Genomic DNA, 72,089 nt, shown 5'->3' on the forward strand with positions numbered 1-72,089 from the left:
CTGGGTAACAGAGCAAGACCTTGTCTTAAAAAAAAAAAAAAAGACCGGGTGCGGTGGCTTACATCTGTAATCCCAGCACTTTGGGAGGCTGAGGTGTGCAGATCATGAGGTCAGGAGTTCAAGACCAGTCTGACCAACATGGTGAAACCTCGTCTCTACTAAAAATACAAAAATTAGCCAGGCGTGGTGGCACAACCAGGTGGTCCCAGCTACTCAGGAGGCTGAGGCAGGAGAATTGCTTGAATCTGGGAGGCAGAGGTTGCAGTGAGCCAGGGTTGCACCATTGTACTCCAGCCTGGGTGACAGAGCAAGACTCCGTCTCAAACAAAAACAAAAACAAAAACAAAAATTACACATCTATCGCCTCACAGTTATTTAGTAGGGTGGTAAGAGGGTTAGTGGTGACAATTAAGATCTATTATCTTAGCAAATTTCAAATTAAAAATACAGTGTTTTTTTCCTCAGAAAGAAAAGCGTGGGGCTGGGCATAGTAGCTCACGCTTGTAATCCTAGAACTTTGGGAGGCCGAGGCGGGCGGATCACGAGGTCAGGAGGTCAAGACCATCCTGGCTAACACGGAGAAACCCCGCCTCTACTAAAAATACAAAAAAATTAGCCGGGTGTGGTGGTGGCGCCTGTAGTCCCAGCTACTTGGGAGGCTGAGGCAGGAGAATGGTGTGAACCCGGGAAGTGGAGCTTGCAGTGAGCCGAGATCGCGCCACTGCGCTCCAGCCTGGGTGACAAGGCGAGACTCCATCTCAAAAAAAAAAAAAAAGCGTGGACTGTTTGATGAATTTGCATGTCATCCTTGCTCTGCGGCCGTGTCCATCTCTGTATACTTCCAATTTCAGTATATGTGTTGCCAAAGCGAGCACAAAAAATGCAGTATTATTAACTATAGTCAGTGTGCTGTACACTAGCTCCCCGAACATATTCATCTTACAACTGAAAGTTTGTACTCTTCCACCAGCATCTCCCATTTCCGCCACGCTTCAGCCCCTGACCACCAACCATCATTCTACTCTCCGCTTCTTTTTTTTTGAGTCGGAGTCTAGCTCTGTCCACCCAGGCTGGAGTGCAGTGGCACAATCTCGGCTCACCATAACCTCCGCCTGCCGGGTTCAAGCCATTCTCCTGCCTCAGCCTCTTGAGTAGCTGGGACTACAGGCGCCCATCACCACACCCAGGTAATTTTTGTATTTTTAGTAGAGACGGGGTTTCACTATGTTGGTCAGGCTGGTCTCAAACTCCTGACCTCATGATCCACCCACCTCCCAAAGTGCTGGGGTTATAAGTGTGAGCCACCGCGACTGGCCTACTCTCTGCTTCTGAGATTGACTTTTGTAGATTCCATGTATACGCATATACTATTTGTCTTTCTATGTCGGGCTTATTTCACTTAGTGTAATATCCTTCAGGTTCATGCATGATATTCCATTGTATATACCACATTTCTTCTCCATTCAACAAACATGTCTCCACTATATGCTCTATGTAGCATATATATCTTTGCTATAGTCAAGATATTCTGTATCTTGAAAATGCTGCAATAAACATGAAAATGCAGATATCTCTTTGAGATACTGGTTTTATTTCCTTTGGATGTATATCCAGAAGTGGGTTTGCTGGATCATATTGTGGTTATATTTGTAAATATAAAACTCTTTTTTATTTTTACTTATCTGTTTTTTGAGATGGAGTTTCACTCTTGTCGCCCAGGCTGGAGTGCAGTGGCACAATCTCGGCTCACCACAACCTCCACCTCCCGGTTTCAAGCCATTCTCCTGCCTCAGCCTCCTGACTAGCTGGGACTACAGGCTTGCTCCACCACGCCCAGCTACTTCTGTATTTTTAGTAGAGATGGGGGTTTCTCCATGTTGGTCAGGCTGGTCTCGAACCCCCGACCTCAGGTGATCTGCCCGCCTCGGCCTCCCGAAGTGCTGGGATTACAGGCGTGAGCCACCACGCCCAGCCTAAAAATATTTTTAAAATACGTTGGAATAACATAGACTTATGGTATGAAGAATGAGGAACTCCACTAACTTGTTCCTCAAGGTACCTGGCAAAAATTATATAAAAAACAAAAACAAACCCCAACCATTTAAAGCCTGTGATCATCAGCCTAAGGGCAAACAGCAAAAGAAAAAACATCTATTCAAGACAACCTGTGAAAACTCATTAAGAAAGGCAAGGGTCTGTGGTATTTTAATCAAGCTCACTCCTCCCTCTCCCATCTCAACTCAGTGAGGTGAAGACTCCACTCCAGACTGCTGTATCCTAAAACACAGGGCTCCCTCTCCCACCAGCTCCCAGGTGGAGGGCTGTCTTCCCAGCAGAATAGGGATGTCAGTATTTTATTTTATTATTTTATTGTGGCAGGGTCTCACTATGTTGCCCAGGCTGGTCCTGAACTCCTGGGCAACACAGTGTTACACGGAGTTACAGGCCGGGCAAGGTCACTCACACCTGTAATCCCAGCACTTTGGGAGGCCGAGGAGGGCAGATGGCCTGAGGCCAGTCTGGCCAACATGGGGAAACCCTGTCTCTAGTAAAAATACAAAAATTAGCTGGGCATGGTGGCGGGCGCCTGTAATCCCAGCTACTTGGGAGGCTGAGGCAGGAGAATTGCTTGAACTGAGGACGTGGAGGTTGCAGTGAGCTGAGATTGCGCCATTGCACTCCAGCCTGGGCGACAGAGCAAGACTGTCTCACAAAAAAAAAAAAAAAAAAAAAAAAAAAAAAAAGAGAAAGTGTTGGTATTACAGATGTGAGCCACTGCACCAGGCAAGGATGTCAGTATTTCTTATCCTGCCCCCTCCAGCCACCTGTTGCTGAGACTAAGTCCTGGGTATGCATAGTTAAGGGTTTGTTTGTTTTTTTTCCCCACCCAACCCTCACTTGTAGAATGGAAGTTCCGCCTTGGACAAAGTGTGATGAGAGGACTGAGACCTCTTTAAGCTCGTGAAGTGGCGGTTCCACACCAGGAGAGGAAAGCAAAGAGGACCTCAGGCTGCTGCATCTTGTGCTTAGCTTGCAAAGCAAGACTGTCACTCAGAAACTCGCTATTGTCCCCACCTCCACCTCCAGAATCCTGGCTCAGATATTTTGCCTGAAGAGAGGAGCAGGCTGTAAAACAGAGAGATTCTAATCTCCTCCCAAAGGACTCACTTTAATTTTTTAAAAAACTGTTTGGACATATTTAAATGTAAAGACTGAAAAAATGCAAACAAGAAAAAAAGAAAAAAATGTATATAAATCTAAGGACACACCCAAGCATGATGGAGATTCAGGTGAAAGGTACTTGGGAGGAAATTCAAGTTACAGGATAAACTGTAGACCTGATTGTTTGTAGGAGAGAACTAGGGAATAATACTGGAAGAAGTGGCCAGGCACAGTGGCTCATACCTGTAATCTCTGCAGGTGGCCAAGGCGGGTGGATCACCTGAGGTCAGGAGTTCGAGGCCAGCCTGGCCAACATGGTGTAACCCCATCTCTACTAAAAATACAAAAATTAGCTGGGCATGGTGGCCCGCACCTGTAATCCCAGCTACTCAGGAGGTTGAGGCAGGAGAATCACTTGAACCCAGGAGGCAGAGGTTGCAGTGAGCTGAGATTGCACCACTGCACTCCAGCCTGAGCCATGGAATGAGACTCCATCTGAAAAACAAAACAAAAACCTGGAAGGCCTCCCAGAATCAGAACAAATGTCAAACACTGATCTCAGAAACTCTCCATGAATTAGTTTGTAGAGCAATTTGTTTATGCCCTTAGTATTATTCAAAACAACTGAGCAATTAGCCATCAATGAGAGGAGTTTAACAGCTGGGGGTGATCAGGGAAAAGGGAAGGTTTCCGGAAATCACTATCATCTCAAGTTGACTGTGAGCATACTCAGTGCTGCACCTTAGACTGTGGAAGGGGAAACAGACTTCACTAAAATAACACAGCCAGTCACTAGACACATTAACAAGCAAATAAAGATAACCAGACCTCAGAGGGAGAAAGATAGGGGACCAGTACTCAGAGTTGCTACAATAAATACTATATTATCTAAAATGTCCAGTGTCCAATAAAAATTAAAGACATGCAAAGAAGCATGTCTTATTTAAACATACACAATTTAGGCTTCACTAAATTTATTTATTTATGTATTTTTTAATAAATAGAGATAGTGTCTCACTGTATCACCCAGGCTGATCTTGAACTACTGGCCTCAAGCAATCCTCCTGCCTCAGCTTCCCAAAGTGCTAATATTACAGGTGTGAGCCACCACACCAGGCCTTCACTAATTTATTAAAAATTGCTTTTCTTCAATAATAAACTTAGCCTACTACACTTTTTTTACTTTATAAACTAATGTTTTAAACGTTTAGATTTTTTGTAATAACACTTAGCTTAAAACATAAACACATTATACAACTGTATAAAAATATTTTCCTTCTTTATATCCTTATTCTACAAATTTTTTCCTATTTTTAAAATTTTATATTTTTCTTTGATTTACTTTTTAAACTTTTTTTGGTTAAAAATTAAGACACAGGCCAGGCACAGTGGCTCAAGCCTGTAATCCCAGCACTTTGGGAGGCTGAGGTGGGCGGATCGCGAGGTCAAGAGATCAAGACCATCCTGGCCAACATGGTGAAACCCTGTCTCTATTAAAAATACAAAAATTAGCTGGGTGTGGTGGTGCGCACCTGTAGCCTCAGCTACTCAGGAGGCTGGGGCAGGAGAATTGCTGGAGCCCGGGGGGTGGAGGTTGCAGTGAGCCAAGATAGCACCAGTGCACTCCAGCCTGGGCAGCTGAGTGAGATTCCATCTCAAAACAAACAAACAAACACACACGGCGGCTCACGCCTGTAATTCTAGCACTTTGGGAGGCCAAGGTGGGTGGATCACGAGGTCAGGAGGTTGAGACCAGCCTGGCCAACATAGTGAAACCCTGTCTCTACTAAAAATACACAAAAAATTAGCCAGGTGTGGTGATGGGCACCTGTAATCCCAGGTATTCAGGAGGCTGAGACAGGAGAATCACTTGAACCCCGGAGGCAGATGTTGCAGTGAGCTGAGATTGTGCCACTGCACTCCAGCCTGGGCAATGGTTTGAGACTGTCTCAAAACAAACAAACAAACAAACAAACAAACAAACAAACAAACAAAAAACTAAGACGCAAACACACTGATTAGCTTGGGCCAACATGGGATAAAGATCATCAACATCACTCTCTTCCATCTCCACATACTTTCTCACTGGAAGGTTTTCGGGGACAATAACAGGCATGGAGTTATCATCTCCTATGATAAAAAAAAAATGTCTTCTGAAATACTTCCTGAAGGACCTACCTGAGGCTGGTATTACAATTAATTTTTTTAATAAGTGGGAGTACACTCTAAAACAACAATAAAAAGAATAGTATGGTAAATAAATAAGCTAGCAATACAGTCATTTATTATCAAGTATGAATTATACATAATTGTATTGCTATAATTTTTTTTTTTTTTTTGAGACAAAGAGTCTTGCTCTGTTGCCCAAGCTGGAGTGCAGTGGCACGATCTCGGCTTGCTGCAAGCTCCTGCTCCCTGGTTCTGGCCATTCTCCTGCCTCAGCCTCCCGAGTAGCTGGGACCACGGGCACCTGCCACCACACCTGGCTAATTTTTTGTATTTTTAGTAAAGACAGGGTTTCACCAGGTTAGCCAGGATAGTCTTGATTTCCTGACCTCGTGATCCGCCTGCCTCAGCCTCCCAAAGTATTGGGATTACAGGCGTGAGCCACTGCGCCTGGCCATGTGTTTTTTTGTTTGTTTGTTTTTTTGAGAGAGTCTCGTTCTGTCACCCAGGCTGGGGTGGAGTGGCATGATCTCAGCTCACTTCCTGGGTTCAAGTGATTCTCCTGCCTCAGTCTTCCAAGTAGCTGGGATTGCAGGCGCCCACCACCATGCCTGGCTAATTTTTTTTTTTATATAATAATAATTATTATTATTATTTTTTTTGAGACGGAGTCTTGCTCTGTCGCCCAGGCTGGAGCGCAGTGGCCGGATCTCAGCTCACTGCAAGCTCCGCCTCCCGGGTTTATGCCATTCTCCTGCCTCAGCCTCCCGAGTAGCTGGGACTACAGGCGCCCACCACTTCGCCCGGCTAGTTTTTTGTATTTTTTTAGTAGAGACGGGGTTTCACCGTGTTAGCCAGGATGGTCTCGATCTCCTGACCTCGTGATCCGCCCGTCTCGGCCTCCCAAAGTGCTGGGATTACAGGCTTGAGCCACCGCGCCCGGCCTATATAATTATTTTTGAGACAGTCTTGCTCTGTTCCCCAGACTAGAGTGCAGTGGCACGATCTCAGTTCACTGCAACCTCCACCTCCCAGGTTCAAGCGATTCTCCCGCCTTAGCCTCTCGAGTAGCTGGGATTACAGGCACCTGCCACAGCACCCAGTTAATTTTTTTTTTTTTGTATTTTTGGTAGAGACGGGGCTTCACCATCTTGGCCAGTCTGACCTCTTGAGCCACCTCCATCAGCGCTGGGCCTCCCAAAGCACTGGGATTACAGGCGTGAGCCACTGCACCTAGCCTGTATTGCTATACGTTTATAGGTGTGACACTGCAGCATACACTAGCATCAGCACAAACGTGAATAATTCATTGTGCTATGACATTACAATGACTGTGATCTCTCTGGGTGCTAGACATTTTTCAACTCCATTATAATATTATGAGACCACCATCATTTATGTAGTCCATTGTTGGCCAACATGTCATTATGCAGCACACGACTGTATGTGCATAACAGGAATACCAGAGGGAGGGGAAAGAGGCAGAAAAAAATATTTGTAAAAATAATAACTGAAAACTTCCAAATTTATTTAAAAATAGTAACTTATACATCCAAAAACTCAACAAACTCCAAAAAGGATAAACACAAATAAATGCCAGAAGACATCATAGTAAAAATGCTGAAATGCAAAGGTAAGAATCAAGTTCTAGGCCAGGCACAGTGGCTCACGCCTGTAATCCCAGCACCTTGGGAGGCCAAGGCAGGCAGATCACGAGGTCAGGAGATCGAGACCATCCTGGTTAACACGGTGAAACCCCATCTCTATTAAAAATACAAAAAATTAGCCAGGCGTGGAGGCGCACGCCTGTAGTCCCAGCTACTCGGGGGGTTGAGGCGGGAGAGTGGTGTGAATCCAGGACGTGGAGCTTGCAGTGAGCCGAGATTGCGCCACTGCACTCCAGCCTGGGTGACAGAGTGAGACTCGGTCTCAAAAGAAAAAAAAAAAAAAAAAAAAAAAAAAGATGAGAATCAAATTCTAAAAGAAGCAACAGAAAGACAAGTCATCACTTACAGGGAAATCCCAATAAGATTAACAGATGGTTTCTCAGGAGAAACAATGAAGGGCAGAAAGTAGTGGGATTACATATTCAAAATGCTCAAAGGAAAAAACACAACAGTGTCTACCAAAAGTCCTATATCCAGCAAGGTATTTTTCAAAAATAAGATAGCATAAAGACTACCAGATAGACAAATGCTGTGAAAAATTGTTAGCAGATCTGTGTTAACAAAATACTAAAGGAAATTCTTCAGGCTGAAAGCAATCAACACAGATGATTATTCAACGCCACACTTTAAAAAAAAAAAGCACAGGTAAAAGTAATAATGAAATTATGACAGACAGGTTAAATATATAATCATTCTCCTTTCTTAACTAATTTAACATGCATGATATAAAATAGGTATATAATGTATAGGTGAGCCAATAATACATAGAACATAGTATGTGTAATATAATAACTACACAGAGGTTAGTGACAGCAAAGCTATATTGGGCTAAGGAAATGGTAATGGTAAAGTAATAATAATAATATATTGTTGGGGTCATATCATTAATAGGTATGTTTAATAGTAATACTACAGGTCGGGTACAGTGACTCATGCCTATACTCCCAGCACTTTTGGAGACTGAGGTGGGTGAATCACCTGAGGTCCAGGGTTTGAGACCAGCCTGGCCAATATGGTGAAACCCCATCTCTACTAAAAACACAAAAATTAGCCAGATGTAGTGGTGGGTGCCTGTTACTTAGCCTCAGTTACACGAGAGGCTAAGGCAGGAGAATTGCTGCCTTAGCAGAATTGTTGAAGCAATTCTTGAACCCAGGAGGCAGAGGTTGTAGAGAATGAAGATTGCACCAATGCACCCCAGTCTGGGTGACAGAGCGAAACTCTGTCTTAAAGTAATAATAATGATAATAATAACAATAATAATAATAATAATAATAATAATACAAAGGTGAGGAAAAGGGAATAGAGCTATAGGAAAAATAACCTTTCTATATATAAAAAATTAAGTATAAATCCGCTAAAAAAGTACAAATCTGCTAAAAAAGTATAAATCTGACACTGATTTTGGTCAGGTTGCATGTTCATGTTATGTTGGGGTTAAAAAAAATTATGGTAGACCAAGCTGGGTGCGGTAGCTCACGCCTGTAATCCCAGCACTTTGGGAGGCTGAGGCAGGTGGATCACAAGGTCAGGAGATTGAGACCATCTTGGCCAACACGGTGAAACCGTCTCTACTAAATATACAAAAAAATTAGCTGGGTGTGGTGGTGGGTACCTGTAGTCCCGGCTACCCGGGAGGCTGAGACATGAGAATTGCTTGAACCCAGGAGGCAGAGGTTACAGTGAGCCGAGATCATGCCACTGCACTGCACTCCAGCCTGGGCAACAGAGTGAGACTGTTTCAAAAAAAAAAAAGAACTTTCTAATATTTAGTGATTGTCAAAGAAAAGCTTTGGCAAGATTATCTAAAGCACAGGACAGACAATCCTTTGGCACTGGAGGAGGATTAAGTCTTCTTCAGTCTGAGATTCTGTAATGCTATAGAACTCGGTGCTGAGCTAGGTAGACACCAGTAATTCAGAATTTCAAATCCCCCATTACTTTGGTCAACAATACGAACAAGAGCAACGCTTGACATTTGTCTCAACTTTAAAAACAAAAACCAGTAAGCAACAATTAAATGGAATAGAAAGTAAACACACTATTGAGTTTGACAAATTTATTGGTACTTTAGTAAAGACATTCATCTCAGTCATTTCTCTCTCCCAGCTTGACCTTAGGTTAATATTTCATTTGGGTCAAGAAAATAATATGTAGGAGAGGTATGTTATTTTAACAAACAGGAAAACGGACAAAAAATGGATAGTTTGCCTACATTAAAGTAAGTTAAATTCATGTATCTTGATATAATTAAATCATGTAAGAACTAAGAGTTCTATATACATTTCCATCGTTTTACTTGGGCTTATTCTAAACTTAAATGCTAGTGAACAAAATGTTAGGAATATACACAGGCTGCTTCTCTGGAGTTACTACCAACTAAAAGACCTCAGCAAGCAGTTACCACCAATAAAACAATCTGAAGCTGCCTCCAAATATAATATTGTAGGAGTTTTCAAGGAAATTTTTATACTGTATGCTTCTTTTGTCTGTGACTATGCTTTTAAAGATGTGTTTAACTGTCACATTTAAAAAAAAGTTCATATACAATACAAAAATACAAAACAAACACCCTACAATACACAAATCTAACAAAGTACATGTGGTGAGATTCCAAAAAATGTTTGAAGATGCATTTTCTTTCCTTCAATTTCAGTATCTAAAATGTGCTTTTTCAGAGGCCGCTGGTCAATATGTACGCATTTAACATAAACCATACAATTTTACTAGTAAGAAAGCCGATAGTTAAGTTCAATTCAAATTGGAGTTCACAAGTTAGTAATTTAAATCCTTAGACAAGGCTACACAGAAAGTGCATCTTCTTGTTTTCCATCTTCATACAATGTTATTTTTTTTCTTTTTTTGGTGTTTATACCTTTTAAAAACTAAAAACAGCCAAATATTTAAGCAATATGTACATTTAAATTTTTGGTGGTGGTTTGTGTTTTAAAAGAAACAGCTTCCTTATGATTTGCCTCAAGTTCTGGTGGAAATGCTTACAGGAACTAGCTAATAAACAAAAAACAAGAGAAGCACATTCAAAATACTGATTTACTTTGGTAGCAAATGGTTTTTCTTTGAAGACTAATGAAGATAGACAAGACCCATTAAGGTGAAGTGGGCTATTTCAAATATTCAACAGTTTACATTAAAAAAAAAAAAAATTCTTTTAAGAGCTAAGCATCTGTATCCACTGATAGCAATGCAATACCTAGTTTATGATGACTTGAAACAAAACAAATGCCCATAAGGAAAAAAGCTGTATTTTATCTAAATTTACTTTCAGTGAATAGTTCAGTAACATTTTCCTCCCAATACAATACTCCCTCTCTCTATAAGGCTGTTCCTGGGAGCCAGACAAGTTTGGGTAATAAGGGAGTTAAGAGAGTAACTGCTTGCAGTTTTAAATAGACAATAACTTTTTGCTTCCCTCTTAATGTGCTAATAGTTGTGTCTAAAAAAATATGCAATTCTTAAAAAGGTACCATTTCTGATTTCTTTATTATCTGTAACCTTTGGAAACTAATCACATGAAACTACAAAATTAGCAAATGTCTTGAAATCTGTATATAAAACATAAATTACCTCTAATTTCAAACTCTCATTTATTAGTGTACCACTCAATCTTTTAAAAAAAGAAAAAGAAAAAAAAAGCGGCTCCAAAGATAGTCTTATGCCATTCTTTAAAAAAGGAAACTGTTCCTTTTAACTTTACACCCACCCCACACCCCAATTTCAAAACATTATTTAATTGTCTTGGTCATGGACATTTCCAAGATGAGATTTTATATTTCGCTCCCACAGCTTCTGGTTATCAGAAAACCCATGTTTTCCTTTATTGAAGGAGTTTGGTCCAGCTGATGTTGGTGTATCCCTGCGTTAAAAGAAAGAAAATTTATTTAAAATGCTATATAAAGCCTTTCAGGTTATGATTTTGATTCATTCAATACAGGTTTAGCACCTATTATAAACACAGACTGAACACTGGAAGCCCCTATAGAGCTTTTTAAAAATACACTTCCCAGGCCAGGACGATGCTGATGCCTGTAATCGCAGCAATTTGGGAGGCCGAGGCAGGCGGATCACCTGAGGTCAGGAGTTTGAGACCAGCCTGGCCAAAATAGTGAAGCCCTGTCTCTACTAAAAACACAAAAATTGGCCAGGCTTGGTGGCACATGCCTGTAGTCCCAGCTACTTGGGAGGATAAGGCAGGACAACTGCTTGAACCTGGGAGGCAGAGGTGGCAGTGAGCCGAGATCACGCCACTGCACTCCAGCCTGGGCAACAGAGCAAGACTTCATCACAAACAAACAAACAAAAAAACACTTCACAGACACAGTTCTAGAATTTCAGATCCAGCAGGCCTAAACTGGGGGTGGGGATAAATCTGTAGTTTTAACAAACATTTAAGGTAATTCTGATACACAGCTAAGTGGGGCAACAACTACAGTTTTAAAAACTGTTGCCTCCCAGCCAGAGCAACATGGTGAGACCCTGTCTCTACAAAAAATTAAAAAATTAGTCAGGTGTGGTGGTGTGCACCTGTGGTTCCAGCTGCTCAGGAGTCTGAGGTGGGAGGATTGCCTGAGCCCAGGAAGTCAAGGCTGCAGTGAGCTATGATCACACCACTGCACTCCAGCCTGAGTGACAGAGCTAGATCCTATCTTAAAAAAACAAACAAACAAAACAAAACCCCACCAAAACCCAAACAAAACAAAAAACAAACCTGTTGCCTATAACCTATTAATACTATTATGAAGTCAATGTGATAGCTGGCCACCAGCATTTGTAAAAAATGAAATAGAAGAAAAACATGAAGATATATTATACATAGAAAGGTTCAGTGTCATTTTGTGAACTTCTGCTTCAATTATTTATGTTTAAATATATTAATATATGTGCTAGGTGTTTAGGCAAGACAACAACGTCACATGTACTTCCAACTTTAAGCTCAGTATGAAAGGAAGGCATGCAGGTACCCAATGGGACTGGCTCTACTTGAATCACATAATGAAAGTCTGAAAACTTATGACTGTGTATAGATTTAGCACTTAGCATTATCATATTGGTAATTAATTAGGAAAAAGAAAAAGATTTAGCACTCAGTTCTTTGTGGGTTCATACATTTGGAAGAAATGGGGACACAGTATAGGGTTGACGTGGAATTAAACTTTCTTACTAATCTCTAAGCTATCCACTAATGCATAGACAGGAAACTGAACATCGTGTTAACGTAAAATTAATGTTATCTCCATGACAACAGCAACAATAGAGAAAACTAAAATACTTTGTCTTATTTTGGTATTTGGCATCTAAGTCATTAAAGAAAAAAAGAAATGTAAGATAAAGTGGTAGAAATGATATCATAAGTGAAGTGGCTGGGTATGGTGGCTCACACCTATACTCCCAACACTCTGGGAGGCTGAGGCAGGACTGCTTGAGGCCAGGAGTTTGAGACCAGCCTGGGCAATATAGCAAGATCCTGTCTCTACTTAAAAATGTTTTTAAAAAGTGAAGTGACTGAAAGCCATTTGTTTTGTACCAGGAAAAATTTTGAAATCAGAAACATTTCTCATAGCTATTTCTTATTTGAAAAAACAGGCTGGGCGTGGTGGCTTACACCTGTAATCCCAGCACTTTGGGAGGCTGAGGTGGGGAGATCACTTGAACTCAAGAGTTAAGAGACCAGCCTGGGCAACATAGTGAGACCCTGTCTCTACTAAAAATAAAAAAAAAATCAGCTGGGTGTGGTGGCATATGCCTGTGGTCCCAGCTACTTGAGAGGCTGAGGTGGGAGGGTCGCTTGAGCATGGGAGATCGAGGCTGCAGTGAGCTGTTAATTGTGTCACAGCATTCCAGCCTGGGCAACAGAGTAAGACCCAGTCAAGAAGTAGTCTTTTTTTTTTTTTTTTTTTTTGAGACGGAGTCTCGCTCTGTCGCCCAGGCTGGAGTGCAGTGGCCGGATCTCAGCTCACTGCAAGCTCCGCTTCCCGGGTTTACGCCATTCTCCCGCCTCAGCCTCCCGAGTAGCTGGGACTACAGGCGCCCGCCACCTCGCCCGGCTAGTTTTTTGTATTTTTTAGTAGAGACGGGGTTTCACCGTGTTCGCCAGGATGGTCTCGATCTCCTGACCTCGTGATCCGCCCGTCTCGGCCTCCCAAAGTGCTGGGATTACAGGCTTGAGCCACTGCGCCCGGCCTAAGAAGTAGTCTTAAATTATTGTTATGTCTTATGATACTCATTTTCTCTACCTGCAAGACTAAATAAGATCAGCGATAGTTCACAGAATAATTACAGTTATCTTTCTTCATGAGGATTGATCCATGTCTTACTCATCTTCAAAATCCTAATTAATCATCTGGTACACAGAAAATGCTTTTAAAAACTGTTCTGCCCAAATGCACAAGAAAAGCCTCAACAGTCCTTTAAGTTAGTGCTTGCCAAAAAAAGAAAACAATTCAAAAAATATAAACAACAACAAAAAAGAAAAGTCTGAACTCTAAGAAATCATGTGCAAGTTATTTTTGTTCTTAATTCACCTTTGTAACTTTCTATAATATTTATGAAAAATTATAATACCTTCCAATATTCTTCATCCTCATCTTTGCTTCTGGAGGCATTTCCTCTGGTTCACTCTAAAGAAAAAAGTAAGTAAACCACGATAACTGCATACAAACTTATTAAATTCCTGATTACTAATATGCTAAATTTTATATCTAAGTCTTTTAGCATTTTCACTACTGTAAATTTTGATAAAAGGAGAAAATTAGTGAGTTATTTACCTTAACTACATTTAAAAAATAAATGCCTGTCTTCTAGGGTGCTGATTTTGCATAAAGAAAAAAAACTGCTGAAAAAACAAACATTCTAGAACTAAAACCATTTAGCTACTAAATGCTACACATTGTGTTAAATGTTTTTATATGTCCTATCTCTTAAAAATCCTAACATAATCGCATGAGGGAGGTATGATTATCATCATTCATATTTTGCAGGTGAGGTAACAAAGTTAACTCACTCAAGGAAACAAAGCGAATGAATAGCAAAAGAGTTTGACACCAAAGCAGAGGTTCTTAACCACTTTAATGTACTGCTCCTTAAAAATATCTATTACAATAAAGACATCTTGAAAGCTCATTCCTGGCTGGGTGCGGTAGCTCACACTTGTAATCCTAGCACTTTGGAAGGCAGAGGTGCATGGATCACCTGAGGTCAGGAGTTCAAGACCAGCCTGGCCAACATGGTAAAACCCCGTCTCTACTAAAAATACTAAAAATTAGCCAGGTGTGGTGGTGCGTGCCTGTAATCCTAGCTACTCAGGAGGCTGAGGCAGGAGAATTGCTTGAATCCAGCAGGCAAAGGTTGCAGTGAGCCGAGATCATGCCACTGCACTCCAGCCAGGGTGACAAGAGCGAAACTCTGTCTCAGAAAAAAAAAGAGAAAAAGAGAGCTCATTCCTTACTTTTTCTATGCTTATAGTTGTTGAAAATTGTGGGGAAAGTTCCTTTCAAACGTAAATTTTCACATATAAATGCTGCTGCTTAGCTGACTACTACTTTTTAAAAGGGTGTTGATCCAGCTTAAAGGGGCTTCTACTGGTTAAATCTGTGACAATCTGAGCATTATAACCTATTGAATAAAGTAAGATTCCATGAGTATACAGTTAAATAAATAAAATTTAAGTGTGATAAGAAGCTCTTCCTTACAGTAATAGACATTAAATAGATGCAGAAATGATGACGGAATCAGAAAAATCATCATTTGGCAAACCTTATCATATAATTCTGGCGAGAATTATCAACAGACGTTAACACTAGTGAGTAAACGTTCTCAATCATATTATTTTCACATATTCTCAATGCCTATCCCCACAAAATAAATTTCAGTTACAAAAGGTAGAATAGTAATTTGACAGTGAAGAAATCTGGCAGGCAGCACTTTAACCAAATGATCGAAGTTAACACTGTTAGTGATTGGGTATATTGGCCGCATGTACTCCCTGATATGATACACTGATAACTTGGCATCACTTCTGTGGTATCTGTGCCTAAAGTAAGAAACATGAAACTAATCATGAGGAAACATCAGACAAATCCAAATTGAGGGGGTTTATACAAAATAACTGGCCTGTACTCTTCAAAAATGTTAACACCATGAAATATATAGAAAGACTCAAGAATTTGTCCAAATTAAAGGAGATTACACATATGTAACAACTGGAAAAATATTTTAAAATTTCAAAATTAACTAATTAAGTGGCTATCCTCTTTGTTCAGTATATTTCAAACTCAAATATATACCTAAGGTTACTTATGATCTCCAAAAAAAAAAAAGGAAGATTTCAGATACATGTGTTTTTTAAATCTATGAGACAGTTTATCCTTTATTACTGTCACAGCAGAATGAATGTTGTCTAAATGCATCCGAAATGTATTTAAAAGCAGGGAAAGCAGTAGGGTATGATGCAAAGAACAAGAAACCAGAAGACCTAAAAGACAACATATGTGTGCACTGGCATGTGCTCAGGCATACTTGATTTCTCCATTTTCATTTTTTTTGGAGATGGAGTCCTGCTCTGTTGCCTAGGCTGGAGTGCAGTGGCGCAATCTTGCCTCACTGCAACCTCCACCTCCTGGGTTCAACCGATTCTCCTGCCTCAGCCTCCTGAGTAGCCGGGATTACATGCTCATGCCACCACGCCCAGCTAATTTTTTGTATTTTTAGTAGAGACAGGGTTTCACCATATTAGCCAGATGGTCTTCATCTCCTGACTTCGTGATCCACCCATCTCAGCCTCCCAAAGTACTGGGATTAGAGGCGTGAGCCACCACGTCTGGTCAATTTCTCCATTTTCAAAATATGAATAAATTTATCACACAACTCACAAATTAAGGGTAAAATAATGTGAAAAGATATCCAAATTGTTAGGCATTCGAAGTAAGCCATTGTTGTAATGTAGGTGCCTACAATTTCCAACCTCTGCACTTTTGTACGTATTCCCTGCATCCTGTATTATTCTTCCCTCCTACAATCTGCACATATCTGAATGGGTTGAATCAAATGGTACCTAATTTCTTAAGATTGTTAGAGATGCCAAGAACTTTAAATATTATTTAAGTCAGTGCTTCTCAAACTTAATTCAGTTCTTCCAACTGCCAGTCTAGTGGTCTTTCACATGCTGCTGCGTCTAGTATCTGGCCTTTACTCCTTTTCTCAATTTCCACAGTATCATTTATTCAGGTACTTTAGATTTTTATCTTGTACTGTTTTACATTTAAGTCTGCCCTACTAGGCTGAGTTCCTAGGTGAACGCTTCTGATTTGCCTTTATAACATCACAGCGGCTAACACACAGAAAGCACTCAAATGGACGGAATGGGTGCAGGTCCGAGAGAGAATACACTGATGACTGTAGTAATTTTCTGCTTATTGATTTGGGCTTCAATCATTCCATATTTATCCTTGCTCAAAATCCTCTACAAAACTCTCCAGTTCAGTAAAATGCAGCTACTCAGTATTTACTACTTGTGACTTGAAAATTGATAGCCTAGCTTACAAAAGTTTTTCTTTTTCTTTTTTTTTTTTTGAGACGGAGTCTCGCGCTGTCGCCCAGGCTGGAGCGCAGTGGCCGGATCGCAGCTCACTGCAAGCTCCGCCTCCCGGGTTTACGCCATTCTCCTGCCTCAGCCTCCCGAGTAGCTGGGACTACAGGCGCCCGCCACCTCGCCCGGCTAGTTTTTTGTATTTTTTAGTAGAGACGGAGTTTCACCGTGTTAGCCAGGATGGTTTCGATCTCCTGACCTCGTGATCCGCCCGTCTGGGCCTCCCAAAGTGCTGGGATTACAGGCTTGAGCCACCGCGCCCGGCCTTTTTTTTTTTTTGAGATGGAGTTTCGCTCTTATTGCCCAGGCTGGGGTGCAATGGTGCAATCTCGGCTCATCGCAACCTCCGCCTCCCAGGTTTAAGCAATTCTCCTGCCTCAGCCTCCTGAGTAGCTGGGATTACAGGTATGCACCACCACGCCCGGCTAATTTTGTATTTTTAGTAGAGACAGGGTTTCTCTATGTTAAGGCTGGTCTCAAACTCCTGACCTCAGGTGATCTGCCCGCCTCAGCCTCCCAAAGTGCTGGGATTACAGGCATGAGGCACCGCACCCGGCCACGAAAGTTATTTCTTGATTCACTAAAACCCTGCCTAATGTTTTAGTATCTACTTCATATATATTCTTCCCAAATCACTCCAGTCCTCTGAATATATTAAGTCTTATCCACAGAGAACATATGGCTGTGTGGTGGCTCACACCTGTAATCCCAGCATGTTGGGAGGCCAAGGCAGAGGATCACTTGAGCCCAGGAGTTTGAGACCAGCCTGGACAATATGGTGAAACACTACAAAAAATACAAAAATTAGCTGACCATGGTGGGGCATGCCTATGGTCCAGCTACTTGGAGGGCTGAGGTGGGAGGATCACTTGAGCCTAGGAAGTCAAGGCTACAGTGAGCTGTGATTATGCTACTGCTCTCCGGCCTAGGCAACAAAGAGAGACTCTCTCTCTCTCTCTCACACTCACACACACACACACACACACACACACACACACACACACACACATGAATATACGCCCACATATGCTTTTGGGAACAACTACTGATGTATCCTGAAACACTTAATTGCTACACAATGACGTCACATCATGAGTGGGGGTTTTTAATGTCAGAGTCTAACACAAAAACATCAGTCAGAATTACACTTGAAACTTCATAACATCAGTCAGAATTACGCTTGTCATTCATAACATGGGAAGGTAGCGACATTGTGAGGGGCACGAGGAAACTGGGACTAAGAGACAGTCAGATAAGCATCTCATGCTCATTCTGGACCACATGCTTTTTGAGTAGAACTTCTGGCAGAATCACCTGCACTATTTAATTGTTACCCCTCCTAGGGATATGGGAAGTGAGCACAATAGCTTTTTTTTTTTTTTGAGACACAGTCTTGCTCTGTTGTCCAGGCTTCAGTGCAGTGGCGCGATCTTGGCTCACTGCAACCTCCATCTCCTGGGTTCAAGCGATTCTCCTGCCTCAGCCTCCCGAGTAGCTGAGATTACAGGCGCTTGCCACCACGCCTGGCTAATTTTTGTAGTTTTTGTAGAGATGGGGTTTCACCATATTGGCCAGACTGGTCTTGAACTCCTGACATCAAGTGATCCACTGGCCTCAGCCTCCCAAAGTGCTAGGATTACAGGCATGAGACACCATGACCAGCCAACAGTTGGCTTTTTAAAGTTGAATGCATGCATAATGTATCATTACTGAAGACCCCAACTATAAAAATTATTAAGGCAACAGTATTGAATTTTTCTTTTTTTAGATCCTACATACTTCCTAGCACAAATTACTCATAATAAGCATTTGTTGATTTCATCCTTAAGCTTCTTGCCCCTGAAGTCAACAATATTCTAAAATAACCCTACAACCAAATAAAATGCAAAAATAGAACATCCAGTTTTTATGGATGTCACACACACACACACACAAAAACTATTATAAAGAAAATTCATTAATACTATTATAACCTATAATTTGCCACTAATACCTTCCTTAAATAACTGGTTAAAGTAAAAAAACAAAACTGGATATCAACTTACATCTTCATCTTCATTAAAAGCTGCTGCTACTGAAAGAGTTTTTGGAGCAAGAGTTGGAATAGTTTCTTTAGGCTTCTGAAGAAGAAACATATTAAAAAGAATATCATGTAAGTAACATTTATACAAGCTTGTTTAATGATATGAATAATTTATCTTGAAAGATTTAACTTTATATTTCCACAGAAATTTGTATAGTAACGAACTCAATACTTTGGACAAATCCATTCTCTCTTTTCAAAAATGTGGATTATCAGTAGGTATGTTTTACTTTACTAACTTGTGGTGTTCATTTGTTGCCCTCCTACAAAATATTTTCTAGTTAGGATCTACAATATCACTTACCTAACGGGTACTTGGTACAGGCAAGAGAAAATGATTAGTAATACTTTCCCATAGTAATGTTAAATACAATGTGCCTTGAAAGCGTAAAAGGAATCATGAATCATCTTTCTGCACTAGCCAGCTTTCTGCTCCTAGGCCTATAAACATAATTAATACAAACCATCTCTTCACACTATGTTTTCTGTTTTTGTTTTTGAGACAAAGTCTTGCTCCGCTGACAAGGCTGGAGTGCGGTGGCACAATCTCGGCTCACTGAAGCCTGTGCCTCCTGGGTGCAAATGATTTTCATGCCTCAGCCTCCTGAATAGCTGGGATTTACAGGTGTGTGCCACCATGCCCAGCGAATTTATTTTGTATATTTAGTAGAGACGAGGTTTCATGTTGGCCAGGCTGGTCTTGAACTCCTGACCTCAAGTGATCTACCCGCCTCAGCCTCCCAAGGTGCTCCCTACTAAAAATACAAAAAAACAGCCAGGTGTGGTGGTGAGCGCCTGTAATCCTGTTACTTGGAAGGCTGAGGCAGGAGAATCGCTTGAACCCAGGAGGCAGAGGTTGCAGTGAGGTAAGAGGACGCCACTGCATTCCAGCCTGGGTGACAGAGTGAGAATGTCTCAAAAAAAAAAAAAATTAATTAAAAAATAAAAACACCCTTTCCTTGGCTTCTGTAACACTGCTTTTTATTGGTTATTCTCCTAATTTTCCTACCTTTTGTTCTGTCTCTCTCCCTTTCCTGCTGCTCCCCATTTAGAAGATACAGATACCTAGGCGGGCACAGTGGCTCACGTCTGCAATCTCAACACTCTGGGAAGCTGAGGCAGGAGGGCTGCTTGAGACCAGGAGTTCCAGGCCAGCCTGCTCAACACAGCAAGTCCCTTACCTCTAAAAGAAATTTTATCTGCCTACTGGGCAGCTCCACTTAGGAGCTCCCCTAGGTACTTTAGTTTCACAGTGTTCATAAGTACTCAAACCAGAAAATCTTTTCCTCAACTTGTAAGGTCCTATTGATTAGACATCTATTAAGTAAACTTAATTCTCCCTCTGCCTTTTCAATCATGCCATCACACTACTAACTTGAGGTCCTTAGCATTTATCTGCCGGGACTACTGTCAGAAATACATCTCCTGGCCAGGCAGAGGCTCATGCTTGTAATCCCAGCACTTTGGGAAGCCTAGGCAAGTGGATCACTTGAGGTCAGGAGTTCGAGATCAGCCTGGCCAACATGGCGAAACCCTCTCTCTACTAAAAATACACACACACACACACACACACACACACACACACACACACACGCTGGATATGGTGGTGATGCACGCCTGTAGATCACACCTTTGCACTCCAGCCTGGGTGACAGAGTGAGACTCTGTCTCAAACAAACAAACAAACAAACAAACAAAAAAAACCAAAAACATCTCCTGACCCTTCTTTCTTTCTTTTTTGAGACAAGGTCTTACTCTGTCACCCAGGATGGAGTGCAGTGGTGCAGTCTTGTCTCACTGCAGCCTTGACCTCCCTGGGTCAAGTGATCCTCCCACCTCAGCCTCTCAAGGAGATGGGGCTATAGGTGCACCCTGCCAAGCCTGGCTCATTTCTTCTTTTCAAGACACAGTCTTGCTCTGTCACCGAGGGTGGAGTGAAATGGGATGATCTCAGCTCACTACAACCTCCACCTCCTGGGTTCAAACAATTCTCCGGCCTCAGCCTCCCAAGTAACTGGGATTACAGGTGTATGCCACCACGCCTGGCTAATTTTTTGTATTTTTCAGTAGAGATGGGGTTTTGCTATGTTGGCCAGGCTGGTCTGGAACTCCTGCCTTCAAGAGATCCACCGACTTGGCCTCCCAAAGAGCTGGGATTAGAAGCCTGAGCCACCGCGCCCAGCCTTGTTCATTTTTGTAGAGAAGAGGTCTCACTATGTTGCCCAGCCTGGTCTCAAACTACTGAGCTTAAGCAATCCTGCCTCAGCCTCCCAAAGTGCTGTAATTATAGGTGTGAGCCACTGCACCTGCCCCCCCCCCCCCCCCCCACTTTCTGCATCCTCTTCCTACTAACCATCTATATGGTACCACAGTGATGCTTCTGGGACGCAAATCTGTTTAAGTCTTGAGACTCATTACGGAATAAAAGTTCTTAAATTCGGTCTCATGGTCTAATTTTGGGGGCTGTTTACCAATACATTTCCCCACCAAACCCTGTCCAAATACTAATGATTTTCTCAATGTACCATAACCGCCTTTGCATGAAATGCCCTTGTGCTCCTGCCTACATTTAAGTCCAACTCAAAGATCACTTCATCAGTAAAATCTTCTCTGACCTGCTGAAACAAAATTAACCATCCCTTCTTTTGTATCACACACATTTTTAAAAAAATAAATAGTGTTTTCTTTTGAAAGAATACAACATGTTCAGTTGTATGCATAGTAACTCTAGAAACACCCTTAATTTTTAAAGATGTCATATATTTAATGTCGTGGACACAAATAAGCATTTGTTGGCGAATTAACTATCTTCATATAATATAATCAATCCAGCACTTTCGATTATTTTTTAATATTCTACACTTCACCCCGTCAATAAGACTGTGTTTACACTGTAGTTTATCTTATTTTATTTTTGAGACAGAGTCTCACTCTGTCGCTAGGCTGGAGTGCAGTGGCGTGATCTCGGCTCACTGCACCTCTGCCTCCCAGGTTCAAGCGATTCTCCTGCCTCAGCCTCCCGAGTAGCTAGCTGGGACTACAGGAGCACGCCACCACACCCAGCTAACTTTTGTATTTTCAGTAGAGATGGGGTTTCACCATGTTGGCCAAGATGGTCTCGATCTCTTGACTTTGTGATCTACCCACCTTGGCCTCCCAAAGTGCTGGGAACACAGATGTGAGCCACCACACCCAGTCTTGCAGTTTATTTTATAAAAACAGATTTGTTTTCCAAAACTAAAAAGTTTTACTGAGTAGTTTTTTCAAAATATAACCCTCCCATCCCAAATTATCAGAAATTACTAATCATGTCAGTTATTTATAGACTAGGCCGGGTGTGGTGGCTCACACCTGTAATCCCAGCACTTTGGGAGGCTGAGGCGGGCAGAGCACCTGATGTCGGAAGTTCGAGACCAGTCTGACCAGCATGGGGAAGCCCCGTCTCTACTGAAAATACAAAATTAGCAGGGCGTGGTGGTGCGTGCCTGTAAACCCAGCTACTTGGGAGACTGAGGCAGGAGAATCACTTGAATCCCAGAGTCAGAGACTGTGGTGAGCCGAGATCGCACCACCGCACTCCAGTCCGGGCAATGGGAGTGAAATCGTCTTAAAAAATAAAAAAAAAAAAAGAAAGAGGGGCCAAGCTCGGTGGCTTATGCCCATAATTCCAGCACTCTGGGAGGCCGAGGCGGGCGGATCAGCTGAAGTCAGGAGTTTGAGACCAGCCTGGCCAACATGGTGAAATCCACTCTCTACTAAAAATACAAAAATTAGCCAGACGTGGTGGTGCACGCCTATGGTCCCAGCTACTCAGGAGGCTGAGGCACGAGAATCGCCTGAACCCAGGAGGCAGAGGTTGCAGTGAGCTGAGATTGCGCCACTGCACTCCAGCCTGGATGACAGAGTAAGAGACTCCATCTCCAAATTAAAATAAAATAAAATAAAATAAAATAAAATAAAATAAAATAAAATAAAATAAAATAAATAAAATAAAATAAAAATAAATTAAAAAAAAGAAAGAGTAGGGATTTAGATTTAGGGACTATGTTCATGCACAGTAAAATCTATTCTCAAGGGGACCATCTATAGTAGAAGTACACCTGAGAATCTATATTTAATATACTGCCTATCAAAAAACATTAAATATTTATGCAGTCAGGTCTATACAAGCTTTATAACTACATATTAAACAAAAAGAATCAGCTGAAATACAGAAATAGAGTAATGAAGTAATGATGTGATAAGCTCAATGTTTTTTGTTCAGACTGAATTTTTTTTTTTTTTTTTGAGACAGAGTCTCGCTCTGTCACCCAGACTGGAGTGCAGTGGCCGGATCTCAGCTCACTGCAAACTCCGCCTCCTGGGTTTACGCCATTCTCCCGCCTCAGCCTCCCGAGTAGCTGGGATTACAGGCGCCCACCACCTCGCCTGGCTAGTTTTTTGCATTTTTTAGTAGAGACGGGGTTTCACCGTGTTAGCCAGGATGGTCTCGATCTCCTAACCTCGTGATCCACCCATCTCGGCCTCCCAAAGTGCTGGGATTACAGGCTTGAGCCACTGCGCCCGGCCCCAGACTGAATTTTTAAAAAAATAGAAATAGAAAAAGGGAAAACAGAGCAGAGTGAGGGTGGGGATTCTAAGTAATAATAGCTTTGCAAAATGAGAATAGCCCAAATATACTGACTGCTCCAGACCATATTTTTAAGATCTTTGAATAAACATCTAATGTAGAATAAAGTTATACACATCTGGCAACTGAGCATTAACTTTCACAGCACAGATACAAATAACCAACTCAAAGGCAATTTCAGGATTTTTCTCCTCACACAAGAATGTAACCATTTTCCAAAGCCAACAGCAATACACTATTTAAGTAACTTCCTTTTCCCTTAAATAAGAGATCTATTTGGTTGAAGGTTATGAAATTTTCATATAGGTCAGAAACAAATATCTACAACTTCATATTCTTCAAATTAATATTTCAAACACTTTCAGAGGTTCCATGGTTAATAAGTATTAATCTAAGGCTTACATCTTAAAACAAAGGATCAAACATTGACCTGTAAAAGACTACCCATTTGTAGTTCCAAAGTAAGATAATTAGGTAGATCTTACTAAGCAATACCTTACTAATATTAATCTTTTAAGATACAAATAACTGATTTCTCAGTATTATTTTTAATACTACAGGCACTAAAAGACAAAAAAATAAACTTTGGAAAATCTTTCTGAATATATTTTTCAGAGGACTTGCTCAACTTAAAAAAAAGATTTTTATTTTTTGTAGGGATAGATCTCACCATGTTGCCCAGACTGGTCTGAAACTCCTGGGCTCAAATGATCCTCCCACTTTGGCCTCCCAAAGTTTTCAGATTACAGGTGTGAGCCACTGTGCCCAGCCAACTTAGAAAAATTCTAAGTTTATTATTTTATAAATCATATTCCCTATAATAGTTGTTCCTTCTAATATTCCAAATCTTTGTTTCTTACCAGCTTTATTGAGATAAAATTCATTCAGACCCTTCTTAAACAGGGCGCTGATCATCTAAGTTCATAGGTCAAAGATCAGTTCTCAAACAGTGTACCTTTTCACCCTTAATTTACCATAACCTAGTAAATGTCACATTTCCAAAGCAAATCCTTAAGATCCATTACAAACATCATATATGAAATAACAACTCACACTTGATCCAAGTTTGATGGATATGGCTGATGCTTTCTTTGTCGTCTGACTACCTATGGCAAATCCAAACTTGGAGATCTTTGTAGGCTTTGTTGGGAGGTCGGCAGCTTCTTCTTCAGCTGATCGCTTCTCAGCGCTGCGACTGGAACTTTCCCCTCCATTACTGGAAGAAACAGTCTTAGTTTTCACAGGTTTTTCTGCTTCTTCTTCAGGTCCTGGTGAAGTCGAAACAACTTACCAAGATGAGCTATTTTTACTTAGCAGATTGATGGGAGCAGCAACCTCAAAAAGCATCGTTATAAGGAAGATACCTCTGCAGTTGTCACCTACTGACCCACCAGTCTCTTCCACTGTTTGTTAGAGTATACAGCAGGAACTGAGAGTGTGTGGCAGTAGAAGAGGCTCCCACGAATTAACTAGCATCAAATACAGAGCAATTTAAAATTATAAACAGAGTTCACAAAAAGTAAAGACCCTTCAACTAAACACTACAATTTGCACAATCATCTGGTTATTTGTGGGATTTTGCTTTTAGAAATCAGATCTATCTAACATCTTTTACACTTAGTAGTTTGTGAGCAAATCAGTCACGTGGTAAAAGAATACACTTGGCTAACAAATTATAATATTCTTCAGTAATGCAGTAATAATCATACAAAGTACCTAGTTATAAACAGGCCATTACCCAAATGACAATGTTAATACAGCCTAGTTATTTTCTTGAGTGATGTGTTCCTCATGTACATCTCAATCTTAGGAGTTGAAAAGGAACTTCAAGGTCATTCCCTCTTGAGAAATTTAATTCTACTCTGACAATTTGGTTATTACCTGTTTTAAGCTACCCATAAGAACTATTAAAAAAAAAATCTTACTTTGGTTTATATGTTAGATTTTTTCATGAAAGATGAGTTAATCATAATTTCAAACAGTAGAAGGCATACATATGTAGGTTTGGAAGGCAAAATGTCTTGCTAATTTTGCTTCTGTTTGTATGAAGTCAATGATGAAATTAGTTCACATTCTGACTTCCTTGGGTCTGTTATGTGAGACTAAGAACACATATCAGGCGATAAGACAGAAGAAGGCTGGCTGATCATTAAAAATTTTATTTTCTTTCCCCAGTTTGCCCGTTCACCATATAGGATGTATTCTGCTACAGTGGATCAAGAGTTTATTTATGGAGAAAAAGAAGATGCTCCAAAAGATGGCCTTGATAACAGTCAAGAAAGCAGGACACAGAGTTAGAATGGGGAGAAAAAAAGTCAAACACAAATAGACTGACAAGCAAACAATTAAAGATCAGAGGCTACAGATCTAGATCTATATAGTTTTGGAATAATGGGGTCTCTAGATTAATAAGTACTTTGAACAAAACATTTGATTCTGTTTAGATGAAAAATAAAAGAAACTCTTTATTCTCTTTGGACAAGGAGTAAAAGTTGTAAAGTCAGTATAGGGGAGGGAAATTAAGCAGGATTATGTTTTGGGATTTCCCTAAGAGACAAAGACAGCACTGACATGGTTGCTTGAGGTGCCATTCTCTTATTTATATATAAAATCACAAAAGCACCTGAAGAATTAAAGAATCAAGATTGCTATTCAATAGCTGAAAAATGGAACTCAATTTACAAAGCACAGAATATCTTTGAAAAAGAGTATGATGCAGTTTTGTCAGAGTCTCAGTTTATAACTAAAAGCACTTACGCTAATTTTATTCTGTATTCTATTTGTAGTTCTAATAAAGTATGACATTTCATAGTGAAACCCAAACAATAACTACTTTCCTGTGACTGACACATAGTTAAAATAAAAATCTCTTTGGCTCTACACATTGGAACAGAGAAACATACAAAAAACCTGCTGGCTTTATATGTAGAAACAATCTATACACTAAAGAATGACTAAATACATGATCAGTTTTTTTAAAAATGAGAAAATAACTTATCAATTTAGAACATAAAACATGGATAAGATAGCAAATCACTAGATTCTTTACTAAGGAATATTTTAATAAAAGGAATTTTATCTAATTTGTATTGAGCAAATAAAACGTATAATTAATATGAAATAAAATGACACATGGTACTAGCATTTTTTTTTCTTTGACTAATTGGAGAGGGGTGAGCCTTAGAGCACAAAGGTACGTTACTTTGAAAAAATTACCTAGTAAGCTGGGCACAGTGGCTCACGTCTGTAATCCCAGCACTTTGGGAGGCTGAGGCGGGTGGTTCACCTGAGGTCAGGAGTTTGAGACCAGCCTGGGCAACATGGCAAAACCCCGTCTCTACTAAAAATACAAATTAAGATGGGCAAGGTGGCGAGCGCCTGTAATCCCAGCAACTCGGGAGGCTGAGGCAGGAGAATCGCTTGAATCCAGGAGGCAGAGGTTGCAGTGAGCTGACATCACACCACTACACTTCAGCCTGGGCAAGAGAGCGTGACTTCATCTCAAAAAAAAAAAAAGAAAGAAAGAAAAAATTACCTAATAAGAAAGTTTAAGTCCATAAGGGTACCCTTCATAATCCATTTGCATTCTGGTTGCTTCCTTGTTTGAAAGAAGGGCAGAGCTACCTCTCTAGTATGCACAGAGGTGTGCAGCCTAAATGAGAAGGTCTTCAAGACCCTACTAGTGTCTGGCATAATAAATGTCAATTTCATTGACGCAGTTCTTGGTGTAACCAAAAAAGTTTGAGATGGCCATGATTATGTATGACTAGCTCTTCTTCAACATTTTTCCTAACATTATTTCTCCTAACGTTTTTTCAAAGAGCTACACAGATATAACCAAAGAGTGGAGAGAAAAAACTACCAAAGTTTTACCCTATTCTTTAAAGCAGGGAGTTCAAATAAGTAGCTTCTCTCACAGACATAAATTAATGTTGGCCAGGCGCGGTGGCTCACGCCTGTAATCCCAGCACTTCGGGAAGCCCAGGCAGGCGGATCACGAGGTCAAGAGATTGAGACCATCCTGGCCAACATGGTGAAACCCCATCTCTACTAAAAATACAAAAACTAGCTGGGCGTGGTGGCACGAGCCTGTAGCCCCAGCTACTTGGGAGGCTGAGGCAGGAGAATCACTTGAACCCGGGAGGTGGAGTTTGCAGTGAGGTGAGGTTGTGCCACTGCACTCCAGCCTGGCGACAGAGCAAGACTCCATCTCAAAAAAAAAAAAAAAAAAAAATTAATGGAAACTACTCATAAAAAAATACTTATACTTCCAAATCAGTAGACTGCTCAACCAGGAATTAAAATTCAGAACATTCTCTAGTTAAGCCTGTAAGACAAACTTGACAGTGTTTTCAAAAAAGTGACTATCTGCCACAAAATTACCAATTTAGCAATATCCATGGTATAACATATTTTAATTATGATTCCTCTGCACAATTTCATTAAAAATATCTGACATTCAAAAATGGCTTAAATGTAACAGCACTACTTTCTTGTTACCACAAAGAGACAAATTATGTAGAAGTTAAGGGATATTACTTACTCTAAGTTACCAAGAAAAAGACCATAATAATTTTTCTGACACCAATTAGCAAAGTAATTTTATACTATTTCTCCCCACATGCTAAAATGGAAACATCAATATTCATACTGTACAACTAATAACCCTCAACTAAAAGAATGGCAGATAAATTATACAGTGGATTTATGATGACATTCAAGGTACATTTTGACAGCACATTAAACACATCTGCTACCCTCGGTCAAGACAGTTAACGAGATGGCCTTAAAGTCAACACATAAGATTCTTTAGGCTTTTCCTCAAACTACTTCTAAATTTTTTTGCTTTTCCTCAAACTGCTTTAAAATTTTTATGTAATTTTATCCCACAATTTCCAAGACAATTTTTTTGGGAAAAAAATTCACTAGTGAGAAAGTAGTAGATAGTTTAAATTGTTCTTTCATAAGGTATTTTACTAGTCAAAAAAACAAAAACAAAAAAAAGCAGGGGGTGGGGAGGGGAGAGAGAGAGATGGAGTTTCAGCTTAACAGAACCGTACGTGTTTTTTTAAAAAGGAAATCCTGGGTCCAAAGTAATTAACATTACACTTAATCTTTTCAATAATTTTTGTTCCCAAGGCAATTCACATGAAACATGTTAGTAGGTCTACTAGTGGCCTTCATATACTATTAATCGTTTCTATTTTCTCAAGTAATTTCCGGAATGATAACTGAGGTGGTCAGAATAGAGAATAATGTTTAAAATATTCTAAAAACATTTTAAACAGCTCGCACGTGTTAAGTCACTTGTCTTATTAAGTGCAAAGAGGAGGCTGGAGAGATTACATGTTTCTTTTCCTTAACGCACAAGACCCGAATTTAGGGAGTGGAATGGACAGAATAAGGATAGCTGTAACCTGAGTTTAACATCGTAACAAAATACAGGAGGAGTCACGCTAGACTATTTAGTCGCCTAAGTATCTGGCAAGCGGTCAGCTGGCAACAGCCTAAGGGAGATACTTCAAAGAAAGGCAAGCAAACCTTAGCCCTAGACCCCACAGCTTAAACCAGAGGGCAGGCAAAGGCATTCCTCTTCCCCTCCATCACCTCGGCCCACCCTGTCACAGGGTCAGTATTAAACTTGGAAGTAAAGGAAAGAGAGCAGGCCGGAGTTGTCCACCTCCTCAGTGAAAAGAGAGCAGCAAGCGTAATTAACTCCTGCGTGTAAGTGAGAGGCCGGCACCGTCAGAAACTCGGCCTGCGGCCAGTTCCCGCGGCAACTACTCGGTGGCTCGCACTGTGTGTATGTTCTGTCTCATAAGCGTCTCCGGTGTGTGTGTTTTGTGTGATATGCGTCTCCGGTGTGGCGGTAGCGGCTCCTGCACCGCCGCTCCTGGTCCCACCCCGAGTTCGGTCTCCCTTTCTGGCGCCCATCTCCCTTCTCCTCGGAATCAGGGCCTCCGCTGGGGCCAGGAGGTGACGAACGGTGGCCACCTCTCCCCCGGCAAGGAGGCGATGTGGGCCAGGAGCCCAGCGGGCCGCACCGGGCGTGCCCGAGGCAGGTCTGGGCCCAGCACCTGGCCGGGTGAGGTCCAGGTCCGCCCATTCTCGCCCCACCCCACTCCCCCCACCCTGGGGAGCTCAAAGAAAGGCCCGGAGCATCCCACGCTGCCCGCGACGCTGGGGTTGTGTTCACCTCCGGCGGCTCCAGCTCGCTGCGACTTTTCAGGCTTCTCCTCTCCCGCCTTCCCGTCCGCCATTTTCCCCGCCGCGGCCTCCCTTGCAGCCACGCCAAGGACGTCACGACCCCGCCCAGCAACCATTGAGTTTTTGGGGCCAGCCGTCGTGGTGGCGGCCTAGAGCGGTCCCGAAGAATGAAAAGAGGCCCCCTTCGGAAACGGAAGTGGCTGTGATGTCATCGAGTAGCCGCCTCGGAAGGAAGAGCTGGGATGGTTGGGCGGTCTAAGTGGAGTGCTGGCTACGGACTTTGTTAGAGGGTAGTGAGGTCTTCATGGTCCAGCGACACGTCCGGAGAAGTGAGGGGAAATGGAGCATCTCCCTGGAAACGCTGGGATCTTAGAAGGTTTCTGCATACCCAGGTGTGGTTGCAGCTGAGGCTGAGAGGGTCTTCCGTTCGGCCTTGCTGGATAACGTATGCCTGCCAACTCTATGTAAACAAAAAGCCCGCATTCTTTTTCCCTATTTAAAGGGGAAATCAGCGTTTATCTAGCGCCCCCTAGCTTCAGACGCCTTTCATACACTCGTTTAATCACCGCGATTGTCCAAATATAGAATTGTCTCAATTAGCTGTGAGAGTTGAGGCCAGAGAGAGTAATTTGTCCAAGTCAGGTAGCCAACTGTAAAGCTACATTTTCTACAGGGTGTTTCTACCAAATTGAGAAACTACTATGTCAAGTTCAGACTGCAGTAATTTTTGCTTTACTAAGAAACCTTTAGTGGATTCCTACAGTCTGCAGAATGAAGTCCGTGAGTTACATTAGGCCCTAGCCTACCTTTTCGGCTTCATTTTCCCCCTTTCTCAGTATTTATCCAGCTCTCCTAGCCAAATGGGGTCTATTACTTGCTTAGGGAACTGGAATTTCTAGGTTTGCTCTACAATATATAGTTAGAGAAAGTCTTAGGAGTCAACTTGGATTTGAATCTGTTTTGCCCTTTCCTGCTTGAGTAACCTAGAGACTTGCTAGTACCTCCTCAAAGAGTGGTAATAGGGCTCAAATGAGATCATTTTTGTATACCATTATTTGGTCACTTCATACTTCCCTCAGTTTGTGTGTGTGTGTTTTTAAACTTGTCTGTGAATGGCTCAAAAGTTCTTGACAACAGAGACCCAGTTTTTAAAAACTGTACTGTGCGTTTCATATATGAAAAGTGTTCAATATTTGCCGATGGATTACACCTCGGGCTTCAAGTCCAGGGAGTGGAGAAAGAATGAAGAAAGTATCAAAATGTGTTTCCCATGACAGAAGCAGGGCAGTGTGGTGATTTTGTGATCTAGGTTGAAGTCCCTGAGCCATCATTTATCATCAAGTATGTAAAAGTAACCAGGAAACTATCTTACAGGTACTTAATTCATGTTTGTTTCATTTTCCTTGTGATCTTTTCAAGGTAATCCTTGAGACTCTCCTCCACCTCCTCAGCGAAAAGAGAGCATTTTAAAAATGGAGGTATACGCGAAGATTTTTATTTGAGATTATATATTTATAGATGCTTGTAATTTTTTCTGGGGGGGATGGAGTCTCTCACTCTGTCACCCAGGCTGGAGTGCAATGGCATGGTCTCGACTCACTGCAACCTCCGCCTCCTGGGTTCAAGCGATTCTCCTGCCTCAGCCTCCTGAGTAGCTGGGACAACGGGTGTGTGCTGCCACACCCGGCTGTTTGTATTTTTAGTAGAGAAGGTGTTTCACTATGTTGGCCAGGCTGATCTCCATCTCCTGACTGTGATCCGCCCACCTCAGCCTCCCTAAGTGCTGGGATTACAGGCATTAGCCACCGCGCCCGGCCGATTCTTGTAATTTTTAAGTGAAGAAGATAAAGCTCGGAGAAGTCACATACCTGTTTAGGAGCGGATCCAGTTCCCATATACCACACTGCAGAAGTTAAGGATGTGCAGGACTACGTATGTAAGGGAAAAAAACAACACAAAAAAAGGATGAAGATAGTAATCCATTCACCTTTCAGTTCTATGAGTTTCATGAGGTGTGCCTGTCTTGTTCGCCACTGTTTCCCCAGGACCTGGATTATACTAGTCTGGATAAATATCTATTGAAGAAATTAATGCAAGCTTCAGTAGCCTCCTACAAACGAGTTAGGAAATGAAAAAGTAGTGTAGTATGAAGGCGTGGAAAGGGGGTGATCACTTTCCTCCCCGTCAAGAGTCATGACAACATGCTTATAACAAAAGACAGGTTAACAAGAGAGAAGCCTAACAAATTAATGTGCATAAGCGTGGGGAACAATACAACAAAATAAGAAAACTCAAAAAAGAGTCAGATGGTTGAAGCTTAAATACTTTTCACAGGGGAGAGGTGGGGGGGCTACAGGCAATTTTAGAGGAGTAGTAACTGATTTTAGGAGATTAATGCAGAAATTCACTTGTAAATTATTCTCTTTGTAAACCAAATGAAACTAGAGAACCAACAATAATTTGAAGGCCGGGGTGAGTGACTCACTCCCATAATCCCAGCTACTAGGGAGGCTGAGATGCAAGGATCACTTGAGCCCAGGAGGCAAGACTGCAGTGAGCCAAGATCTTGCCACTGCACTCCAACCGGGGTGATAGGGTGAGACCCTGTCTCAAAAACAAAAAACAGAAGTTTGAGGCAAAGTTTGGGCTCTAAGTGTGGTGGTTAATTTTCAGTCTCTTTCTCTGTGATGTGAGTTTTGTTTTTTTCTTGAGACCAGGTCTCACTGTGTTGCGCAGGCTGGAGTGTGGTGGCTATTCACAGGCATGATGATAGCACACTACAGCCTCAAACTCCTGGCCTCAAGAATCCTTCCATCTGAGACTCACAAGTAGCTGGGACTACATGTGTGCACCACTGTGTCTGGCTTTGTGATATGTTTTAATTTCTTCTGGTTAATGAAATTTCAGGGAGGGAGATAGAAAGCAATTGTGTTCTTTGATGGGTCTGGTTTCTATGTAGATAAGAAACTTCAAAGAACAGTCTTATCCCGTGTTTTGGGGGAGGCAGAGGATTGAGAGGCGGGAGGTTGGGTGGGGAGATCAGAGACATCTTGTGGCTGCTTCTCTAGTTCAGCATGTCAAAGCACTGAATTTTGAGGTATTGTTTTCTGATAATGAATAGGCAATGTAGTCCAAGGCAAAGAGCATTAGTTTTGCACCACACAAAAACTGGACTTAAATTCTAACTCTGCCTTTTGCTAATTCTGTGAGTTTGGACTGGATAAAAATGTTATGGAATATGTTATAACTATACAAATGGAATAATTCATATAGGGTTACTGAAGGCATTAAGTGAGATAATAAAGGTAAAATCTATTAATATGCTGCCCGGCCATAGTGAGAGCTTGCTTAGTAGTAGCTATGGATTATAACCTCTAATGAGCTATTAAAGTGGTTTAAAAAGTTGGACATGGAAGGTAATATGAACAATTGTTATGTTAATTTAGATGTATAATTTGTGAGGTGACAACTGTAATATCTAACATTTATTCAAGCTTACTATACACCAAGCATTGTTGTAGGTATTCTACATGAAATTAAGTACATTAAATCATTACAACCCTATGACTTAAGTGCTACTATTACTCCCATTTTTATGGAAGAGGGAATTTGGGCACAGAAAAGGGAAGAAGTGGAGCTGAACTTGAAATTCAGGCCAAGAGCTACCAAAAAAAAAATTAGAGTGGAGAAGAAAAGTGGCTAATCATGATTTCACTAACCTTAAATAGTTTTTTTTTTTTTTTGAGACAGGATCTCGTTCTGTTGCCCAGGTTAGAGTACAGTGGCTTATAGCTCACTGCAGCCTTGAACTCCTGGGCTCAAGTGATCCTCCTGCCTCAGCCTCCCAAAATTCTGGGATTACAGACGTAAGCCATTAAGTAGGTTCTTAATGTAGCCTTATAATTCTACTACATGTCCTTAGACTATTCTCAATTTCAGTGTACATCAGAGTCACCTGAAGGGCATTTTAAAACACAGATTGCTGGGCCCCACTGCCAGTTTCTGATTCAATTGACTCAGTGGCTAGGGCCCTAAAATTTATGAAGTGGAGCCTGTCCTTGTTTACACACATCACTTTTGTTCCATCCGATTTTTCTTTCTACTATTGAGGCATTCCCAACATCATACATACATGCTTTTATGTCTCCCATCTTAATTAAGACTCTTCTATTGATCTCGTATCTTCCTCTAGCTCCTCATTCCTATTTCCCTTCATATAGAAACTCTTTGAAAAGATTGTTCATACTCTGTCTCCTATATCTGTCCATTCTTTATCTTTTGAGACAGGGTCTTGCTGTTACCCAGCCTGGAATGCAATGACATGATCATGGCTCACTGCAACCTCCACATCACAGGCTCAAACGATCTGCCTGGCTCAGCCCACCAAGTAGCTGAGACTAAAGGCACACACCACCACACTCACTAGCTCAAACTTTTCTTTTCTCTTTTTTTTTTTTTTTTTTTAATTTTTTTTGAGACGGAGTTTCGCTCTTGTTGCCCAGGCTGGAGTGTAATGGCATGATCTTGGCTCACCGCAACTTCCATCTCCCAGGTTCAAGCGATTCTCCTGCCTTAGCCTCCCAAATAGCTGGGATTACAGGCATGCACTGCTATGCCCGTTTTTTTTTTTTTTTTTTTTGTATTTTTAGTAGAGATGGTGTTTCTCCATGTTCGTCAGGGTGGTCTTGAATTCCCGACCTCAGGTGATCTGCCAGCCTCGGCCTCCCAAAGTGCTGGGATTACAGGCCTGACCCACCGCACCTGGCTTTGTCCACTCTCTTTTAACCCTACTCCAATTGGCTTTCTTTTCAACCCTCCATTGAAATTGCTGTTGTCAAGATAATCAGCAATGTCCTCATTCCTACATTCAGTGGTCAGCTTTCAGACTTCATCTTACTTGATCTGCAGCATGAAACACTTTTTTTCATTTTGCCTCCAGGACATTTTCTCTCGTTTCTTACTGGTTGCTCTACCTCAGTCTTATTGCCCGTTCCTTCTCATCTCCCACACCTCTAAATGTTGGAGTACCTCAGGGCTCAGACATCAGATATCTTTATCCACACAGACTCCATAGATGGCCTCAACTAGTCTGGAGCATTTAACTACATTATTAACATCTCTAGCCAGACCTTGTCTCTGAACTCCAGGCTCATATATCCAACTGACCACTTGACATCTCCACTTGGACATCTAATAGGCAACTGTAAAATGTCCCAAAGTTAACTTTGGATTACCTGCCCCCTCAAAGCTTCTGCATTTCAGTAAATAGTAACAAATCCTTCCAGTTTCTCTAGTCAACAATCTTTTTTTTTTTTGAGACGGAGTCTTGCTCTGTCGCCCGGGCTGGAGTGCAGTGGCCGGATCTCAGCTCACTGCAAGCTCCGCCTCCCGAGTTTACACCATTCTCCTGCCTCAGCCTCCCGAGTAGCTGGGACTACAGGCACCCGCTACCTCGCCCGGCTAGTTTTTTGTATTTTTTAGTAGAGACGAGGTTCCACCATGTTAGCCAGGATGGTCTCGATCTCCTGACCTCGTGATCCGCCCGTCTCGGCCTCCCAAAGTGCTGGGATTACAGGCTTGAGCCACCGCGCCCGGCCAAGTCAACAATCTTGAAGTCGTCCCTAAATTTTATTTTTCTCCCATCCAATCCATTAATGCCAGCTTTAACCCCTTCAGACTAAACATTCAGATCTGACTGCATCTCACTACCTACCTATTATCTCTCACTTTTGTTACTGCAATAGCCTCCTAACTGGTCTCTCTCTTATAATCTCTTCTCAACATAGCAGCCAAAGTGATCATTTTAAACTGAATCCAATTTGGGGTGGGGTGGGACAGGTGGGAAGAGATGAAGACAAGATGAAGATCCCTAAATGGGGTGGTGGTAGCAAGTGGGCAAGAAAAGACAAGAATCAGAGAAAGAGGAAGAAAAGAAATCATCCAAGGAGGGGGAGGAAAAAAATCACCCATTTCAGATTTATATCTGGACTGGAGGAAAAGTTTCTGTTAACGTTTTGACATAGAATAAATGTACAAAACCATGGGGGTGGGAGGTGGAGAATGAGTCAGATTCATCTATTCAAATGTTTAAGCACCAGGCTCTAGGGATATAACAGTGAATAAGACAGTTCTTATGGTGGCTTAAGATGCGTTACTTGACAGATCTAGCTACTCCTGTGACCTGATCTTCAGCTCTTTACTCCTTTTGCTTCAGGCGCACCAACCTCCTTGTTGGACCTTGAACCCTCTCTCAAGGGCTTTTACACTTGTTCCTTTTGCTTGGAATTCCCTTCCCTCATATCTTCATAGCTTACTCTCACTTGAATTCTGTGGAGATGTCACCTTGTCTGTCTTTGGGCAAATTAGGAAAGGAATACCTCCTTAGTGGATGCAATCTTTTAAGCACATGGCCTAAAGACGGACAGTATTTGTATGAAGAAATGGCGTTCTCTTCTAGCAAATGCAACCCTGCAACAGGGCATCATTCAGGGTTCTAAAATTCCAGCTACTTGGGAAACTGAGGCAGGAGGCTCGCTTGAGCCCAGGAGATTGTGGCTGCAGCGAGCCATGATCACACCACTGCACTCCAGACTGGGTTACAAGGTGAGGCTCCATCACAAAAAACAAAAAAAAGAAATGCATTGGACACTTATGCTAATTTCCAATTCAGAAATTAGGAATAGTTGCCTGTGTCATTCCTATTTCCCATGTTTTCAAAAATGTTATTTTTGGTTTCTGAGACAGGGTCTCACTCTGTTGCCCAGGCTATAGCACAGTGCTGCAATGTTGGTTCACTGCAACTTCCACCTCCCAGGCTCAAGTGATCCTCCTACCTCAGCCTTCCAAGTAGCAGGGACTACATGCACACACCACCACACCTGGCTAATTTTTGTATTTTTTTTAGAGATGGGGTTTCACCATGTTGCCGATGCTGGTATCAAACTCCTGGGCTCAAGTGATCAGCCTGCGATGGCCTCCCAAAGTGCTGGGATTACAGGAGTGAGCCAGTGCACCAGGCATAAATCCCTTTTTCCGTAAGAGGACAAGAAATCAGTTTTATCTGTGAACCCGTTTTTCATAGTTGTATGGAAAACCCCCACAAACTCAAAAGTCCTTTTTCCTATTTTCTCCCTCAATAAGCAACACAGACAGAAGACTTCTGTGACCAAATGTGGGGGAATTTCTCATCAACACACAAGCAATCAGTTCTGCACTGAACACCAGCCGGGTGTTCTGTAATTCAATTCAGATACTATCTACCTGGAGATAGTGTCAGAGCCCACAGGTTGAGGGCCCAGTCCCCGAAACTGCTCCCTCCTCCCACCCCAGCACAAGTTGCAAATCTGGGCCTACAGAACTTCTGACTGACTGGCTTCAAGTTGGAGTACCAACTCCTTCTCTTGATTAATCTGCTTGAGTGGCTCATACAATTGAAGCAAACACATTTACTAGTTTACTATAAAAGACACTACAAAACATACAGATGAAGAGATGCACAGGGAAAGGTATTGGGGAAGGGGTGCAGAGCTTCCAAGCCCTCCGCAGGGTACCACCCTCTAGGAACCTCCATAAAAAAGTCTACCAATGGTACAACTATTTAGTTGGGATAATTTAAAGATGATTCTGTTCAACAATCTTGGACAATTCTTCTTACTTATTATCTTTTTACAGTAAAAGTATAATTCCAAAGTTCTGCAGATATTTAATTGGGAAAAGACACAATCCTGCAGTCAGTTGGGAAAGACTACCTTTAGAAGAGAAAAATGAATTATTTGGGAAGAAATATATTAACAGAACTGTATTTCCAACCCATTTACTTTGTAGGCCATGAAATGTTCTCATTTGAGCCACTTCTTCTGTGCACACACATTTAGAGAACCTTTTGAAAATGAATTAAAAGTCTTTGCCTTCTTCAATCTGTCGATAAACTCTTGAGAATGCTGAGAAATCTCCAGAAAACCAGTATGTTTTCTCTTGGGAACAAATTTCAGAGCCTCTTCCCAATTACCAGTGTTTTTCAGACATAACAAAATACGCATCATTTGATCTAAGGTGAGATTTTTGTTACCAGTATCCCATTGTAAATATTTATCTAATGGAAGGCATTCAGTTGCCAGGTTCAGCCGTTTTGCCTTGGCTAGGGATGTGCCTGGCTGCATCTTCTTATCAACAAAAGACCCAATTATATAAACTTTGTCATGCCTGAAAGTAGTCATAACATTGGGAGAATCTGCAGTTAAATAGATAATACTGTCCTTAGGAAATAAATCTACATGAGACTTTTCTGTTGCTGTTAAAAGCAATTTGTCCCATTTTTCTTCATACCGTTTAACCAACTCTCTGTGATAAGCACCATCTGTTTTTAGATTGCAGAAATAAATATGGAAAGGATCAACATTTCTTCTGTTCCATCCTTCACTTTCTAAAAGCTGGGAAATAGTATATTGCAATTCTTTTGGTTTCATATAATTTTCATAAGCCATGTCAAAAACCAAAGGTTGTCCAAACTGCATGGCCTGGGCACCCTTCCAGCTCATTGCAATGTTTATACTCCTATCCCAAAGTCGTAAAAATAGAAAGTTTTGCTGTTTATCTTCCTCAGTGGTTTCCAGCAGCTTGACATTTTTTGCTTCTTCCCTTGCTGCTGCTTTCATTTCCTTTTTTATTTGCTTAGCTTTTTTCTGTTTTTCCTTCACATATAAATATTTTAAATATTTTTTTTTTGCTGTTTTAGAAACACATTCCATAATGGTTTTGAGCTCTTCTTCAGTGATGTGTTCTGGTACTTCTTTGCCAAGCAATCTCCACATCTCAATGAACTCTCTGGTGGCAGCTAGAGGATCTTCATTCTTACTGCTTGAGATTGTTGAAACACATTCTTCTTGCACACTAGATTTCATGGTAGTTTTCCACTTATCCAATTCTAGCTTTTCAGAAGGGGGTGTACTCTCATTATTAGGATAAGTAACAGCTGGTATTTTGGAAGATATGTACCTCTGCAAAATTGTTGAATATAAATTATTTCTCTTCCTATGAAGGGTAAATGGCACCAAAAACCTGGTGAAAGGTCTGAAGAAATTGACACAAACACTCATTTTGAGGAAAGCAGATATGTAAGATAACTTCTGTAAAAGAAGAAAAATGCAATTAAAAATTAAGATTTTTAAAACTTATCAACTAATTGTGCAAGTATAAATCTGAAATACCAAAATAAAATCAATTTTTGAAACACAAGGTCAAATCTTTGTACCAATTTTTTTTTTCTAGACTCCTGTGGCCTAGAGCCTGTGATCACTCATTGAGTAAAAAGTTTAAAACTTAGTTGGGTTCTTGGCCGGGTGCAGTGGCTCATGCCTGTAATCCCAGCACTTTGGGAGGCCAAGGTCGGGGATCACCTGAGATCAGCAGTTCAAGCCTAGCCTGGCCAACATGGTGAGAAACCTCATCTCTACCAAAAATACAAAAATTAGCCAGGTATGGTGGCAGACACCTGTAATCCCAGCTTCTTGGGAGGTAGAGGCAGGAGAACTGCTTGAACCCGGGAGGTGGAAGTTGCAGTGAGCCAAGATTGTGCCACTGCACTCCAACCTGGGTGACAGAGTGAGACTCTTATTTTAGACATGAATTTCACTATTGCTTTAGCTAAAAGGATAACTTTCCTTTTTAGATTTTTATCTAGGGGCCCAGATAATCAATGTTACTGGGCAACAAATTTATGTATCACCAAGGCAGCTGACATCATGATGCTACATTCTCCTCCATTCTACACTAAGCCCAGATACAGAACCAAACACAAGATCCTTCACAAAAGCAACAAAGACAAAGGACATGAAAGCAACTGAGAATGGCAAAAGGTAAAAAGCACTTAGGAACTGCTGTACCAATGCCCTCATTACAGAAATATACCGAGATCTACTGATCAAAAAATAGCAACAAACTCTTCCCCAGTTCAGGCTTTATTTTGCAGCAAATAATGTTTTTAACAAAGAAAATGTCCAAGATTGGGACAAATGTATAAAAAGCTCCACAATTTTATCCTAAAGGCCTGGATGTCCATGAGATATTGAAGGTGCTTCAGATGTAAAACTAGTCTCAAATTTGAAGGAAAAGAAATAAAGGGAATTCAAATTTTTTACGAAATGCAAATAAAACACTTGAAGAATTCCTTCTTCCCTTGGCTTCATTTAATGACCTTGCACAGGTTTCCTGCTCTCTGACCTGTGCACTGATGTCCAGATGCCCCTCCCTTAAAGGTGGATATAACTCTGCATTCTATCCTATTCTTTTTTTCAATCTATATATTTCCCTTGTGAGATGTGACTTACTTCTGTGGCTTCAATGACCATTCATCAGAAAGACACCTCAAATGCAGGCTGGGTGCGGTGGCTTACTCCTGTAATCCCAGCACTTTGGAAGGCCAAGGAGGAAGATTGCTTGAGGCCAGGAGTTTGAGACCAGCCTGACCAACATGGTGAAACCCCATCTCTACTAAAATTACAAAAATTAGCCAGGTGTGGTGGTGCACGCCTGTAATCCCAGCCACTCGTGAGGCTGAAGTAGAAGAACTGCTTGAACACGGAGGGTGGGGGGGTGGGGGGGGGGCGCAAGTTGCAGTGAGCCGAGATTGTACCACTGCACTCCAGTCTGGGCGACAGAGTAAGACTGTCTCAAACAAAAACAAACAAAAAACACCTCAAATGCAACAAATCAAAATAACCCCTCTAGCTTTGCTTCACAATCTGGTCCTCCTTCAGTGTTCTGTTTCAAGGGATATTGCTATCCATTGGTATTGTTCCCAACATATATTTCTAAGCCTATTGCGGCCAGGTCAGCAGCATCAGCATCTCTAGCTACTCTTCACCTCACACTTTAGTATTCCACCATTAGTTTTCACAGCACTCTTGTGCCTACGACAGTACGTCTAACACTGTACTGTAATTGACTGGTTATCTATTTGCCTCTCTAGATGGTAAGGACTGACTAGCGTCCATGAGGACAAGGACTTTGTCTATAATGTTAACATTGAATCCAATGCTTGACAGTATTTGGCTCACAGTAATCACGCAAATATTTTCCTAATATCCTTGATCGATACTTCTTACATTAAAAGAAAGAAAAATAGTTCAGCCTCCCTTTATTATTTTTTTTGAGAAGGAGTATCGCTCTGTCGCCCAGGCTGGAGTGCAGTGGCGCGATCTTGAGTCATTGTAAGCTCCGCCTCCCGGGCTCACGCCATTCTCCTGCCTCAGCTTCCCAAGTAGCTGGGACTACAGGCGCCCACCACGCCTGGCTAATTCTTTTGTATTTTTAGTAGAGACGGGGTTTCACTGTGTTAGCCAGGATGGTCTCGGATCTCCTGACCTCCTGATCCGCCCGCCTCGGCCTCCCAAAGTGCTGGGATTACAGGCGCGAGCCACCGCGCCCGGCTCAGCCTCCCTTTAAAGAGAAAACAATTTACTTTAAAATCCCCGAAATATTTAAACTGGAGTCCGCAGCCCCAGTCTAATAAACATTGATTTCAGAAAGAGTTTTAAAAGTTTTATTCTTGTAACTGGTAAAGACTTAGAATACCACAGAAATGAAAACCCCAATTGTAAAAAGCAATCAAGGACATCGTTTCAGGAACCACTCGGTTGCGGTGAGCCAAGATCGCGCCACTGCACTCCAGGCTGGACAACAGAGGGAGACTCCGTCTCAAAAAGCAAAACAAAAACTGTTTCTAATCCTGTTCTCAACCGACTCTCTGCTTGGGCTCCGTATTTACAAACATTTGCTGAGAAAGTACTAAAATAAAGTGTTTTTTTCCCCCACAAATCTTATTCGGCTTCAAACTCCCTGATTTTGTTTAAGGTACTGTACTAGTTATAGTTTATTAATCACTGGGCTTCCTCTTACCTCTGGGCCTTCCGAGCGCATACGCTCCACTAAGTGCGTCTTGGAACGTCTCCGGCGTCCTCCCACCCCCAACACACATATTAGGAGAAAGAAGAAACTCGCTTACCAGGAGTGCAAAGATAGTGGTTCCAGCTGGCGCCAAGTGCAGGAACCCTAGAGGACGAAGGACTCCGCCGTATGGACGCCCAGTGACCCGCGCCGAAGCCAGCACGCAGCTTACCCAACATTCCACACGGTAGACCAAATTGGTCGCCGGGGCTCAGGCGGAAGTTCCGCCCTCTCCCTTCCGGCGCTGCTTTTTTATGTCACAGCACTCAAAGAACGCTTTCCCGGCCGAAAGAAGCGCCGTAGACGAGACAGCTGTCAGTAGGCAATTGGGTACTTGCAGACTACGCTCTTAGTTGTCATGGACTTGTACCTGTGTTGTGTTATGTTGTGTTGTGTTGTGTTTTCCTCCATTTATCCTAAAAACTGTCTTTCGGCCTGCCAGGTGGCTCACGCCTGTAATCCTAGCGGTTTGGGAGGCTGAGGCGGGCGGATCACTTGAGGTCAGGAGTTCGAGACCAGCCTGGCCAACATAGTGAAATCCCATCTCTACTTAAAACACAGAAATTAGCCAGGTGTGGTGTCGCGCGCCTGTAGTCCCAGCTACTCAGGAGGCTGAGGCAGGAGAATCACTTGAACCCGGGAGGCGGAGGTTGCGGTGAGCCGAGATCGGGCCACTGCACTCCAGGCTGGACAACAGAGTGAGACTCCCTCTCAAAAAGCAAAACAAAAACTGTTTCTAATCCTGTTCTCAACCGACTCTCTGCTTGGGCTCCGTATTTATAAACATTTGCTGACAAAGTACTAAAATAATGTTTTTTTTTTTTTTTTCACAAATCTTCTTATTCGGCTTCAAACTCCCTGACGCTAGGACTTTAAACTCTTAATCTTTTTGACCAGTTTATCACCAGTACCTGTCACTATGCTTGGAACATGGTAAGCCACGGTAAGTTTCTCTCTCCTCCTAGTTCATTTGGAAAATTAATGTGAAATGAAGTTAAAACACTGTTGTAAATTGGTGGCCTTTGGGCCAAAATCCAGCCTCCACATATTTTGTTTAGCTAGCACAGTGTTTTTATGTTTTCAATTATTTTGGTTTAGCTGTCATCTTAAAAACATATGGTACAAGACCATTACTGGGGAAAGGTCAATCTTTTCGACAGTTGGTGCTGGGAAAACTGGATATACACATGGGAAGAGTGGTGTGTTATATATATATAACACCATATATAAAAACTAATTCAAAAGGAGTCAAATACTTAAATATAATAGTGTAGTGAAAAGTATAAAACAGAATTAAACATAGAGGAAAATCTTCATGACATTGGATTTGGTAGATTTCATAAGTATGACAACAAAATCATAGGCAACATAAAAAATATACAAATTGGGCTTCATAAAATTGAAATACTTTTGGGCTGGGCGCGGTGGCTCATGTCTGTAATCCCAGCACTTTGGGAGGCCGAGGCAGGCAGATCATGACGTCAAGAGATCGAGATCATCCTGGCCAACATGGTGAAACCATGTCTCTACTAAAAATGCAAAAATTAGCTGGGCATGGTGGTGTGTGCCTGTAGTTCCAGCTACTCAGGAGGCTGAGGCAGGAGAATTGCTTGAACCTGGGAGGCAGAGGTTGCAGTGAGCCGAGATTGTGTGACTGCACTCCAGCCTGGCAACAGAGCGAGACTCTGTCTCAAGAAAGAAAAAAAAAAGAAGAAGAAATACTTTTGTACATAGAAGGGCACTGTTAACAGAATAAAAAGGCAATCCACAGAATGGGAGAAAATAGTTGCAAATCATGTATCTGTTAAGGGATTAATATCCAGAATATGGCTGTGCATGATGGCTCACGCCTGTAATCCCAGCACTTTGGAAGGCCAAGGTGGGCGGATCACCTGAGGTCAGGAGTTTGAGACCAGACTGTCCAACATGGTGAAACCCCATCTCTACTAAAAATACAAAAAATTAGCTGGGCATGGTGGCAGGCGCCTATAATCCCAGCTACTTGGGAGGCTGAGGCAGGAGAATTGCTTGAACCCAGGAGGCAGAGGTGGCAGTGAGCCTAGATTGCGCCACTGCACGCCAGCCTGGGCATGACAGGGTGAGATTCCATCTCAAAAAACAAAACAATGACAACAAAAAATGCAGAATATGTAAAGAACTAGAACTCGACAACAAAAGAAACCTAAACAACTCAATTCAAAGTGATCAAAGAACTTGAGCAGACATTTCTCCAATGAAGATATAAAAATGCCGAGTAATCACATAAAGAGATGTTCAACATGATTATGGAAATGCAAATAAAAACCACAATAAGGCTGGGCATGGTGGCTTATGCCTGTAATCCTAGTGTTTTGGGAGGCTGAGGTGGGAGGATCACTGAGTCCAGGAGTTCAAGATCAACCTGGGCAACAGAGCAGGATCCCATCTCTACTAAAAATAAAAAAATAGCCAAGTGTAGTGGTGTGTGCCTGTCATCCCAGATACTTGGGAGGCTGAGGCAGGAGGACCACTTGAGCCCGGGAGGTTGAGGCTGCAGTGAGCTATGATTGCACCACTGCACTGTGTGGGTGACAAAGCAAGTCTGTGTTTCTCCTGTCTCTAAAGAGAAAAAAAGCCAAAAAAGTTAAATGTTGGCCAAGACGTGTAGAAATTGGAACCTTGTATATTGCTGGTAAGAATGTAAAATGGAGCAGATGCGGCTGAGTGTGGTGGCTCACGCCTGTAATCCCAGTACTTTCAGAGGCCGAGGTGGGCGGTTCACGAGGTCAGGAGATTGAGACAATCTTGGCCAACACGGTGAAACTCCATCTCTAATAAAAATACAAATATTAACTGAGCATGGTGGTGCATGCCTGTAGTCCCAGCTACTTGGGAGGCTGAGGCAGGAGAATTGCTTGAACCTGGGAGGCAGAGGTTGCAGTGAGCCGAGATCACGCCACTGCACTCCAGCCTGGTGACAGAGTGAGACTCTCTCAAACAACAACAACAACAAAATGGAGCAGATGCTATGAAGAACAGTTTAACAGTTCCTCAAGAAACCAAACACAGAATGAACATATTCTGCAGCTATTCCTAGTTATATACCCAAAGGAATTGAAAGCAGAGACACAAACAGACACTTGTACTCTAATGTCATTGCAGCATTATTGATAATAACCAAAAGGTGGAAGCAACCCAAATATCCATGAACAGATGAATAGATTATTGCATGTACATATAATGGAATATTATTCAGTCAGAAAAAGGAATGAAGTTCTGATACATGGTACAACATGGATAAACTTTGGAGGCATTATACACTAAGTGAAATAAGCCAGGCACTAAAGGACAAATATTGTATAAGTCCACCTATATGAAGTACCTATAATAGTCAAATCATAAAGACAAAGTAGAATAGTGTTTACCAGGGGCTGGGGAAAGGGAAGAATGGGCAGTTACTGTTTAATAGGTATGGATTTTCAGTATGGGACGATGAAAAAGTTCTGGAGATGGATAGTAGTGATGGTTTTACAAGAACGTGAATGTATTTAATGCCATTGAACTGTACACTTCAAAATGACAAAAATGGAAATGTCTATATTATATATACTTTACCAAAATAAAAGAAGGTAGGCATAGTCTTTTCCAAATGATTTTAAAAGACGAGATCTTTTGTAAGAGACTGATTACCATCATGTTAGAAAGGTGAGGTAGCAAAATAGCAAATAATCATGAGTTTACTCCCAAACATGGAAAAAAATCAAGAATAAATATCCTCTAGTGGTTATAACAAATAGCAGTGGTAGAGGTTACCTTTTTCTTGTTCCTGTTCTTGAAAGAGATACATCTGAAGTTTTTCCATTAATATTTTATGAAGGTTTTTGCTATATGATCTTTGTCAAGTAAAGGAAATTTCATTCTGTTAAGTTTACTAAGTTTCTTTATGTGAAAAATCTTTGGAAGTGTTTCTAAAAATATAGCAGAATATAATTTATTCAGTACGTCTGGGATCTGACCTGTTCTAGATTAAGAATATTTCCAGGGTTCAGACGTCTTACCTCCAAAAAAAAGCACAGTGATTTTCAAAATATATGTTTTAGCATAGAAAAATGGTTTGTAATACGGGATGTAAGGTACACAAAAAATAAATTTTAGGTCGCGAGCAGTGGCTTATGCCTATAATCAGCATTTTCGGAGGCCAAGGCAGGCAGATTGCTTTGGCTCAGGAGTTCCAGACCAGCGTGGCCAACATGGTGAAACCCTGTCTCTACAAAAAATACATAAAAAAAGAAAAGAAAAAGGACTAATTTTTAAAAGCAAGGAAATACATAAAAACCCATAAGGCAATGTCACATAAACACTGGAATTGAAAAAGTAGAAGGTCTGAATGTTCTCTCTTAGCTCATATTTCTTCTTGGAAACAATGGTTAGACCTAAATAGAGGCTGTTTTGTAGTCAAGGCACCCACTCTCCAGTTCCCCAGAGCTTATTCCACCACGTTATCGTTTCTACACTGGTACAAATGTAATTTGCTATGTATTTTGCCTGCACTGTTTATTATATAATAGAGAACAATTTCTCTATACCAACGTCTCTTTCAAGAGTTGGAAGACAAAGCATGGATTCAAAGATTTAGGTGTTACTTACAAAGTAGAGAACTCTGATTCTCTGCTTTACCTTCAATGTCTACAGCAGTGCTTGGCAAGTATCGGAAACTCAATAATTATTTGCTGATGAATGAATACTAAATAGATCAGGTAAGTGATGTTAGTGGCTTGGACAAGAGTGGTGGCAGTAGAGGCAAAGAAAAGGGGGAAGATTTGAAATATTTTTAAGAGGTGGACATGACAGAATTTCGTGATCAATTTGGGAGAGAAAGAGAGGAACAAGTCAATAGTTTGGTTTGAGCACTTGGGCAGACAGTGAAAAGGAGTATATAGGGTGAGGGCAGACATGGTAAGTATAGTGTTAGATATGTGGCTTTTGAGCTGTCTTCAAGACAGCCAAATGATGTCTCCTTTAGGATATTTGGCAGAAGGCTGTGTGGGTCTGGAGTTTAGGAGAAAGAAGAATGCACCAAAGATAGAGATTTGAGAGTTACTAACACAGAGTCTGTGAAACCATATGGGTGGAAGAGATTACCTAGGGCTTGGGTAGAGAACAGGAATGGACAAAGGAAACTGAAAATAAGCAGCTAAAGAGATGGGAGGAAAACAACCAGAATATGACATAGAAATCAAGGAAAGGGTGCTTTCAAAGATAAGTGGATGGGTAACGGGTCAAATATTGCCTAGAGATCATGCAATGCAGACTGAAAAGTGTCTACTAGATTTAGCAATACAAGGGCCACTGGGACGTTAATTGTGAGGTTTGGGGGCTTTAGCCAGATGAATGTGAATAAGGAATGAGGAGATTATGAGAAAATAGAATCAGCAAATTTAAACATTTCTGTGAAATTTGTCTGAAGAAAAGACAGCATGCTCAGTCCCTGGGTGTGGAGTTCAGGAAAATTTTCTTCATTATTATTACTGTTATGTTGGGAGAGGCCTGACATTTTAAATGCTGAGAGAATCATCAGCAAAGGGATAAGAGAAAGAAAGGATAATAGGATGGGTAGACTTCCTGAGAAGATTAACAGAGATGGTATTTAGAGGAGAGATGGAGAGATTGGTTTTGTATAAGAGGAAGAAATACCACTTCCATTGTAACAAGAAGAAATGAAGAAAGTTAGGTAGATATGGAGGACAATTTATAGACATGATGGCTATACTTTGATATAGTTTGCATTCTCTGTGAAAGAGGTAGACAGACTACCTCTAAGGAGACTAAAGATGGGGTGAAGGTTTGTTATCATTATAAAGAATAATATATAACAAATATATAGAAACAGAAAGTAGAGTGGTTGTTACTGTGGAGTCCTAATTAGGGAAAAGGAGTCAGGCTGGCAGGACCAGGGGAAAGCAAAGAGATAAAACAAATAAGCTATAAATATGCCTTTCTTCATGGTTCAGGACATATAAACAAAAAAGGAAGCAGATGAATTATGGGTCTGTTTTTCTTTATGCCCAAGGATATATTGCCCAAGACATATGGCCCTCCTACTCAGATGATGTACATAACTCACAAACTTACTGCTTACCAACAAATGCCTCAATTTACCAAACATCTCAGCTGACAAAAGAATGCAAGTTATGCTCCCAGTGCATTGGCATTATCAATCAGCCCAAGTTCTATTCTATAAAATCTCCAGCTAACCTTTGTCTCTTTGCAGTCAGCTCCTCTTTTGCAGGCTTCCAGTTGCTTTATTGCAATGTCTTGTCTTGTCTTGTCTTGTCTTGTCTTGTCTTGTCTTGTCTTGTCTTGTCTTGTCTTGTCTTGTCTCGTCTTGTCTTTTCTTTCTTTCTTTTTTGTGAGATGGAGTCTCACTCTGTCACCAGGCTGGAGTACAGTGGTGCAATCTCAGTTCACTGCAATCTCTGCTTCCCGGGTTCGGGCCATTCTCCTGCCTCAGCCTCCCAAGTAGCTGGGGCTACAGGCGTGTGTCACCATGCCCAGCTATTTTTTGTATTTTTAGTAGAGACGGGTTTCACATTTGCCAGGATGGTCTCGATTTCTTGACCTTTTGATCTGCCTGCCTTGGCCTCCCAAAGTACTGGGATTACAGGCATGAGCCACCGTGCCTGGCTTTTCCTACTTTCTTTCATAAATTTGCCTTTCTTTACAACCATTTTTGGTAAATTCTTTTACTCCAGAGCCACTGGCCCAGATTGTTGTCCCTGCCACCCCCCGTGACAGTTACCAGGAATGGTGGAGTTGTTTAATGAGTTTCAGATATGCAAGATGAAAAAGTTCTGGAGATCTGTTGCACAACAATGTAAATATACTTAACACTGCTGAAATGCACACTAAAAAAATGGTTAAGATGGTAAAGAAAGAAGTATGGATTGACTAGTGAGACAGCCATGATATCAGGCAGTGTTAATGGTCTAGTTTAGTTTGGGGATCATGAATTTATAATGGTACCAATCTGTGTTACATGATCTTTCTCTTTATTTTGCTAATGCTGCTAATGGCTGAGATGTCTGGGTATAACTCAGTTTACAGAAGGGGAGTGGTGAAAAGTTGTTAAATATACGGTATAGGGGAAGAAATATGACTATCTTCCCTTCATGAGTTCTTAGCTGAGACTCTCTGTAACAAAAGACAGGTTGAACAAGAGAAAAACAAGTTTAGTACCATGTATACATCTTGTGTGCATGGGAGATAACCCAGAGAGATGAGTAAATCTTAAAAAATAAAAATTAACAAAAAAAATTTTCAACTTCAGGCTTAAATATTATCATTTTCTGAAAACAACAACAACAGCAGCAACAACAACAACACAGAAGGATGTGGAGACAGAGACAGATTCAGTTGAGATGGCCAGCAAAATTACCTTAAACAGAGATAAGGTTTGTTATGCAGATTTCAGTTGATCCTGTCTTGATTGTTTAAAAGTCTCTAGTGATTTAGGGCCGGACTGGTGGCTCATGTTTGTAATGCCAGCACTTTGGGAGGATGAGGTGGGCTGATCACCTGAGCTCACCAATTTGAGACCAGCCTGGCCAACATGGCAAAGCCCCATCTCCACTAAAAATACAAAAACAAAACAAAAAAGAAAAAATTACCCAGGTGTGGTGGTGCACGCCTGTAGTCCCAGCTACTCGGGAGACTTAGGCTGGAGAATCGCTTGAACCTAGCAGGCGGAGGTCATGCCACTGCACTCAGCCTGGGCAACAGAGCGAGACACCATGTCAAAAAAATAAAAAGCCTGTTTAGTGAGTTAATAATCAGTGTCTTCTTGGTGCAGAGAGGGAGACATCCTTATCAATGGAGATTTCCTTTATTGAGATAAAAGGACAACTTTTCATAGCTGCTTCTGTGTCTGCAGCTTCCCAGAAAAACTAGCTCAGAATAATCAATATGTCAAAGAAGCGTATTTTAGGGTGATATGTTCCAGTCTCCTATGGTCATATTTTGGGTTGGTGTATCCTGAGTCCCATCATCAGCATCTGAGTGGCTGCAGGAGTGGTCTATAGAGTCTATAGGAGATCAAAATACACCATCCCAAAAAATGTCTCTCTGGTGTAAGGATTATTTTGAGCTGAAGACAATTAATAAAAAGCATATATAACATGAGCTCTCTGCCCTCTCCTATCTGCCTGAGAGTAAAACATACATTTCCTTCTGTGAAGGTGTTCCTGCCACCCACTCACACACTTAATGAAGTTGTTGTCACAAGGTTAGCAAGAATAATGGACAGAAATACAATTATAATTAAGCATTTATCAAGCTGCAGTTTGACTCACTTCCTTGTAACCAAAGGCACATAGCACCAGATTTGCACACCCATTGTTCCTATAGATAGAATTTCTGATATTAAAATCATAAAGTTTTTAAGACAGGTAGGAGCTCTGATATTAGAATCATAAGAATTTTATTTAAAAAGTGCTTGGCCAGGCATGGTGGCTCACACCTATAATCCCAGCATTTTGGGAAGCTGAAGCAGGAGGATCACTTGAGAACATAATGAGAGAACATAATGAGACTCTGTATCTATAGAAACTAAAAGAAATTAGCTGGGCATGGTGGTGCATGCCTGCAGTCCTGTTACTGATGGAAGGTATCTGAGATACTGGCAGCGACTTTCTATGGGTCTGCAGCAACTTCAGTTCTTGTCTTCTCAGAAGAAAGAATTCAACTGAGGGGCATAAGGCAGAAGAAGAGACAGAGGTGAGTTTTAGAGCAGGAGTGGAAGTTTATTTTAAAGCCTTTAGAACAGGAAAGAAAGGAAAATTCACTTGGATGAGATCCAAGTGGGCACCTGAAGGTCAAGTGTGGTGTTTAACCCTGATCCTAGGACTTTATAGGTGTATTAGTCTGTTTTCATGCTGCTGATAAAGACATACCTGAGACTGGGCGATTTACAAAAGAAAGAGGTTTAATGGATTTACAGTTCTATGTGGCTGGGAAGGCCTCACAATTGTGGCAGAAGGCAAAAGTCACTTCTTACATGGTGGTGGCAAGAGAGAGCTTGTACAGAGAAACTCCCATTTTTAAAACCATCAGATCTCATGAGACCCATTCACTATCATGAGAACAGCGTGGGAAAGACCCATCCCCATGATTCGATCATCTCCCACCATGTCTCTCCCACATGTGAGAATTATGGGAGCTACAAGATAAGATTTGGGTGGGGTCACAGAGCCAAACCATATCATTCTGCTCCTGGCCGTTTCCAAATCTCTTGTCTTCACATTTCAAAACCAATCATGCCTTCCCAACAGTCCCCCAAAGTCTTAACTCATCTGAGCATTAACTCAAAAGTCCACAGTCCAAAGTCTTATCTGAGACAAGGCAAGCTCCTTCCGCATATGAGCCTGTAAAATCAAAAGCAAATTATGTTATTTCCTAGATACAATGGTGGTACTAGCATTAGGTAAATACAGCCATTCCAAATAGGAGAAATTGGCCAAAACAAAGGGGCAGCAGGGCCCATGCAAGTCCAAAATCCAGCAGGACAGTCAAATCTGAAAGCTCCAAAATGATCTCCTTTGACTCTGTGTCTCACATCCAGGTCATGCTGATGGAAGAGGTGGGTTCCCATGGTCTTGGGCAGCTCCACCCCTGTGGCTTTGCAGGGTAGAGCCTCTCTCCTGGCTGCCTTCATGGGGTGGCATTGAGTGTCTGCAGCATTCCCAGATGCATGGTGCAAGCTGGCAGTGGATCTAGAATTCTGGGGTCTGGAGGATAGTGGCCCTCTTCTCATAGCTCCACTAGGCAGTACCCCAGTAGGGACTCTGTTTGGGGGCTCCTACCCCACATTTCCCTTCTGCACTGCCCTAGCAGAGGTTCTCCATGAGGACCCTGCCCAACAGCAAACTTCTGCCTGGGCATCCAGGCGTTTCCATACATCTTCTGAAATCTAGGCAGAAGCTCCCAAACCTCAATTCTTGACTTCTGTACACTCACAGGTTCAACACCACATGGAAGCTGCTAAGGCTTGAGGCTGTCACCTTTTGAAGCCATGGCCCAAGCTCTATGTTTGCTCCTTTCAGCCATGGCTAGAGTGGCTGGGATGCAGGGCATTAAAGTCCCTAAACTGCACACAGCACGTGGACCCTGGGCCCAGTCCACAAAATCACTTTTTTCCTCCTAGGCCTCTGGGGCTGTGATGGGAGGGGCCGCCACAAAGGTCTCTGACATGCCCTGGAGACATTTTCCCCATTGTCTTGGTGATTAACGTTCAGCTCCTTGTAACTTGTGCAAGTTTCTGCAGCCAGCTTGAATTTCTCCTCAGAAAATACGATTTTCTTTTCTATTGCATTGTCAGGCTGCAAATTTTCCAAACTTTTATGCTCTGTTTCCCTTTTGAAACTGAACGCCTTTAACAGTATGCAAATAGCCTCTTGAATGCTTTGCTGCTTAGAAATTTCTTCCACCAGATACCCTAAATCATCTCTCTCAAGTTCAAAGTTCCACAAATCTCTAGGGCAAGGGCAAAATGCTGCCAATCTGTTTGCTAAAACATAACAAGTGTCACCTTTGCTCCAGTTCCCAATAAGCTCCTCATCTCCATCTGAGACTACCTCAACCTGGACCTTATTGTTCATATCACTATCAGCATTTTTGTCAAAGCCATTCAGCAAGTCTCTACGAAGTTCCAAACTTTCCCACATCTTCCTGTCTTCTTTTGAGCCCTCCAAACTGTTCCAGCCTCTGTCTGTTACCCAGTTCCAAAGTCACTTCCACATTTTAGGTATCTTTTCAGCAACACCCCACTCCACTGGTACCAGTTTACCATATTAGTCCATTTTCATGCTGCTGATAAAGACATACCCAAGACTGGGCAATTTACAAAAGAAAGAGGTTTAATGGGTTTACAGTTCCACATGGCTGGGGAGGCCTCACAATCATGGCAGAAGGGAAAAGGCACTTCTTACATGGTGGTGGTAAGAGAGAGCTTGTGCAGAGAAACTCTTGTTTTTAAAACCATCAGATTTCATGAGACCCAATCACTATCATGAGAACAGCACAGGAAAGACCCATCGTCATGATTCAGTTTTCTCCCGCCAGGTCCCTCCCACAACACATGAGAATTATGGGAGCTACAAGATGAAATTTGGATGTGGACACAGAGCCAAACCATATCAATAAGCTTGCCTCTTTCCCATGATTCTTCCCTTAGGATGGGCTGTCTGCATGCACAGTGCCCTTCTTACCCTTGGAAAGTGAGCACACATGTGCAGTGTGTTTAGGCAGTTATACACATGCCCATCTGAGGCTTTCTTCCCTTTTCCAATGGAGTGTCCCTGGAAGGTCATATTTCACCATTTTGTCTCTTAATGTGCATGCCCAGGAAGTTGCTTCTCCTTGGCATCTGCATTCAGCTAACACTTTAATTTTTTTTTTTTTATTTGTTTTCTTTTTAAGACAGAATGTCACTCTGTCACCCAGGCTGGAATACAGCGGCACAATCTTGGCTCACTGCAACATCTGCCTCCCAGGTTCAAGCGATTCTCCCATCTCAGCCTTCCAAGTAGCTGGGAGTACAGGTGTGTACCACTAAGCCCAAATAATTATTGTATTTTTTGGTAGAGACAGGGTTTCACTATGTGGGCCAGGTTGGTCTTGAACTCCTAACTTCACATGATCCACCTGCCTTGGTCCCCCAAAGTGCTGGAGTTACAAGCATGAGCCACCCTGCCTGGGATTTTTTTTTTTTTTTTTTTTTTTTTTGAGACAGAATTTCACTCCTTCACCTAGTCTGGAGTGCAGTGGTGCCATCTCAACTCACTGTAACCTCTGCCTCTAGGTTCAAGTGATTCTCATGCCTCAGCTTCCTGAGGAGCTGGGATTACAGGCATGCACCACAATGCCTGGCTAACTGTTTTTTTGTATTTTTAGTAGAGGCAGGGTTTTGTCTTGTTGGCTAGATTGTTCTCGTACTCCTGACCTCAAGTGATCCACCTGCCTTGGCCACCCAAAGTGCTGGGATTACAGGTGTGAGCCAATGTGCCCAACATAACACTTTCATGGTAATGGCTGTGGATCATCAGGAGATTGTCTCTCCCTGTCACTGACTGCCAAATTATTTTTAGAGAGTCAGTGTGAAAACTGTTGAACCATCATCTGACATTCCTAGTGGGTGGGGAGGAAGAGCACTGTCCTGCCCTACACATGTCTATTTAACTACCTGTAAGAGTCCTAGCCACTCAGGAAGCTGAGTTGGGAAGATTGCTTGAGCCCAGGAGGTTAAGGTTGAAGTGAGCTGTGATTGTGCCACTACACTCAGCCTGGGCAACAGAGTGAGACAGTGTCTAAAAAAAAAAAAAAAAAATGCTTAAGCAGATTCCAAATTCCAGTGGTACAACTTGAATGTTTGAAGAGCCCCCACAAAGGAACTGAATCAACATGAGGATACAGTTTCTTTGAGCCCAGGAGGTCAAGGCTATATTGAACTGTTACTGTGCTACTGCACTCCAGCCTGGGAGACAGAGTGAGACTCTAAAAAAGTCTCACTTTTAGAGTGAGACTCTAAAAAAGAAACAAACAAACAAACAAAAAAACCGGTTTATTCATCTCCTTCTCCCATGGTTTCACTCTATAATTTTCTACAAATCAACAGTCTCCATACTTCAGCCCACTGCAAAATCCTTAAAATCTCTAACCCCAAACTCCTTGGGGAGATGGATTTGAGATTTCTTCTTGTCTCCTTGTTTGCAGCCCTATGACTAAAACTCTTTATCTGCTGCAACCTGGTATCTCAGTATATTGACTCGCTGAGTGTATCAGGAAACAAATCTATTATGGTTACATACTAGGAAGAAAACAACTTATCACCAGAGATGAGATGGCACTGACAAAGAGTCTACATAAACAAACCTACTGACTAGCCCTTACCTATCATCAGTTTCCCCACATATTTGCCTTCCTTCAATTTGTTACTCATAGAAGCTCAAAGTCCCTTTCTTTTGCCTTGTCTCTTCTCTCTAAGTTTATCTTTCTTATGAAAAAACTAGCTGAGCATGGTTGTTTGCACCTGCAGTCCCAGCTACTTGGGAGGCTGAGGCAGGAGAATTGCTTGAGTCTGGGAGTTTAAGGCTATAGTGAGCCATGATCACACCACTGCACTTCAGCCTGGGTGACAGAGTGAGACCCTGTCTTGAAAAAAGAAATTATCTTTCTCAGTACAAATTCTCCAAGCCTAGCTGTTTTTTGGGGGATTTTCTTTTTTTCTATGAGGACTCCTGTGCCATGTAAAACATTTAACATCAAATAAATTTGTATGCCTTTTCTCCTGTTAATTTGTATGTTGTCAGTTCATTTCAAAGACCCAGCTGGAGAACCTAAGAGGGTAGAGGACAGTTTTCCTCCCCTACAAGTCTCAGCTGTATAATGAGAGGCAAATAATAATAGAAGGTGGGATGAAAGACTGTAGAAAGTAAATGAACAGTTGACTGAAGATTTCAAAGGAGGTGAGAAACAGGTTAGTAGATGTAATTGAGTAAGCAAGCTGAAGTGACAGGAGGTTGTGGTAGAATCAGATATCTGCTTTTGTGAATGTCATGGTGGAGCAATGCCAAGATTTATAATACAACCACAAAAGTGAGTGGTAGGCATATAAGAGGAGAGTTCATTAGAGATGATCTAGGAATGGAGATCAAAGTATAATTACTGTTGTTTCAAAAGTCAATTTTATTCTCTGTATTTAGTACCATATGAAGGTTCTCTTTTCCGTTTGGTGTAGGTATTTCTGTCCTAGAGTCTGCCAAAATTAGGAAGGCCTCTCCTTTCTGGGCCCATAATTGCCTGATGAGTTCGTCCTGAGTGCTGCACAGACAAAATCAATTCACTGAGAGCCCCACATTGCAGTAATGAAAGTTTAATTGACATGAAACCAGCCACATAGAGGACCTTGAATTCTCAAATCAGTTCTCTGAGAACTAACAGGCTAGACTTTTTATGGACCATTTGGTGGCCAGGTGGCTAGGGAATGGGTGCTGTTGATTGGTTGGGAATGAAATCATAGAGGTGTGGAAAACAGTCATCATGTGCTGAGTCTACCTCTGGGTGGGGCCACAGGACCAGCTGAGTCAAGAGTCATGGGTTCTGGTGGGGTCAGTTGGTTGCCAGAAAGTCTGAAACAAATCTCAAAAGACCACTCTCAGTGATGTTATCTATAGGAGCAATTGGGAAAGTCATAAATCCTGTGGCCACATGACTCCTGAGGAACAAGGGTTTATAGAAACTATACCAGAGTTCAGGCCCCTCCCATAATCCTAATCTTCTGGCCTTTCATCCATCTTATAAATGTGGTTATCAATCTCTGAACAAGGAGGGGGTTAGTTTTAGAGAGGTACTATTATTGTCTTTGCTTTCAAGTTAGAATATAAATTCCACCCATGGTTAGCTTAGGCTACACTGAGGAATAAGCATAGACAGCTTAGAATTTAGAAGCAAGATGGAGTCAGCCATATCAGACTTCTTTTACTATCATAATTTTGCAAAGGCTGTTGAAGGCCAGGCCTTTTTTGCTTTTTAAAACTTTATTGAAATGAAAGTCTTTGGACAAAGAGAGTCAGAAACCAAACAAAAGAATTGTGCTGTACAGCAGGTACTCAAGTAATGTGGGTGTGGGTTTTCTCTTAGTACTCCAGTTTCCTTTCATAATCTAAAGATGTGCACATTAGGTTAATTGGCATGTGTACATTGTACCAATCAGAGTTAATTCAGGTGTGCATGAGGGCACTGTGCAATAGGATGATGTTCTGTTCAGGTCTGGTTTCTGTGTTGTGCCCTGAGCTGCTGGATAGACTCTGGCTATCCTTGACCCTGAACTGGTGGAATAAATAGATTGGAAAATGAATGAAAGAGTTAATACAGCTTATTGTAAAATAAAATGTGTAAATTATACAGTGATCATACAAAATGTATGACAATAAACAGTGTGGTATGAAAGCGCTCAGTGAGCCTGCCATGTTTGTGATTGTTATTGAACGGCATGGTGGGAGGAAGTGCTGTTTATGTCAGAGGCATTTGAACCAAAGTAACTCCATCTTTTTTTTTTTTTTTTTTTTTTTTTGAGACAGAGTTTCGCTTTTGTTGCCCAGGCTGGAGTGCAGTGGCTCGATCTCGGCTCACCGCATGGGCCACCATGCCTGGCTAATTTTTTTGTATTTTTAGCAGAGACGGGGTTTCTCCATGTTGGTCAGGCTGCTCTCAAACTCCCGACCACAGGTGATCCGCCCGCCCTGGCCTCACAAAGTGCTGGGATTACAGGCATGAGCTACTGTGCCCGGCCTGCAACTCCATCTTTTGTAGGGACTGGGTACAATAAGGCTGAGACCTACTGGACTGCATTCCCAGGAGCATAGGCATTCTTAGTTACAGGATGAGATAGGAGGTCGGCACAAGATACAGGTCACAAAGACATTGCTGGTAAAACAGCATGTGATAAAGAAGCTGACCAAAACCAAGATGGTGACCAAATTGACCTCTGATAATTCTGACTGTTCATTATATGCTAATTAGAATGCATTAGGATGCTAAAAGACACTCCCATCAGCACCATGACAGTCTACAAATGCCACAGCAATGTTGGGAAGTTACCCTATATGGTCTAAAAAGGGGAGAAACCCTCAGTTCTGGGAATTGTCTACCCCTTTCCTGGAAAACTCATGAATAATCCACCCCTTGTTTAGCACATAATAAAGAAATAACTATAAGTATTATCAGTTAAGCATTCCAAGCTGCTGCTCTGCCTATGCAGTAGCCATTATTTTGTTTCTTTACTTCTCTAATAAACTTACTCTCAGTTTCTGGATTCGCTTCAAATTCTTTCTTGCATGAGATCCAATAACCCTCTCTTGGGGTCTGGTTTGGGACCCCTTTCCAGTAACCCCTTTCCAAAAACTTAACACTTTTTGCTTTGCAAACATTTATTTCTTGATTTAACCCAACACTATTATGACCGTCATCACTACCTGATTCACCAAAAACTGGATAATTATCTTGTTTTTATTAATCCTTTAAAAATGTATGTACAGCTCATGTTTATTTCAGTGTTTAATATTAGAGGTGTTTTTTGTCCTTATTTAGAAGTTTTGTAATGTTTTTGTGACTTGAAATATGCCTTAGGAACTTAACTCTTGTTTATATCAATTAGCCTAAGGTAAATTTGGTTTTATTATGCATTATTTAGCTCAAAGTCGCAGCTTCAATAACCTATTGAGGAAAGAAAAATAGCTCAGAGCAGTTTGAGTTATATGAGGTTTGCAAAATTTTTAAGCCCAGAGAAACATGAGTATGGGACTTTGGTCACATACACCCCCATTCCCACTGCTTCCCAACCCAGGTCCAGGGGTAACGGTTTTTTTTTTTGTTTTTTTTTTTTTTGAGATGGAGTCTCACTCTGTCGCCCAGGCTGGAGTGCAGTGGCGCGATCTCGGCTCACTGCAACCTCCGCCTCCCAGGTTTAAGCAATTCTCCTGCCTCAGCCTCCTGAGTAGCTGGGATTAGAGGCGCCTGCCACCATGTGGAGTAATTTTTGTATTTTTAGTAGAGACACAGTTTCACCATGTTGGTCAGACTGGTCTTGAACTGCTGACCTCGTGATCCACCCACGTCGTCCTCCCAGAGTGCTGGGATTACAGGCCTGAGCCACTGCACCTGGCCGCCCAGGGGTAATTGTTTAAAAGCATTTGTTCTCACAGCTAGGTGCCTCACTTATTATTTTCATGCTTCTGGAATTTGTGATACAAAGAACAATGTATAGACAATCAATAGCTTATGTTATTTTGATGTAAATTTTTGGTAAAAAAAGTATGAGCTGCCTTTTTTGCTTTAAAAAGCCACTTGTAACTGCTGCTAATCAGAGTGTACATTTAGGACGACTTGAATCTGTGCCCTCGGTAGCCATCCTTAAGCTTTGAGATCAGATAAACTATATTTAATCATATTTTCTGAATCTCATTATTTAAGGTTGATACTATCTATGAAGTTAAATGAGGACTTACTGTAGTTTAATGCTTTGCAGAATTCATTGCTATGTAATACCTTGGCTGCTTCCTCCTCTCTCTGCCTGAAGGTGGTGTCTTCTATTACCTGATTGCTCCAGGACTTAGGAAATGGTATATTATTGTTGGGAACATACAATTAAAAACAAAATATTCCCAGCATTTTGGGAGGCCAAGGCAGGAGGATCACTTGAGCCCAGGAGTTCAAGACCAGCCTGGGCAACATAGTGAGACCCTGTCTCTCTCTCAAAAAAAAAAAAAAATATTGCTCTTTCCAGACCTGACTGAGCAGGAGGTGCCATCATGGGAGTTGACATCTGCCACAACAAGGATCGAAAGTTTCACCAGCAAGGAGCCCAAGAGCCAGGATATCTACCTGAGGCTGTTGGTCAAGTTGTACAGGTTTCTGGCCAGAAGAACCAATTCCGCATTCAACCAGGTTGTGCTGAAGAGGTTGTTTATGAGTCGCACCAACTGGCCGCCTCTGTCCCTTTCCCGGATGATCCAGAAGATGAAGCTTCCTGGCCGGGAAAACAAAATGGCCCTGGTTGTGGGGACCATAACGGATGACGTGCAGGTTCAGGAGGTCCCCAAACTGAAGGTATGTGCACTGCGCGTGACCAGCCGGGCCCGCAGCCGCATCCTCAGGGCAGGGGGCAAGATCCTCACTTTCGACCAGCTGGCCCTGGACTCCCCCAAGGGCTGCGGCACTGTCCTGCTCTCTGGTCCTCGCAAGTGCGGAGAGGTGTACCGGCATTTGGGCAAGGCCCCAGGAACCCGGCACAGCCACACCAAAGCCTACGTCTGCTCCAAGGGCCGGAAGTTCGAGCGTGCCAGAGGCCAACTGGCCAGCCCAGGCTACAAAAACTAACCCTGGATCCTATCCTCTTATTAAAAAGATTTTGAGTGCAAAACAAACAAACAAACAAACGAAAAAAACCTCCCAACCCCCAAATCCTATCCACAATGGTAGTAGAGTTAGAAAAGTTTTATTATTGAATGAACATTAAACCACAATATGATGGACATCATAGGCAACTCATTAAGAGATTGAAAAGACACAAGGAATCTCACCCATTTATATTGACAAGCAGATGCAACCCATTACAAACATGTTTTCAAGATAAACAAAAATAGGCTTCAAGTAAGAAAACTTGACAGCATATTTTGTCACATATAGTTCATCTTAAGTTTAGCATAATTGTTAGGAGGACCACCAGTGTTAGCTAATTGGTTCTATCCAAATGAGAAGAAGCAAACTCCTCAAATCTTTTCGTGAGGATATAGTTTTGAAGATTGGGCCAAGGCACCCTGCCCACCAAAATTCAGTTCTTACCCTCCCGGAAGAACTATGAGAGCTATCTCCCTTGAATACATATTTTGAAACATGGCTCCCAGGTCCTAAATTGTGAGACTGAGAAGAGGTTTATTTAGCCATTATAAAGATGTAACATACATTTGAAAAGGACAGAGGATTAAATTCTGAAAGAAAAAGGAGAGGTCACAGCTGTGTCTTCTTTTATTTCCACAGAAAAAAAATTAAGTCTTTTACTCTTTTTTTGAGATAGAGTCTCACTTTGTCGCCCAGGCTGGAGTGCAGTGGTGCAATCTCTGCTCGTTGCAGCCTTCAACTCCTGGGTTCAAGCAATTGTCAAGCCTCAGCCTCCCAAGTAGCTTGGATTACAGGCCCATGCCACCATGCCTGGCTAATTTTTGTATTTTTAGTAGAGACAGAGTTTCGCAATATTGGACAGGCTGGTCTCGAACTCCTTACCTCAAGTGATCTGCTCACCTTGGCCTCCCAAAGTGGTGGGATTACAGGTGTGAGCCACCATACTAGGCCAAGTCTTTTAATTTGTTTGTGTGCTTATAAGAAAAGAAAAATAGCTAAGAGCAGTCTGAGTTCTGTGAGGTATGCAGAATTTATCAGGTCCAGAGAGACATAAGTGTGGGACTTCAGTTGGGCATTTTTTTTTTTTTTTTTTTTTGAGACAGAGTCTTGCTCTGTTGCCCAGGCTGGAGTGCAATGGTTTGATCTTGGCTCAAGGCAACCTCTGCCTCCTGGATTCAAGTGATTCTCCTGCCTCAGCCTCCCGAGTAGCTGGAACTACAGGCATGTGCCACCATGCCCAGATAATTTTTGTGTTTCTAGTAGAGATGGGGTTTCACCATGTTGGCCAGGCTGTCTCAAACTCCTGATCTCAGATGATCTGCCCGCCTTGGCCTCCCAAAGTGCTGGGATTACAGGTGTGAGCCACCATGCCCTGCCTGTGGCAATTGTTTAAAAGACATTTTATGCCTGACTAGGTACCTAAGCCATTATCTTCATGTTCCTAGAATTTGTGATACAAAGAAAAATGTATAGCTAATCAGTAGTTTAAGTTATTTTAATGTAAATACTTGCTAAATAATTTAGGAACTGACTCTTCTTATCTGGTTTAAAAACTTATTGTTATGACTGCTAATTGAAGTGTATATTCAGGGCAACTTGAATGTCTGCTCCTGGGTGGCCATCTTTAATCTTTGAGCTCTAGTAAACTCCATACGTAATCATATTTTCTAAATCTTTTTATTTAAGGTTGACACATTATTGTAAAACAACAGGAAGACTGGTCTTATGAAATGCCACTTCCTTTACTACAGGAGAAAAAGATAAATGTTTCAGTTTGAGTCTTTGGGTGAACAAAACAGTGGTTGAGCTAACAGCCTCCTTTTGTTGCTTTTCTCATGGGTGGAACTATGGGGCTGATGATATCCATCATAATTCACACCTCATGTAAGGTATTCAACTTTCTTTCTTTCTTTTCTTTCTTTTGTTTTTTTTTGAAATGGAGTTTTGCTCTTGTTGCCCAGGCTGGAGTGCAATGGCATGATCTTGGCTCACCCCACAGTTTCTGCCTCCCGGCTTCAAGTGATTCTCCTGCCTCAGCCTCCTGAGTAGGTGGGATTGCAGGCATGTGCCACCATGCCTGGCTAATTTTGTATTTTCAGTAGAGATGGGGTTTCTCCATGTTGGTCAGGCTGGTCTCAAACTCCAATCTCAGGTGATACACCTGCCTCAGCCTCCCAAAGTGCTGGGATTACAGACATGAGCCACTGTGGCTGGCCAGATCCAACTTTCTTACTGTAAACCAAAAATAAATTCTAAATAAAATTCTAAGCCCCCAACTGGCTGATGGACCCTCCCCTTGGCCAAGGGCATTCCAAAATTAATCTGAAAAACTAGTTTAGGCCATGATGGGAAGTGGAGGGTGGTGGGTATCAGATATGCCTCACAGCTGACCAGCATTAACATAAACATAGAGACCTTAAGACTGATAGAACAGACTCCAAGTCTGATAAGAAACATCTATAATCTATTCTCTCTGAAGCCTGCTACCTGGAGGCCTTATCTGCATGATGAAGCCTTGGTCTCTACAACCCCTTATCATAACCCACTCATTTCTTTCTGTTGATTCCAGGTCTTTAGGTAATAACTATTTAAACCAATTGCCAATCAGAAAACCTTTAAATTTCTAAAATGTATGACCTGGAAGACACCCACCCCCAAACCCCACTCCCAGTTGTCCCACCTTTCTGGACCAAACCAGTGTACATCTTACAGGTATTGACTAATGTCTTATGTCTCCCTAAAATGTATAAAATCAAGTTGTAGCTCAAGTTGTAGAGCACATCTTCTCAGGACCTCCCAAGAGCTGTGTCACAGGCCAATGGTCACTTATATTTGTTAGTTTGTTTTTGAGACTGGGTCATGCTCTGTCACCCAGGCTGGAGAGCAGTGGTGTGATCTTGGCTTACTGCAGCTTCAACTTCTTGGACTCAAGTGATCCTCCCACCTCAGCCACCTGAGTAGCTAGGACTACATGCATGCACCACCATGCCTAGCTAATTTTGCTTATTTTTTTTTGTAGACATGATGTTTGACTGTGTTGTCCAGGCTGGTCTCAAACTCCTGCACTCAAGTTATCCTCCCATCTAGGCCTTCTAAACTGCTGAGATTATAGGTGTGAGACACCATGCCTGGCCAGTCACTCATATTTGTCTCAGAATAAATATCTTCAAATATTTGAGATTTATTTGACTCTTTTCTTTTTTTTTTCCTTCTGAGATGGAGTCTTCCTCTGTTACCCAGGCTGGACCGCAGTGGTGCAATCTTGGCTCACTGCAACCTCCGGGGTTCAGGCAATTCTCCTACCTCAGCTTCCCTAGTAGCTGGGATTACAGGTGTGCACTACCATGCCCAGCTAATTTTTGTATTTTTAGTAGAGATGGGGTTTCACCATGTTGGCCAGGCTGATTTCAAACTCCTGATCTCAAGTGTCTGCCCACCTCGGCCTCCCAAAGTGCCGGGATGACAGGTGTGAGCCACTGCACTTGGCCTATTTGACTCTTCATCCATATAACGGACAAGGACTGTTTGCTTGACCTACCTTTACTCAAGTTCCCAAACCTTCTCCTGAGCCCATCTGTGCACTTATTTGTAAAAATCCATTTTTAGGAATGTAGGCATGCGGTTCCAAGATGGCCAAATAGGAAGAGCTCCAGTCTACAGCTTCCAGCGTGAGTGACACAGAAGACGGGTGACTTCTGCATTTCCATCTGAGGTACCAGGTTCATCTCATGGGGGCTTGTTGGACAGTGGGTGCAGTACAGTGGGTGTAGCCCACCAAGCGTGAGCCAAAGCAGGGTTAGGCATCGCCTCACCCAGGAAGCACAAGGGGTCAGGGAATTCCCTTTCCTAGCCAAGGGAAGCTGAGACAGACAGCACCTGGAAAATCGGGTCACTCCCACCCTAATACTGCACTTTTCCAATGGTCTTAGCAAACAGCACACCAGGAGATTATATCCCGTGCCTGGCTCAGAGGGTCCCACACCCATGGAGCCTTGCTCATTGCTAGCACAGCAGTCTGAGATTGAACTGCAAGGTGGCTGGGGGAGGCTGGGGGAGGGGCGCCCGCCATTGCTGAGGCTTGAGTAGGTAAACAAAGCGGCCAGGAGATTTGGCCAGCTCAAGGAGGCCTGCCTGCCTCTGTAGACTCCACCTCTGGGAGCAGGGCATAGCTGAACAATAGGCAGCAGAAACTTCTGCAGACTTAAATGTCCCTGTCTGACAGCTTTGAAGAGAGTAGTGGTTCTCCCAGCATGGAGTCTGAGATCTGAGAATGGACAGACTGGCTCCTCAAGTGGGTCCCCGACTCCTGAGTAGCCTAACTGGGAGGCATCTCCCAGTAGGGGCAGATTGACACCCCACACGGCCGGGTACCCCTCTGAGACGAAGCTTCCAGAAAAACGATCAGGTAGCAACATTTTCTATTCTGCAATATTTGCTGTTCTGCAGCCTCCGCTGGTGATACCCAGGCAAACAGGGTCTGGAGTGGACCTCCAGCAAACTCCAACAGACCTGCAGCTGAGGGTCCTGACTGTTAGAAGGAAAACTAACAAATAGAAAGGACATCCACACCAAAACCCCATAGGTACGTCACCATCATCAAAGACCAATGGTAGATAAAACCATAAAGATGGGGACAAACCAGAGCAGAAAAGCTGAAAATTCTGAAAATCAGAGTGTCTCTTCTCCTCCAAAGGAATGCGGCTCCTCACCAGCAATGGAACAAAGCTGGATGAGAATGACTTTGAAGAGTTGAGAGAAGAAGGCTTCAGATGATCAAACTTCTCCGAGCTAAAGGAGGAAGTTTGAACCCATCGCAAAGAAGCTGAAAACCTTGAAAAAAGATTAGACAAATGGCTAATTAGAATAACCAGTGTAAAGAAGTCCTTAAATGACCTGACGGAGCTGAAAACCATGGCACGAGAACTACGTGACACATGCACAAGCTTCAGTAGCCAATTTGATCAAGTGGAAGAAAGGGTATCAGTGATGGAATATCAAATTAATGAAATGGGGCAAGAAGAGAAGTTTAGAGAAAAAAGAGTAAAAATAAATGAACAAAGCCTCCAAGAAATATGGGACTATGTGAAAAGACCAAATCTATGTCTGATTGGTGTTCCTGAAAGTGACGGGGAGAATGGAACCAAGTTGGAAAGCACTCTATTATCCAGGATAACTTCCCCAACCTAGCAAGGCAGGCCAACATTCAAATTTAGGAAATGCAGAGAATGCCACAAAGGTATTCGTCGAGAAGAGCAACTCTAAGACACATAATTGTCAGATTCATCTAAGTTGAAATGAAGGAAAAAATGTTAAAGGCAGCCAGAGAGAAAGGTCGGGTTACCCACAAAGGGAAGCCCATCAGACTGACAGCGGATCTTTTGGCAGAAACTCTATAAGCCAGAAGAGAGTAGGGGCCAATATTCAACATTCTTAAAGAAAAGAATTTTCAACCCAGAATTTCATATCCAGCCAAACTAAGCTTCATAAGTGAAGGAGAAATAAAATCCTTTACAGACAAACAAATGCTGAGAGATTTTGTCACCACAAGGCCTGCTTTACAAGAGCTCCTGAAGGAAGCACTAAACATGGAAAGGAATAACTGGTACCAGCCACTGCAAAAACATGCCAAATTGTAAAGTCCATCGATGCTAGGAAGAAACTGCATAAACCAACGAGCAAAATAACCAGCTAACATCATAATGACAGGATCAAATTCACACATAACAATATTAACCTTAAATGTAAATGGGCTAAATGCTCCAATTAAAAGACACAGTGTGGCAAATTGGATAAAGAGTCAAGACCCATCAGTGTGCTATATTCAGGAGGCCCATCTCACGTGCAGAGACACACATAGGCTCAAAATAAAGGGGTGGAGGAAGATCTATCAAGCAAATGGAAAACAAACAAACAAACAAACAAAAAAAGCAGGGGTTGCAATCCTAGTCTCTGATAAAACAGAAAAAGACTATACCAACAAAGATCAAAAGAGACAAAGAAGGCCATTACATAATGGTAAAGGGATCAATTCAACAAGAAGAGCTAACTATCCTAAATATATATGCACCCAATACAGGAGCACCCAGATTCATAAAGCAAGTCTTTAGAGACCTACAAAGAGACTTACACCCCCCCCCACGATAATAATGGGATACTTTAACACCCCATTGTCAACATTAGATAGATCAACGAGACAGAAAGTTAACAACGATATCCAGGAATTGAACTCAGCTCTGCACCAAGCAGACCTAATAGACATCTACAGAACTCTCCACCCCAAATCAACAGAATATACATTCTTCTGGCACCACATCACACTTATTCCAAAATTGACCACATGGTTGGAAGTAAAGCACTCCTCAGCAAATGTAAAAGAACAGAAATTATAACAAACTGTCCTCTCAGACCACAGTGCAATCAAAGTAGAACTCAGGATTAAGAAACTCACTCAACACTGTTCAACTACATGGAAACTGAACAACCTGCTCCTGAATGACTACTGGGTACATAATGAAATGAAGACAGAAATAAAGATGTTCTTTGAAACCAGTAAGAACAAAGATACAACATACCAGAATCTCTGAGACACATTTAAAGCAGTGTGTAGAGGGAAATTTATAGCACTAAATGCCCACAAGAGAAAGCAGGAAAGATCTAAAATTGACACCCTAACATCACAATTAAAAGAACAAGAGAAGCAAGAGCAAACACATTCAAAAGTTAGCAGGGGGCAAGAAATAACTAAGATCAGAGCAGAACTGAAGGAGATAGAGACACAAAAAACCCTTCAAAAAATCAGTGAATCCAGGAGCTGGTTTTTTGAAAAGATCAACAAAATTGATAGACCGCTAGCGAGACTAATAACGAAGAAGAGAGAGTATAATCAAATAGATGCAATAAAAAATGATAAAGGGGGCAGGCGGCCGGAGGAGCTGGTCCCCTTGTGCTGCGGCTCCGTTCGGCCTGCAGTCCCAGGTGGGCGCCCTGAGCCGCCTGCCCGCCTGCCCGCCACGGAGCCCGGCCAAGGACTCCGCTGCTTCCGGCCCCGCCCCCTTCTGCGAGGGCTGGTTCCGCCAGACCTGCAGTCTGTGGCCCGGCCAGGCCCTGTCGCTGCAGGTGGAGCAGCTGCTCCATCACCGGCGCTCGCGCTACCAGGACATCCTAGTCTTCTGCAGTAAGACCTATGGCAACGTACCAGTGTTGGACGGTGTCATCCAGTGCACGGAGAGGGACGAGTTCTCCTACCAGGGGATGATGGCCACCCTGCCTCTCTGCAGCCACCCCAACCAGTGAAAGCTGCTGATGATGGGGGGGCGGAGATGGAGGTGTCCTGCGATTCTCCTGCCTCAGCCTTCTGAGTAGCTGGGACTACAGGTGCATGCCACCACACCCAGCTAACTTTTGTATTTTTAGTAGAGACAGGGTTTCACCATGTTGGCCAGGATGGTCTCGATTTTTTGACCTTGTGATCTGCCTGCCTCAGCCTCCCGAAGTGCTGGGATTACAGGCGTGAGCAACCGCACCCGGTCACTTTCCTACTTTATTAAATGCAGCATTTAAGGTTTTCAATAGCTGGGAGGAAACATCAAAAATAAGAAAGGCCCAATTGCAGGAAGAAAAATGTCACCAGCAAGCTAATTACATGGCGACAGCATTGGCATATCATTTTTCATTAGCTGATAACTCCAAGGCTCATCCCTATAATACTAACAGAATGGGGCCCTGTCATTGTGGCAGAAATCCAGGACATTGGAATAGAGAACATTCTAAACCTCTGGGTTACAAGCCATCTTTGGGACCCTATCCTCATTGCAAACAAGAGGGTCACTGGAAGAGTGAGTGCCTCTCTCTCCCTCATGATTGGGGGCCACCTCTTCCTCCTAGGCGATCACAACCACAACTTCACCACCCCATCTGACAAGGAGGTCCTGCAGAATGAGGACAAGGGCAAGGGCAAGGGCAAGGGCAAGGACAAGCACCTCTAACTCTTTTCCAGGATTCTGATCAGGCCTCTGAAAGTCATCCTCTAGAAGACTGCTAGGGTCTTGAGGCTGTCCAGGCTCCTATCAGTTCCATCTCTACAGACAAGCCGTGGGTAAATCTGATTGTAGCTGAACAGGAGATATTGTTCCTCATAGACAACAGGAGCCAGTTATTCAGCTTTAAATGTTTACTATGGCCCAATGTGCCAGTCCTCCATTTTCCTCAAAGGTAGTGATGGAAAACCCCAACAAACCTGTTTCATGTCACTACTCCCTTGAAAACTTGAAGGCTCTTCCTTTACCCACTTCTTTTTCATCCTGCCAAGCTGTCCTGTTTCACTATTAGGTTGTGACTTAACTCAAGCTAATTTGTAATTACAAGCTAATTTATAGACAAGGCCCCTTCTGGCTGTATTATCTCACACTTCACAAAAAGAGCTCCTGCTGTCTATAAAACCTTGCATTCTGGCTGGGCGTGGTGGCTTACGCCTGCAATCCCATCACTTTGGGAGGCCAAGGTGGTTGAATCACCTGAGGTCAGGAGTTCAATACTAGCCTGGGCAACATGGTGAAATCCTGTCTCTACTAAAATACAAAAAATTTGCCGGGCATCGTGGTGCAACCCCTGTAATCCCAGCTATTCGGGAGGCTGAGGTGGGAGAATCACTTGAACCTGGGAGGCGGATTACAGTGAGCTGATATCATGCCACTGCACACCAGCCTGGGTGACAGATCAAGACTTCTGTCTCATAAATAAATAAAATAAATAAATAAATAAATAAATAAAACATTACATTTTTAAAACAAATGCCATTTGAGTGTTGGAATACTTCTATTCCTGTCCATTCGATATCAGCTGCTCCTGTCATTATTCAGCTTAAAAATCCCAATAAGTTCCCTAGAAACCCTCAATACCCATTGAAACCTGAAGCACAAAAAGGGTTAAAGCCCATAATAACAAAATTTCTTTTTTTTTTTTTTTTTTTGTTGAGACGGAGTCTTGCTCTGTCGCCCAGGCTGGAGTGCAGTGGCCGGATCTCAGCTCACTGCAAGCTCCGCCTCCCGGGTTCACGCCATTCTCCTGCCTCAGCCTCCCAAGTAGCTGGGACTACAGGCGCCCGCCACCTCGCCCGGCTAGTTTTTTTTTGTATTTTTAGTAGAGACGGGGTTTCACCGTGATAGCCAGGATGGTCTTGATCTCCTGACCTTGTGATCCACCCGTCTCGGCCTCCCAAAGTGCTGGGATTACAGGCTTGAGCCACCGCGCCCGGCCAATAACAAAATTTCTAACCCATGGATTATTATGCCCATGCAACTCACCTTGCAACACTCTTATTTTAGCTGTATAGAAACCAGAAGGCTCCTATTGACTAATACAGGACCTCATGATTATTAATGAAACTGTTATTCCTATTCATCCTATTATCCTAAACCCTTGGGTTCTTTTTGGACACAATCCCTCCACCACAGCTTGGTTTACTCTACTTGATCTTAAGGATGACTTTTTCTGCATTCTTGTAAACCCAGATAGCCCATTTTTGTTCACTTTTGAATGGCAAGACCCAGATACTCAAATAACTCAACAGTTAACTTGGACACTTCTGCACTAGCAATTCAGAGATAGCCTCTACTCTTAGACAGGTCCTAGCTAAAGACCTGTATACCCTGCAGCTTCTCCCAGATAGCAATCTATTCCAGTGTGTGGATGACCTACTAATCTATAGTCCTGACAAGGCTGTTTCAGATCAAAATACAGTATTAGTACTAAACAAACTTGTTGATTGTGGGTACAAAGTATCTCCTTCTAAGGCACAAATATGCATACAAAGAATTCAATTTTGGAGTCTTATTTTAACCCCTTGTACAAAGAGCCTCCCTAGTGTTCATAAAGATCTTATCTTACACATGACAACCCCAGTAACTAAACAACAGCTTTGGTCCTTCTTGGGTATGGCCGGGTTTTGCAGAATATGAATTCCTTCCTTTGGAGTACTAACAAAACCTTTATAGGAAGCTCTCAGGGAACTGAGGAACAACCTCTATGCTGGACTATTGATATGAAGTATGCTCTAAACATTTTTTTTTTTTAGGGGGACACAGGCTCCAATGTAAACTAAAAGAATTCTCCCTCTAAACACTGTAAAACAAACTTTAATCTGAGCTCCGGCCTTATCCCTACCAGATCTGACTAAGCCTTTCTTTTTGTATGTGTATGAATGAAGAGGAATATCTTTGGGAGCCTTATCCCAAGATCTGGGGTCCTCTAAGTGCCATATAGCATATTTTTCAAGAACTTTTGACCTAGTATCCCAGGGATGGCCCCTGGCTTAAGAGCCTTAGCAGCCATGGCCCTCTTAGTCCAAGAAGCCTCAAACTATATTATCTGTCCTTCCTGGACTCTTGTGGCTTTGTGGCACTGCTAATACTTATTTAAACCCTTTTCAAGCTTTGACCCTATCCCACCTTGATAATGCTCTTCATTATAGTGATTGTACTCTGGGAACAATGGCTCCCACTGAATTCACTGTCTTGAACATAACTTCCAATCTAGAATTGCATTTTGGAAGAAAAAATGCCCTAGGAGTTATTGTGGCTGGAGTTGTGGGAACTATCACAACTCTCACCCCTTGGCAGGTTTTACTTACTGTGAAATCACACCACGAGCATTTAATGCTTCCCTTGAAATAGCCTTAGCCAAAACTGGCACAAGTCTATCTGCACTAGAAAAGTCTTTGAACTGACTAGTAGGAATGGTTTTTGATAATAAATGAACTCTGGTTTAACTTCTAGCTGAACAAGGAGGAGTCTGTGCTGTCATCAAGAAAACCTATTGCACCACATTTATGTGTCTGGAGCAGTAGAAACTAATGTCCAAGGAATCTTCAAAGAAGCCAAATGGCTGTACACACACTTTTCTGAAGAAACCAAGACTGAGTCAAAACCTTTACTTACTATTTTCCAAAAATAACTTGGCTTCTCCCATTCCTTGGACCTTTGCTCCTTGTCAATATCTTCCTTTAATATTTGGTCCCTGCCTTTTTAATGCTCTCATTAAGTTTATATCTTCCAGATTACAATGATTCTATTTATAGATGACTACGCAATCCCAATACTGGCCTGCAACAGCAACTTCCATTTACATGAGGCCTCTTGATGAAATCTCATTCCTCTGTGACCCCTGTGCCTGCTCTGTGAACAAGTTTTTCATGACCCTTAATCCCCTTCATGACAGAGACCAAGAAGGGGAAAAGCATAACTTATCCCTTCAACATCCCCTTTCAGCAGAAAGTAGCCAGACAGACTTGATGCCCCTTTTCACTGTGCCAGTTTTCCTTTCTTGAGACCCTAATAGGCAGCAAGTAGACATGAGCATGGGGGAATATAAAAGGTCAAAGATTTGACCAAGGTATTTATTGGTGGGAAAATGAGGACAGCAAAGATGGCCTGGTGACCATCAAGCACAAAACTCCTTATATGAGGAATTCAGAAGTAATTAGACTTCTCTATTATCTAAAGCAGGCATCTGGTACGAGGTTTCAGAAAACTGTAAGTAACTAGAATTTCTATACATCTCTGGAACGTATGCATGTCAAAACTTGTTGTGCATCCCTCACTGACATCAAGGCACCAAAACGTCTACAAATGTAATCATCTCTCATAACCTGTGTGGCTAATATGGTCCAAATTACCCTTAAGCTTCCAATTTAAGTTCCATAGATATCTCTAAGGAAAAATCCACCATGGCTGCACTGTGGCAGTCCTCTCTTTCTGAGGCAACCCACTGCACTCTTCTGCAGTGTTCTTTCTATCTGATAAAATTTTCCTTTTCAAACGTATTCTGTTGTCAGTAAATTCTTCTTACCAACCTGTGAGTCGACCAGTTTCTGATGCTGGGGCTCTGACACTGCAGATATTTGACACTGGCAAATATGTGATCAGGTTCCTCATCTTTCGTCATTCCCCAGTTTTCAGCAAGAATTGTGTTAGGTTTAGACATAATCCCTTTTACTCTGTCCTCCGGAGAACTGCCACTGACACTCCACTCCTTGGCCATAAATTCCCACTTGCCCATGCTGTTTACAGTTGAGCCCCACTCTCTTCCTCACTGTAAAATCACACTGCCACAGTCCCTATCCCTATTGCATGGTCCTGAATATCCTTCCTTACCGTGCTTTATTAAGTATCATTGATTTTTTTTTCTTTAACGTCACCCCCCTAGCCTGTCAACTGAAATGAAAGACTGAGGCAGGAGTCTCAATCAGTTGAGGTTTGTTGAGCCAGAGTTTGAGGATGCCCCTGGGAAAAACCCAAGTCAAAGAGGCATCTGTGGCCTGTGCTCTCCAAAGAGATTTTCAGGAGGCTTAGCATTTACATTTTTCAAGGAGGAGAGAACATTCAGGAAAATGTGGAGGTGAGGTGGGGGTGAGGGACGGTAGGCAGTGAGGCAAATGGTCACATTCTTGTGAGGCTCTAATTAGTACCCAGTAATCTACATTTTACATAAGATAATATGAACATTCAAAGAAAAGGGAATCAAGAGCCGATTATACAGTCATTTCAGTGTAGGCAGAAGAATGATTGATCTCATCTTGTCCTTATTCTGACCTGTGAAGATAAGCTTGTAACTGACATTGTCAATGTGAGATTTAACATATCTTAGTTTTAAAAGTTAAACAGGTTGCAGACCTATGGTAACAATTGATATGTGCTTATTTTATAG

General features: G+C 42.1%; 2 protein-coding genes, 1 non-coding gene and 1 pseudogene across 4 annotated transcripts; 1 reads left to right on the forward strand and 3 right to left on the reverse strand.

Moving 5' to 3' along the window:
* Positions 1 to 771: 771 nt before the first annotated feature.
* LOC111545393 lies at positions 772 to 875 on the reverse strand. Its single transcript, XR_002732434.1, has one exon. It is a non-coding gene; the product is annotated as a U6 spliceosomal RNA (small nuclear RNA).
* Positions 876 to 9,039: 8,164 nt separating this feature from the next.
* On the reverse strand, positions 9,040 to 29,686 carry PCNP (PEST proteolytic signal containing nuclear protein). 2 transcript variants are annotated; one of them, XR_002731636.1, is made up of 5 exons: positions 29,506 to 29,686; positions 24,363 to 24,525; positions 18,642 to 18,716; positions 13,575 to 13,630; positions 9,040 to 10,869 (listed from the first exon to the last, which is right to left on the reverse strand). XR_002731636.1 is itself a non-coding variant. In XM_023212281.1 (5 exons), exons 1-5 carry the CDS (start codon positions 29,630 to 29,632, stop codon positions 10,743 to 10,745), a joined length of 600 nt encoding a protein of 199 aa, XP_023068049.1. In that variant the 5' UTR covers positions 29,633 to 29,686; the 3' UTR covers positions 9,040 to 10,742. The 2 variants fall into 2 exon arrangements, 1 of the variants encoding a protein (XP_023068049.1); XM_023212281.1 differs by having other exon boundaries at positions 24,363 to 24,577.
* Positions 29,687 to 36,946: 7,260 nt separating this feature from the next.
* Positions 36,947 to 41,685, reverse strand: TRMT10C (tRNA methyltransferase 10C, mitochondrial RNase P subunit). The gene is made up of 2 exons (XM_023212279.1): positions 41,518 to 41,685; positions 36,947 to 38,641 (listed from the first exon to the last, which is right to left on the reverse strand). The coding sequence occupies exon 2, from the start codon at positions 38,609 to 38,611 to the stop codon at positions 37,355 to 37,357; it is 1,257 nt and encodes a 418-aa protein (XP_023068047.1). The 5' UTR covers positions 38,612 to 38,641; positions 41,518 to 41,685; the 3' UTR covers positions 36,947 to 37,354.
* Positions 41,686 to 58,798: 17,113 nt separating this feature from the next.
* LOC111541754 lies at positions 58,799 to 59,366 on the forward strand (annotated as a pseudogene).
* Positions 59,367 to 72,089: the final 12,723 nt, after the last annotated feature.

The sequence above is a fragment of the Piliocolobus tephrosceles genome, chromosome 2, assembly GCF_002776525.5.
Source record: "Piliocolobus tephrosceles isolate RC106 chromosome 2, ASM277652v3, whole genome shotgun sequence".
Classification (NCBI taxonomy): domain Eukaryota; kingdom Metazoa; phylum Chordata; class Mammalia; order Primates; family Cercopithecidae; genus Piliocolobus; species Piliocolobus tephrosceles.

Excerpts from the sequence above, each read along its gene's own strand:
- PCNP (XM_023212281.1), bottom strand. The coding sequence starts at position 29,632 with ATGGTTGCTGGGCGGGGTCGTGACGTCCTTGGCGTGGCTGCAAGGGAG. Across the intron at positions 24,578-29,505 it reads GCGAGCTGGAGCCGCCGGAG|GACCTGAAGAAGAAGCAGAA; the intron begins GTGAACACAACC and ends CGACTTCACCAG. Across the intron at positions 13,631-18,641 it reads CTTTTAATGAAGATGAAGAT|AGTGAACCAGAGGAAATGCC; the intron begins GTAAGTTGATAT and ends TTTTTTCTTTAG.
- TRMT10C (XM_023212279.1), bottom strand. The coding sequence starts at position 38,611 with ATGAGTGTTTGTGTCAATTTCTTCAGACCTTTCACCAGGTTTTTGGTG.